Source organism: Chenopodium album, chromosome 23 (assembly GCF_948465745.1).
Source record: "Chenopodium album chromosome 23, dcCheAlbu1.1, whole genome shotgun sequence".
NCBI classification, from domain to species: Eukaryota; Viridiplantae; Streptophyta; class Magnoliopsida; order Caryophyllales; family Amaranthaceae; genus Chenopodium; species Chenopodium album.
Genome location: NC_137856.1, coordinates 24,999,535 through 25,071,452, shown reverse-complemented (window position 1 = coordinate 25,071,452; position 71,918 = coordinate 24,999,535). Strand labels below are relative to the sequence as shown.

At 34.9% G+C, this 71,918-nt stretch overlaps 4 protein-coding genes and 2 pseudogenes across 12 annotated transcripts; 2 read left to right on the top strand and 4 right to left on the bottom strand.

The window, feature by feature from the left end:
• Positions 1-2,354: 2,354 nt before the first annotated feature.
• On the top strand, positions 2,355-7,265 carry LOC145608704 (uncharacterized). 2 transcript variants are annotated; one of them, XM_081664310.1, is made up of 4 exons: positions 2,355-2,592; positions 5,648-5,881; positions 6,087-6,203; positions 6,599-7,265. In XM_081664310.1, the coding sequence occupies exons 2-4, from the start codon at positions 5,750-5,752 to the stop codon at positions 7,058-7,060; spliced, it is 711 nt and encodes a 236-aa protein (XP_081520436.1). In that variant the 5' UTR covers positions 2,355-2,592; positions 5,648-5,749; the 3' UTR covers positions 7,061-7,265. The 2 variants fall into 2 exon arrangements, with proteins under 2 accessions (XP_081520436.1, XP_081520437.1); XM_081664311.1 differs by having other exon boundaries at positions 5,648-5,916.
• A 7,032-nt stretch (positions 7,266-14,297) lies between these two features.
• LOC145608467 (glucose and ribitol dehydrogenase-like) lies at positions 14,298-18,768 on the top strand. Of its 2 annotated transcripts, XM_081664081.1 has the most exons (5): positions 14,298-14,418; positions 14,528-14,676; positions 14,971-15,353; positions 17,920-18,281; positions 18,405-18,768. In XM_081664081.1, the coding sequence occupies exons 2-5, from the start codon at positions 14,554-14,556 to the stop codon at positions 18,425-18,427; spliced, it is 891 nt and encodes a 296-aa protein (XP_081520207.1). In that variant the 5' UTR covers positions 14,298-14,418; positions 14,528-14,553; the 3' UTR covers positions 18,428-18,768. The 2 variants fall into 2 exon arrangements, with proteins under 2 accessions (XP_081520207.1, XP_081520206.1); XM_081664080.1 differs by having other exon boundaries at positions 14,342-14,676.
• Positions 18,769-19,150: 382 nt separating this feature from the next.
• LOC145609002 (E3 ubiquitin-protein ligase RHF1A-like) lies at positions 19,151-23,949 on the bottom strand. 2 transcript variants are annotated; one of them, XM_081664580.1, is made up of 8 exons: positions 23,544-23,949; positions 22,929-22,975; positions 22,772-22,834; positions 22,583-22,691; positions 22,174-22,496; positions 21,879-21,983; positions 21,381-21,738; positions 19,151-19,593 (listed from the first exon to the last, which is right to left on the bottom strand). In XM_081664580.1, the coding sequence occupies exons 1-8, from the start codon at positions 23,703-23,705 to the stop codon at positions 19,588-19,590; spliced, it is 1,173 nt and encodes a 390-aa protein (XP_081520706.1). In that variant the 5' UTR covers positions 23,706-23,949; the 3' UTR covers positions 19,151-19,587. The 2 variants fall into 2 exon arrangements, with proteins under 2 accessions (XP_081520706.1, XP_081520705.1); XM_081664579.1 differs by having other exon boundaries at positions 19,151-19,516.
• An 8,953-nt stretch (positions 23,950-32,902) lies between these two features.
• On the bottom strand, positions 32,903-34,048 carry LOC145608595 (E3 ubiquitin-protein ligase AIP2 pseudogene; annotated as a pseudogene).
• Positions 34,049-35,311: 1,263 nt separating this feature from the next.
• LOC145607686 (pentatricopeptide repeat-containing protein At1g79540 pseudogene) lies at positions 35,312-42,507 on the bottom strand (annotated as a pseudogene). 5 transcript variants are annotated; one of them, XR_014105608.1, is made up of 7 exons: positions 39,512-42,507; positions 38,798-38,859; positions 37,079-37,244; positions 36,921-36,988; positions 36,132-36,201; positions 35,818-35,895; positions 35,313-35,708 (listed from the first exon to the last, which is right to left on the bottom strand). The product of XR_014105608.1 is annotated as a pentatricopeptide repeat-containing protein At1g79540 pseudogene, transcript variant X4 (transcript). The 5 variants fall into 5 exon arrangements; XR_014105607.1 differs by having other exon boundaries at positions 39,517-42,507; XR_014105606.1 differs by having other exon boundaries at positions 35,314-35,708; positions 37,079-37,197.
• Positions 42,508-43,739: 1,232 nt separating this feature from the next.
• On the bottom strand, positions 43,740-50,403 carry LOC145608819 (uncharacterized). The gene is made up of 11 exons (XM_081664414.1): positions 50,140-50,403; positions 50,017-50,064; positions 49,765-49,935; positions 49,607-49,673; positions 48,553-48,617; positions 45,593-45,671; positions 45,129-45,247; positions 44,958-45,037; positions 44,557-44,626; positions 44,230-44,307; positions 43,740-44,115 (listed from the first exon to the last, which is right to left on the bottom strand). Exons 1-11 carry the CDS (start codon positions 50,380-50,382, stop codon positions 44,050-44,052), a joined length of 1,086 nt encoding a protein of 361 aa, XP_081520540.1. The 5' UTR covers positions 50,383-50,403; the 3' UTR covers positions 43,740-44,049.
• Between the last annotated feature and the right edge of the window lie 21,515 nt (positions 50,404-71,918).

Below are 71,918 nucleotides of genomic sequence, written 5' to 3'. Positions count from 1 at the left end.
CAGGAGGTCACCCATCCCAAGACTACTCCCAGCCAAGCACGCTTAACTATGGAGTATCCTTAGCATATGAGCTTCCTAAAAGGAAGATGCATCTTGTTAATATGAGTAGTATATCAAACTCCTTTAAAGCAATCATGAGGGGTATTACATACACCCCCACTTGAAAACAATCGTTGCGCTTGGAAAGCTAGGGACTCCAGTATTACGCCTAATGGCAACTGGGTAGCCAAAGTGTTACATCCAGTCTGGCTATGGCCATATGGCCCCAGAATTCTCCCCCGCTAGACGACTGACATAGGATTAATTATCCACGATCAGCACACGGTCGCAGGGTTGCTCTGATACCATTTGTAACACCCTGACCCCAAACAAATTAGGGAGGGGCCTATTGTCACAAAATGCGCATCGAGGGCCAACAACTGTCCCCACAAACCAACACGAGTCCTTCCGGCGCATTTTGTCCTCACTCATGCACACCCCGAGAAAACTTCCCAGGAGGTCACCCATCCCAAGACTACTCCCAGCCAAGCACGCTTAACTATGGAGTATTCTTAGCATATGAGCTTCCTAAAAGGAAGATGCATCTTGTTAATATGAGTAGTATATCAAACTCCTTTAAAGCAATCATGAGGGGTATTACAGAGGATATATTGGAAAAAGATTACGGGCTTGACTTTAATTGATTTTCACTGAGCAAAACTTTAAATTTTTTTTAACTAATTTGGGCTTCCATTTCTGGGGCCCTTGGCGGCCGCCCCGCCCTGCCCTGCCCCAGATGCGGGGCTGATAAGAACTTAAAATCACACACAGATTTTACGAGGAAACCTTCCAGGGCCCAACTGGAAGTAAAACTTCGACCCTGCCTTAGGGATTTCAAACATACAAACTCCACTATAATAGGGCAAACACCAAGTTACAACCTATTAGACACGGACCTTTAGTTTCACAAGTTCCTCACTGGTATTGCTACTTGATAAGACCCTATCCTACCCAACCTAAGCACCACACTTAGATTCACTCGTACTGCCAAAGTATTTCACGTACTGCCAAAGTACAAACTGATCGATGGTGAAATGATAGGTCGTTGGACTACCCTCCCCAACCGGTCAAAAAAAATTTATAACACTTAACCAACCCTTATACAAGTATAGTGGTAAGTCAAGGGTCGAACCCAAAGGAATGGTGAGTAATGGTTTATTGTCTATGGCTAAGCTATCCCGAAATCAAAGGTAGGGTTGTAAATGCTAAGACTAGAACGAACACAACAAATAGACTAGTAGAAATCAAATATGATAAACACTAGGGCTAGGATCCACAAGCATTCATAATGGAATTGGCTAATTGGGAGGTCAAATTGGCTAAGTCAAACAATGTGAGGGAAAATCAATCATGCAACCAAAAGACCATATCAAGCTATTCTCCTACAGGTCTAACATAACTAGCGTCAACTACGATAAACTCTAGCTAGGAAACATCACAAGACACCTCAACCGTGTAAATGCAAGCAACAAATCAATGGTCCGTATCAATGTGAACATACAATGCAATTTAGTGCAACAATCAAAGTTAGCCAATCTTCAATTAATCACACACATGCACATGATTCATCAACCAAATTTAATCACACTATCAACTCCATCAATTATCCCCAATTAGCACTAATCCATTACTCATACATGCTTCACCATTTCCCTAGCAAGTAAACAACTCACTAATCATGGTAATTAAGATCAAAACACAATTAATCAACACATTCATCATGATCATATTAAGAAATTTAAAATCAATGCAAAAATCAATGAAACTTCAATCAAACATCAAACAATCAACAAGCATATGAAAAACAAATGAAATCAACTAAAATCAAACTTTATATTGAATCAAAAAAGAGTAAACCTTACAATACTTGATCAAAGATCAATTGACACTACAAGAAAAAGGTGAATTAGCAACGGAATTTTGCGACTACCAGAATAATTAGTTGCAAAAATAATTTTAGCGACTGAAAAAGACGAGTAGTCGCAAATTTTGCAACTGAATTTGCAGTAGTTGCTATGCGGTCGTTAATTAGCGACTGATTTTTGCGACTACTATAATAATCAGTTGCAAAAAAAAATTTTGCGACAGAAAAAGACGAGTAGTCACAAAATTTGCAACCGAATTTATAATAGTTGATATGCGGTCACTAATCTGCGACGCTCTCGTAATAATTTGCAACTAACACGGTAGTCGCTACTATTATTTTTAGTATTTATTAAAAAGAAATAATAAAAAAAAACCCTTAGTATAATAAAAAAAAACCCTTATTCCTAAAAAAAAGAAAAAAAAAAAGGTTATTGCCGCCAAAAAAAACAAGAATCATCAATCAGTCTTATACTCTTATTCACCGTCAAAAAAAAAACTAGCATACTCTTCCTCAAAAAACCCCTTAATCATTTAACTAGTGAAACAAAACAAAAAAAAGAAAAAAAAAAGAATTAATCACTCTGAAAGATACACGCAGAAGGGTTAATTTTAGAGAATCAACCCTCAGCCCCTCATCATCGTTCTTCATCTTCCTTAGCTCCGCTGCGCCACCATGTCTCTTCCCAAGTAAGTTTAAATGCCTTCCACCCTTCGCTTATTGTAATTTGTCGACTATGAATTTTAGGGTTATCATTGATTTTTTTTTGGGTCCAATTATTGATTTTAATTTGGTTTCCATGGTCGAATTGAAGTCAATTAATTAAAAATAAATCAATTGAATTCCTGTTCATTAGAGGGTATTGAGGCTGCTCCTGATTCTAGAGTCCAGGCTGAATTGAGGCTCGCTAGTTATAATTGAATTCTTGTTTGCTTTGATTTTATTATGTTTTTGAGCCTAATTTGCTGTTGTTGGTTGTCATGGCAACCGTTGTGGGTGGTTGCTAGAATGATGCGGTGTTAGTTAATTGAGTTGTGGGGCAGCAAGTTAGGGGCTAGAATAACAGTATGTTAATTGAGTTTTTTGTCCAATTTTTAATTTTAATTGGGTTTCTATTGCGAATTGTTATTAATCTGATTATTGATTGAATTGCAAATTGGTTTAATCTGATAATATCACAGATGCGAGAATTATTCTTGAAAATAATACGAATTAAGTAACTAGAATTAGGAATTATTATTTCTCGATTATCTTTATGGGTTATAAGGGGTTATTCTTAAAAATAATACATAGTAAGTAACTAGAATTAGGAATTGCGAATTTTAGGGTTATCATTGAGTTTTTTTTGTTCAATTTTTTATTTTAATTTGGTTTCTATACTTGGCCTCTTGTATCTGTCTCAAGGAAACTCAATTGGGGTGATTGTTTTCTGAGTGATGAAATGTATGAGGACTCAATTCCAGGTCATTGCTATGGGAGTCACAATTGCATCACTCCACTTCCACAAAATGCATACATGAGTAATTAAGCATGTATTATCACCAAACACACTTATCTGTCCATCAAAGTATCAAACAGAGCTTAATATGTTCATGATACGGAGTTACCAATCTCCCTGCCAAATTCTTCGCAACTACTTGCAGATTGTTAGGACTTAGGATTCATTAGGTGGCTGGGAACTATTGGTTTGCATAGATGTTTAAAGAATTCTTTTTAAGTAGAGGTAAATCAAGGATGAGTTGAATTAAAGTGGTATAAAAAGGTATAGATAATAATCAGATTCTTTTTTATTAAATTTTTTGTTTTATATGTAACAAACTATTTAATCTGTTCAAAAATATTTCAACTTATATAATAAAGAAAATCGTAACTATATGATATTGTAGATGGGTTAGTTCTACTTGAGTGACTCATGGAGATGCATCTTTGACATTTTTGGCTCATGAAGCTGATTTTTTTTATTTATTTTTTTTCTGAAGGGAGGGGGGATTTAGGCTCTAATATAGTTGTTTTTGTAACCAATTCAAACTTTGTACACCAATTGTGATAAGTGAATATTTGATGATAACTTCATTTTCCGAGTACCTATGGTGTATTCAAGTTGGGGTATTTAATGGTGGAGTACTGGATTTGATGCTGCCAATGTCAACTTAGACGAAATATTATGCATGATATGAGTGAAATCTGTTCATGAATATCTCACATCTGGACTACTGTCACTCTGTACCACCTAATGTCTAACTAAATCTCAATATATAACACATTGTTCTTCCAATTTTAAAGCCTTTTTTCCTCAAATTGACCCTGATATAGGATATATTTGTAAGCTAAATTGCATAAATCTTCAATGATCAGAATTGCGCAAGTATTCCCACTTTTAACTAGATTATGTTTCAGCTGTTTTATCAAAATAAAGGATAATAGGACCTTCAAAAAATCAACACACTTTTTATTATTGCAACTCACACAACCAAATTCAAGTAGTTACAATAGATCACATATTTATAAGACATGGTCAATTGACCACACTAATACGGCATATAAATAAAGAATTGGGAATGGGTGAGATTTTTGTTCTTTCTTTCCTACATTTCTGTTTTGTAGCATTTCTTTCCATCACATTGCTACAATCTGTTCACCACTGCTTTCTTTTTCAAGTGCTTTCTCCAACCTCGTTTCGAACGGTGTTGCATCCCAAATCACCACTACCTTCTTTATGTCTAAGACAGTTATATTGTTAGAGACTAACCTCTTTGAATCTGCTTTTGGTAATTTTTGTGCTTGACCCAGAATTAGTAGTCTTTTCTATATGACTCCAGTAACTTCCAACAGTTCCAATAATGAGAACTCACACACTAAATCCACCCTCTAGCCAAAACCACCCCCATTCGTGCTTCCAAAGCCTCTGTCATAGCCACACGGACCTGAGCACTCACACTACGAACCATCACAGCTATAATGCTGCCATCAGAGTCCCTAATCACAGCCCCCAAGCTCACACCCCACCCTTCCAACACCAGCAGCAGAGTACCTCCAACAGCCCCGACACACAACAGCAGAACTTCTAATCCCACCAGAGACTACTCTTGTCCTCTTCCTCTTTTAGCATAGTGCAAACAGATGACCAAAGCTGCCTTGTCTGCCCTGTTTCAACGGTCCTCTGCCTGACCTTGCCTTAGCCACGGCTTGTTATTGTTGCTGTTCTAAACCTACTGTTGTTTCTGTCTCCTCTAATATGTGAGAGTAATGGGTGGTGGTGGTGAGTGTGTTGCATATATTCAATAAGTACCAGTGAGAGTAGTGGCCTCAAGCCACCATTGTTGCAAGATTTAATCTTTATTGAATAAAACATTTGCCTAATTCCCTCAATGTTCTGTTCTTTATTGCTTTTCTATTTTATTCTTGCATTGATCTAAGTTGATTGTTGCATAATCATTAGCACAGATTATTTACATATAAAAAATACTAAGCACAAAGCTTCATTAAAACAGAAACCATATAGGTAGCAGACAACTGTTAAATTAATGCATATAACTCTGTTGCCCTTTTGGAGTGTTGGCAAAATTGTGTCTGATTTATACTCTATTGCCCTGTTGGGGTGTTGCTGTTCAGATTTAGCGATATACTATGAAAACAGTCTGAAGTTGGGCTGCTTTTTGTTTAATAAATTAGAAATAAAATTATTTATGTATAATATGCTATTTTGAGTTAAAATTATAAGCTTTACATGTTAATTATGTGCAGCGTACATATACTTGGAGAACTGAGTTCGATGCTAAGGCTAGGAGAGAATTCGACAAAAAAGCTTGGGACAGACTTAGGGGCACATTGAACCAAGTTTACAAAATGCCTCTCCATAAGGAAGTTAGTTTCATGACTGACAGTGTTCGAGCTGAATTCATAAATAAGCGTAAGCATCCTGATTTTCTGAAACATTCTAACCAAACAAGAGATAATCAGTTATCTGCCATCGCCAAGGTAACATATCTACTCCTCAAGTAGTTAAAAAAATGGTAAGTGTATGATTTTAGCAGCAAACTTATGATTTTATATGAGATTGAAGCAAGTAGAAAATTTTTAGCCACTAAGAGATGACAATAACTAGTCTATAATTGCTCTGTAGTCTAGGTCCCCTATTTTTTGTTGTATTTTTTTTAATGCTAACAACTTCTTCTAATACAAGACAAAGAAAAAGGATGGAATTTTACCAACTGCTGCTGAAGTTTATGAGAGTACTCATTTTGTTTGTGTGGGCAATGATGAAGTTGAATTGATGGGTGACAAGTCTCAAAAAGTCATGGTATGAGTATACTTCTATATTTTGCTAAGATTACAAAAAAAAAAAATATACGGTAGTTAATGTTTGGAGATATTATAGATTGTTTATTTGTTTGTGTGATTGAGTTGGAGGATGAGAATGATTTGCCGGCATTGATCATATGATTAATGTGGTATGGCACAATGTGAATTGAGACAGGTTTATTTTGAAGCCGTACCCTATAGGAGGGGATTTTTCAATTTATAAAGGAGACTCTGCCGAAATTTTTACTAATAACTGCTTACAAAAATTATTTTGCTATAAGTGTTGCATTATTTATTTTAACTTCTTTTTTTTTTTTTTTTTTTTTTGATGTTTTTAGTCTTTTTAAGTTTTCACATTTGAGATTATAGTTACTAATACATATCATAATGCAGGGAGAATATATGGAAAAACTTAAGGAATATAAGAACAAAGGAATTAAGATAAACCCCGACAAAGTGTATTTGGAGGTTGTAGGTGGGCAAAAGAAAGGAAAAGTCTATTGTTTAGGGAGTGCTTCACAAATGTATTACAAGAGCGATCCTGCTTCTCAACTTACGGCATCATCTTCTACTCCTTCAATGATTTCTCAATTAAGCTCTCAAGTTGAAGAATTAAAGAAGATGGCAGAAGAAAACCATAACAAGGTAGAAAAAAGCCAAAAAATAGCGGCAGAGAGCTTAAAATATGCTAAGGAATTCGTCGAAAATCGTGAGATCGAAAAAGCTACATGGAAGAAGGAAAAATTAGCTATGCAAAAAACATTGCAGGAAATGGTATCACTTGTCAAACAAGGTTACCATCGTTGTAGGCCTCCTACGCCTACAGTCACCCGCTCTCGTGATACAACTAAGTGATTTTTATTTTCTTGGTGGTAATTTTGTGAACAACTGGTTTTTTTTACATCGTCATTATTGGTCTTTATTTGGAGTAGCTTTCTTTATATGGGAGGTGACTTTTGAAATAATTAGTCATATGAGTTAAATATTGTTTTTTAATACATTGATACAAATTTGATGATATTTGGATATTTGAATAAAATTAACATTTTGGTTATTTGAATTTATGCGTGGGTACCTTTTTTTTGTGATTGATATTGGTTGTCGCTAAATTATTGTCTCAAATATTGATCGTCAGTTGCAAATATTTAGCGACTGCAAATTTGGTTTAGAGACTGATTGGTTAGTTGCAAAATCATTAATCTCGGTAGTCGCTAATCTGTCACAAATAATTAGTTTTGTAGTCGCAAAAATTTGTTTCGTAAGTAGTTGCTAATCCGTCGCAAAAAACATTAGTCTCAGTAGTCGCAAATCCATCGCAATTAAACTAGTCTCCGTAGTCGCAAAAGTTTAGTCTCGTAGTCGCAAAAGTTTGGTCTTGTAGTCGCTAATCCGTCGCAAAAGTAGTCTTAAAACATTGGTCTAAGTAGTTGCTAATCCGTCGCAAATATTTTACGACGGACAATAATTTAGTTGCTAAAATTTGAAAGTTAGTCGCTAAATGGTAGTTGCAAAGGCGTTGCAAATCCGTCGCTAAATTTGCGACTGTCCAAAAATTAGTCGCAAAAATGGATTTGCGACGAGGTCTTTGGCAACGAACCAAAGTAGTTGCAAATTCGTCGCAAATCCGTCGCAAATCCATTTTTGCGACGGATTTGCGACTACTTTGGCCGTCGCTAATTCACCTTTTTCTTGTAGTGTGAAATGAAGAAATCTTGAATCATCAACAATTCACCATGAATTTCTCTCTCTTCAAAACTAGAGTCTCTCTCTCTAAAAATGTGATCAAAAGTTCTAATTCTAATCTCTAATGATTATCTAATTCCTTCTCTAATCATTCTCTCTCTAAAAATAGAAGAAAAGACTATATATACAAAGGAAAAGTTGGTTAGATCGTCCAAAAATAGATCTCGGGATGCATGGGGGCACGGAGAAGGGTACGGACAGGGCACCTAGATAGGTGCGGCCGCGCCATGGCCGTGCGCGCCCGCACCTGGCTGTGTTTTCCTTCTCCCCTTCTTTGACCTTGATCAACCGTGTGCGCATGTCTAGGTGATGGTGATGAACATCAAAGTATGCAGTCTTGAAATGAGTATTTTGGTGGGTTTGTGGCAAAGATGACGCCCCCACCACATACGTTCACCGGTCTCTAGACTTGCCCCTTGAGTTCCTTCCAACTTGAAGCTCTAAAAGCTAACACAAGGCATCCATCATGATGAGAAATGTAGGATGGAAGCTCGGAAATCTTTGGAAACTCGATCACAACCTAAAAACAAACGAAAACAAACAAATAAAAGAGAAAAACAACGAATAAACAAAGAAATGCACAAAATAAAGAAACTAACTACGAAAAGCACAAACTAGTGAAATGAAGAGCAAAACTAAGAAAAACTAAGGAAAAGAGCTACAAAATGAAATGAAAATCATCCTAAAAGAGATCAAATGAGTGCTATAAATGTCATTCATCAAATTCCCCCAAGCTAAACTTTTGCTCGTCCTCGAGCAAAACAAAGCAAGAAAGAATAAGGATGAAAAACTTATTAAAAAGGAAAAAGAAAGATTCAAGATGGGAATGTACACTAAGACTCACTGTCGTAGGAATCACGATTGTTTTTAGCTACAACAAGCCCTTTAAACCCCAAAGTCGCCTATGAGGACGAGTGAGGTGTCGTAAGGGTGTCCTAAGAGTTTACCCACAACTCTCCACCAACATCAAAGAGGCAAAACCATAAAAAGAAAAGAAAAAGAAAAATGAAAACAAAACCTTTGCGAAATGGACTTACAAAGAGACTATAATGCAAATGAATGAAAATCTTTCTCAAGTAATCAAGGTGTGCACTTTTCTAGATATCTAAGGTTGATTGAAACATAGGGTATGCTAGGTATAGGAACTAGACATCACAATCCACGTTCATCCCAAACGATCTTACCGCGTTCTCCCCACTAGTCTCAAATCTCCCCTTAGTGAACATCCCAATGATTCCTCAAAGGAACCGGAAAAAGAGATTTATTTAGGCTACTCGACAATCTTGACTATGCATCCCCTTTCCTTAGGCAATGACCCATAATTCCCTCCCCCGAATAGTGACTCAACTTTCTAGGTCGAAAGGTCTTTCCCCAAGGTTGTAACGTAAGGCATAAAGGGTGAAGGTAGGATAAAATTTAAAATTTGGCAGTTTTCCTAAAAAGTGAAGCAAAAGAGTGATTAATCCTTAACAACACGATCAAGAAATCACCAAACAAAAACAACACCCCCAAGCTTATTTGAAGCTATACTCACAAGAAATATATACAAAAAGCGTAAACGCTTCTCCCCCAACCTAAAATGAAGCATTGTCCTCAATGCTTAGAAGGAGAAAAGAATACATCAAAATATTTTTGAATTTTCACTTTTTCAATTTTTTCTCTTTTTTATGTTTAAACATGCAATGTCCTTGCCTTTTTCTAGATTCGGACGGCTTTTTCAATAATGCAATTTATTTGTCCATGCCTTTTATGATTAAGGACGGCTTTTACTCAAACACTTGCCATTATTCACAAAGAAAACTTAACACAATCTTGCATTCATAAAAACCAAACATTCCAACTTCTCCACCACAAACTCCATCAAGTATGATCAAGTTACTTCACAAAAACCAAGAAAAGAAAGAAAATGTAACAAAAGGCCAAAGAACTAAAGATGTGGCTTGAAAAGAAGGTAATAGGCTCAAATGGTTACAAGAAGGCAAATGTAAACCCAAAAATAAAGATGAAATAAACTATCCTAAAAATGAAATAAACTATCATTTGCTTGGTTGCATTTGAACAAGGGTTCAAGGGTTGATGGAGAAGGAAAGAAGAATTGAACAAAGAAAAAGATGAAATAAACTATCCTAAAAATGAAAAATACCACCCCAAAAAATGTGCCTTTGTCCTCCCTAGATAGCTCGGTTTCGGGTTTAAGAATCATACATCAAGCTTTATAGATTAAGTTTGCATAGTCAAGGATCCACGCCGCTCATACAAAATAGGTTGAAGGCTTGAAAAACGATGAACCTTACATGGATGTAGCAAAAACTCACTAGTGGTGTCAAATCGACTATAGAGAGCAACTACCAAGCATGCCACAAACAAGTAGAATCCGGCTTCATGATCCTCCTAGTTCAAACCAACTACCCTAGCATACACCTATCCTAGAGCCAACCGAACATAGTCTCAAACCGTGCATACCTTTACCACCTAGGAAGAAAATCATGCAAAAGACAAAGTCCAACTCATAAAGAAACAAAAATGAAAATTAAGCCTCAAAATCAAACCACAAACAAAAATGAAAATAAAAGAAAATAAAAGGAAAAGAAAAAAATTAAAAGAAAAGAAAAGAAAAGGAAACATAGATAAAGGAGAATAGGAGAAAAGGACTAGAAAGCAAGTTAAACACATATATCCCAATCGACAAACAAGTAATCGAATGACAACATCGTCATCGATCCCATACACATTACGTGTTAACAAGCATTCATCCTCGAACCATTAAACTTCCCCTAAGCTAATCCTAATCTATGCAACCAAAGAAAAATAAAGAGAAAAATTAGAAAGGTATCACCGGACTATCCATGCTTAGCAAAATAAATGAGAGCAATATAGAAACCACCTTCGTTGCGTTCCAAGATCGTAAGCATCTTCAAAAAGCCAAGTGAGAAAGGGAAAAAATAAAAGAAGCTATAAACAAATGAAAGGGAAACTAAGCTAACAAAAACTATAAACAACTAACCAAAACTAGAACTAAACTATCAAAGAGTAAAAGTAAGAAAGGAAAGAAAAACTAAGCAAACAAGTAACCAACTATCTAACTAAAGAAACTAAACTAAACTACAAGATTTGGATTCAAGGGATTTGTATTAAAGGGTTTTGGATCAAAGGGATTTGGATACAAGGGAGCGAGAGCACAACAACATCATCATAATCAAATCATCACATCAACAACGTCAAATCAAGCACACCGGGCAAGCTATCAAGCAATAAGAGGACAAGAGACCAAGATAATAAAACTAACCAAACAAGAAGTGCGTAAAAACCATACAAGCAAACAAAGTATGTACACAACAACAAGTATTGGCAACCGAGTCATGAAATTAGTTCCCCCAAGCTAAACAATGATACATCTCAACATCCCAATAATAAAAAGCAAGCACATAAACATAAGGGATGGAGGCAAAAAGCACAAAAAGCTAGGGAACTAATGACCACTACCACTACCACCACCACTATCACTCGGCCCGGCCCCATTGGGGACATTGTTGCCCATGTGGTCATCGAAGGTTAGGGGTGGATAAGGATCCCAACCTTCGGTGAAACCATCGGGCCACCCATAATGCTCCTTGGAGTTATCTTGTTGCCAAGGGGCAAGAGGAGTGAAGTTCTCGGGTAAAGCAAGCTCGAGTGGGTGGTTAGGGTGTACATAGGGGTAGTTAGGATCACCCCTATAATCACACCTTCCGGGAGCTTTGTAATAATAATTTACCTTGCTCATCCGGGTAGAAGCGACGCTCGAAATCGGGCTCAAGAGGCCCCGGCCAATACGGGTGCCCATACGAAGGTATAGGAACTTGTTGGGGCGGAAAGTAAGGATAGTTAACCGGGGGAACAATGTTCCCGCGGTTAACTTCCGCTTCATATAATTGTTGTTGTTGTATAAACATACCTTGTTGCATCTCAGAAATACCTCTCATTTGGTTGTAGATAGCTTCAAAGTCTTGATCATACATCCCCTCTAAGCGGATTTGCAAACCGCTCATTTGGTTGCTTAGTGCCTCCAAATCGGCACTAGCAAAGGTAGATTGTTGCCCTTGTTGTTGTTGTGGAACTTGTTGTTGTTGTGGAACTTTTTGATGTTGTTGTTGTTGAGTTTCTTCTTCTTCTTCTTCTTCTTCTTCTTCTTCTTCTTCTTCCTCGGCCCCACTCCACCCTCTCCCCTTCATGCTGAAAAGTTAGCCTCCCCACCCCAAAACTCCCCCCCCACCCCACCTCGGAAAACAATGACTCGTCCTCTCCCACCCCTAAAACCTCCCCCCTTACATTCTTGCCCTGTAAAATGGCCCCTTCTCTTCCTCAACTCTTGAATCTGCTGCCCCTCTCTTCTCTTCCCCCACCTTCGAAATCACTTAGGGTGGGCGACTTCGAGAAAGTGGGAAGGTAGGGGGCGGTGACTGTTGAGGGTTGGGGATGGGGTGTTTTTCGGGGCATGGCATGCATGTCACGACGTAAAGGTTGAGAGAAGACAATATAGGAAGAAGCGTGATGTGCTAGAAACGACTTGGTGGTAGACTAATAGAGTATAAAAACATATTCTCAGTCTTAATCATTAGTTTAAACTTTTGGTTGAATTAGTTGGTCCGTTAACATGGTATCAGAGCTAGCGTTATACAAAGGTCACGAGTTTGAATCCTATCCACCCATCCTTTCAAAGTTGAATATTAAGCGCAGGGTAAGAGAGGGCCCATGCTGTATCCACACCTCAAGCCCAATAAGCTCTCGTATGAGGGGGCGTGATTGAGTATAAAAACATATTCTTGAGCCTCAACCATTAGCTTAAACTTTTGGTTGAGTTGGTCCTTTAACATAGACAGTCCTAAATAGAGCTTCGACGATTTTTTATCCAAATCTCGACGCCCAAAGTTCGATGGGGGAAGGAAAGAGATAAGGGTGGGGAGGGGTGGGGGTGGGGTTAGAAAGGGGTGGTTTTTTTTATTTTACCAGTTAACTAAGCTTGCGACGCGTGGCATTTTATAATTTGACAATTACCACCTTCTGTTATGTCCATTTTAGCAATTACCACCTTCTTTTTTTTTTTGAAAATTACCACCTTCTATTTTCAAAAACATCAAAAGTTACCACCTTCTTGCCCCTCTACTATCACGTGACGTCATTTTGGGCTCATTCTTTCTCTTTCCTCCCTATTTTCCTCACATTTCTCATTCATAACTCGATTCTCATCCCCCCTTTCACTTTTTTCCCCCCAAACAATCAAAAACACTTCAATTCACTCCACCAAATTAAAATTGACGAACAATTATTGGTGGTTTGGGGGATAAAAAATGAAAGGGGAGATGAGAATCCAAATAGGAATGAGAAATGTGAGGGAAATAGGGAGGAAAGGGAAAGAATGGGCCCAAAATGACATCACGTGATAGTTGGGGGCAAGAAGGTGGTAACTTTTGATGTTTTTGAAAATATAAGGTGGTAACTTTCAAAAAAAAAAATAGAAGGTGGTAATTACTAAAATGGACATAACAGAAGGTGGTAATTGTCAAAATTTCCTTAATATTTTAAAGAAATTACTGAAAGTTTACATTATTAATTAAAACCAAACTTTCCGATGACTAAGAATACTATTATTTATTTTGGTCGTATAACTTTTATTAGTGTATTAAAAACTGATAATGTAGTATGGTTGTGGCTAGGTCTGCTCATGAATTGGATATCTGAACCGAAATGTGATTTCGATTCGAATATTTGAATACTCGGATATCAAAACTGATATCCAAATCCAATCATCATAAACTAATATCCAGATCCGATCAAAAAATTTAGGATATTCGATGTCTGTATCCTACATTCGGATCTTCGGATTTCCATTATTCAATATTGATTAAAATTGATTATGATTATTTCTTAATTTTCACTAATTTATTGTTTTTTATAGCTAAGTCGTACAATATAATTTAACAATACATTAAGAATATTATAATAAGTTAATAGCATAGGATCAATTTCATATGGACATTTTAAAAAGTTTCATACTTCATATATTTCACTTTTCAACATTTATGTTTCGGATATCGGTTCTGATATACGACATCCAATATCCGAAAACTTTCAGTTATCGGATATCTAAAAGTTTGAAAATCAATATCCGTATCCGAACTTGATATCCACTTTTTCGGATCAGATATCTGATCCGAAATGAAAACTCAAATTGGACATTCAAAAATTCAAATTGGTTACGAATCAAATTATGGGATAGTTTTGTACATGCCTAGTCGTGGCCCAAAAATTTCCTCAAAATCATTAAATAATCAAATTAAATATGACATTAACTACAAGTGTACAAGTCTACAACTACCTCTCGAAAGGAAAAGAAAAAGTTTTCTTGGGATTGGATTATGCACATGTCAAAAAAAAAAAAAAAAAAAAAAAAAAAAAAAAATCAAAACAAGAGAGGAAAAGAAAGAAAAGATGTGAGCTGTGATTTGTTTTCACTAATTAGTACTCGTATATATATTTGGTCTTTGGTTGTACGATCTTCTAACAAGGCCTTTCTTTGTATCTCTTGGGCTGTGTCATTAGAATACCAAGTAAGAAAACAAGCAAAAATGACGAGCAAAGGCGAAAAATTCCCTCCACAATCTCAGGATTCTCAACCAGGAAAGCAATACTTGATGAATCCACTTCCAAAATCTGTTAATCCTCAGTATAAACCATCCAAAAAGCTTCATGTAAGACGTACAATTTTTTATACAATATTTCAGTTTCATTTATCATTTTAATGATATTTCTTTTATCATCATGTTATTCATGTACTCATGATGTTAATTAAATATTAAATATGGAACTTGTTCTGCATCACTCCTAATGTGGCCTACAACATAAAAAAAAAAAAAAAAATAGTGGTAATTCAATTTATTTATTCTTTCTTTTTTTTTTTCGTGTTTTAATCACCTATATATCAAAATTTATCTTTGTTTATGTCCAACTATAATCAACAATTATGGACCAATATGTAAAAACAGGGAAAAGTAGCATTAGTAACAGGAGGCGATTCAGGGATAGGAAGAGCAGTTTGTTACTACTTTGCACTCGAGGGCGCAACCGTGGCATTCACATATGTTAAAGGGCCAGAGGATAGAGATGCCGAAGATGCCTTGGCTTTGATAAGAGAAGCGGCCAAAGAAAACGATGCAGGTGAACCTATTGCCATTCCAGCCGATCTTCGCCTAGGTGAAGATGAATGCAAGAGGGTGGTTGATAAGGTGGTTAGCCACTTTGAACGAATCGATGTCTTGGTGAATAACGCAGGAGTAGCATACTATGCTGAGAGTATCGAAGATATCACAGAGGAACATCTAAGGATGTCATTTGAAATCAACTTCTTCGCCAGTTTCTTTTTAGCAAAGTAAGTATTATTCCATTAATTATTTACAAGCCTAATCTAGGTAAACGATTGTTATTTGAAACAATAATTCACTAATCGAGTATAAGAACAATTGTATTATGACCACTTAACTAATCTTAATATCTTATCTATCTATTCGTAGATTTTAAGAATAGAAACGTGTTATAATTTGTCAAGAGCATAGGACCACTAAGGTCCACTGCCAACTAGTTTGTGGTACCACATGGGGTCTACCCCCATGTTTGTATAGAAATTAAATTTCAATCCAAATCTAAATCAAATTAAATTGCTAAATTCATTTTTTTTCTAATTGGATTGGAGGATCAAATTGAATTTACTTTTTATTAAATAAATTGTAATTTAAGATCGGATTATATTGAACAGATTTGTATCCAAATAAACCAAATTGTCCGGACTTCTCTTAGTTCGTTCCTATTTTAATTTTCAAAAATACACTTCCGCTCCCCTAAGATTCACTTTTTTGAAATGATATACACCTTCTGTTACTTTTTGATAGTCCCTTATGGACAAATTTTAGTCCCAAAATGTTCACCCCATTTGCTTTTTTCAACAACCACTAATATTAATTTTTTACCAAAATTCCCTCCAATTTACAATAATATTTGTGCAAATTTAAATTTTCCATGTAAATTTTGTTTTCTCATGTACTTTAATTACTTTCTCTCTCTACTTTTTTGTATACCCAATGTCAATTTATTTTTTCAATGTACTTTTTCCATTCTTATTTGTGTTTATTAATTCCCGTGAAAAATGTCCATAAGAGACTATCAAAAGGGGACGGAGGGAGTAGTATTTAAATTGAATGATTGATGGTCTTAATTTATTTTTAACTGGTTCTTTGCCCGAGTAACGTTTGGATATTTAGTGAAAAATTATAAACTTTATATTATCATAGATGAGACGTGTTAATATAAAGTATTTTCATTTTTTGTAGTTTGCTAACAAATTATGAATTAAAATTTGAGTTAAAATCCCTTTTTCAGTAAGAAATGAAGAATTCATTTTATAAATTAACCAATGAAGATGTAAGGGAATATAATATTCTAATCTTATTAATATATAATTAAAACTTGGCAAATTTGTTAGAAAGATACTTATATGTTTACTTTTGTGCGAAAAAGGACCCTAATTATATGTTTAAAGTGGTGAATAAGGTCCTTATAAGTTACGTTTGTTGTGAGGAAGGACTTTGACGTCGGAATATGGTCATTGACTTTACTTTTACGATGTTGACCATCAGGCATATGGCATGTGATGTTTTTAAGGAAATGACATTTTTAAAATATAACGTACATGTGACATGATGGTCAATGCTGGGAAAGTTAATTCAGCGGTCATATTCCGTTGTCAAGTTTCCTCCTCACAACAAAAGTAACTTATAAGAACCTTTTTCACCTCTTTGAACATATAAGTTCCTTCTTCACAAAAAAGTAAACGTATAAGTATCTTTTAGACAAATTTTCCTTAAAACATTTTTAGTTTGGTGATTTTTTATTTGCAACAATAAATATCAGTTGAATTAATTTAGAAATTTAAAGGGTAAAAAATTACTAATTTACTTGACTTTATTTATTTATTTATTTATTTTTTTTTGATCTTTTTTATCAGTTATCTAACTTTTTCTTATTTATTTATAAAGCAAAGAAAAAAAAATACTTTGTTTATTTAAAGTTGTTGCTATTGTTCTATTTTTGGAGTTATTTATTACTCCCTCGGTTCACATTAGTCTCAATTACATATATCGATGCAAATCTTTGATCGCAAATATCTTTAATCTTACACTAGTAAAAATTATACTTAATTAGATATTAATAAAGTATCCATTGAGACGAATAAAACTAGCTCTTATATGACTATGTTTATCCTTCCAAAAGAGAAATTTAGAAGATTCCCTCTAATTTTTCTTACTCAATTAATGGGAGTATTAAAGAAAATTTGGATTAAGAATTAACTCTTATCCAAATTAGAAGAAACTATTCAACTTTATCTAATTTGTAATGGATTGATTTGGTGTTGGTAGAATTTTGGAATATATTGACTTGAAATCAATAAAAACCGAATATTATTTGGATGGGTTTGGATGAGGCCCTAATTCAAACCTAAGTCCAAATAAACACCCCTATACCCATAAATCAGGGGTGTATTATTTGGTTTGATGTAAAAGTTTTTCACAAAATCAATAACTTTCTTCCATTTTCTCCATTTCCTTTGATTTGTGAAAGGGTGATAAAACAATTTCTCAATGGTGAAAAATTGTATTCTTTAGGGTGGAAAATATTTTTCGTTATAAAAGAAGAAAACCCACATTTTCCCCTTCTCCTTACCTCCTTTTTACTTTCCTCTCATCCATCTCACTACGCTCCCAATTTAATTTCTCTTATAAATTATTTTGTAAGAAAGCTAACAAAAAAAATATATATATATATGAAAAATCAATTCCTTTGATAGTTTTAAAGATAATAAACCATCATATCACCATATATAGTAGTGTTTTCAGATCACCTCTTCGTTACGAGATGATGCTAATGAAATTTAATCCCTGAAGGCACTCCGTAAAGCATATGAAAGAAGGAAGCAGCATCATCAATACAGCCTCTGTCACAGCATACGCCGGTGGCGATACATTTCTTGACTACAGCAGCACCAAAGGAGCTCTTGTAAGTTTTACCAGAAGCCTCGGTCTCCAACTCATCAAACGAGGAATTCGAGTAAATGGGGTAGCACCAGGCCCCATTTGGACTCCCATTCAGGTTGCTTCTTCAGTGCCTGTTGAACAGGTTGTGAATTTAGGTTCATATGCGCCTATGGGTAGAGCAGGCGAGCCATTTGAACTCGCTCCATCTTATGTATTTCTTGCAAGCAACGAGTGTTCATCCTATTTCACAGGCCAAGTCCTCCATCCGAATGGTATGCATGTTGTGCTTGTTCATTGCATCATTTTATATACTACGTATATGTTTTTGAAATTATTGTCGTTCCACATCTATAAATATAAAACTCGTACAGCTGCCTAACTAGTTTATGTTTCAGGTGGAGAGGTCATTAATGGATGATCAAGGTACATGAATACCAGAGTTTACGCCTATGTTCAAACATAAAATAAATCTATGCATGCTAGAATGCTATAACAAGATACCTAAATTTAAGATATGGTTCGTTGTGACTGTGGTTGGCCTTCCGATTCAGGATGCTTATGGTTAGCTATTCAACACAGAAGGCAGCAGCTGCTTCGTCTATATGGTTGGTGTTTACTTTGGCCTTGTATGTGTGATTGTTATCCATTCAAAACATCCTTTTAATGAATGCAGTATATTTATGTATTATGTATACTCCATGAACCTTGATACGAAGTATATAATTAAATAAAATGGGTTACTTTTATATGTTACCCTTATATTTACTTCTTACTGCTATTTGTTTTGTTGGGCAAACAAAGAAAAAATATATATCACTATTGGTAGTAGACTAGTAAGCTAGGATGCGAAAACATATTAATTTAAAATATTCAAAATGTAAGTTGAGTTGCGCACTTGCGCGGTCGAGACTAGTCCCAGAAGTAGCTAAGCCGTCCTAGACTCGAAGCAACATTTTAATTGGGGAGAAGTTCATAGTAGCAATTCACCTAAAATTGCTTACCACATCAGATTGAATATTTCATTGAAATAATTTTATTGACCTAGTAATTCACCCGATTTCCTGATGGCATTTTACAAACAAGTTGCAGATCAAGCATGGGATCAATGAGTTAAAGATAACGCCAAGAGGAATACTGGCAACATGGCTTCAGACTGGAACTATATATTAAGTGCAAGGGTGTATAATTTTCGAATGAGTAGACAATCATCACTTATTGTTACAACAGCAGTCATCATTATATGAAACCCAGTTACAAGTCAAAATAAAAATTCCATCAATTTTAGACATATATACTTATCAGTTAGAGCACAACTGACAAAAACAGGCAATTCTGTGGAAACAAAAATAAATTACCACCTGCAGGACGCAGGAACCAACAAGAGTAGATTGGCCTCCTTGATAGACGTCTCTTGCAACGGTAAACAATATCTCTGAAAGCCAAGTATTTGCTAACTGCACCTCAATGCATCCGATAGAAGCATGCTCCCACAGCATCAATTACCTCTCTGCAGGGCACAGAAATCACTGAGTTCATAATTTAAAACTAGAAGATTGCCTGCCTCATTACAATCAGCAGTCATGCCTGTTTCAGCAAACACCATGATAGCGGTCTTAGCACTACATGTATAAGGTTCTTTTAATCTTAAAACAAAGTCAAAATCAGAATACATGACGTCCACATAACAAATAGAGCATACAGAAAACAAAATAGTCATCCTAATGAATGTCCTCATAAAACAAATTGGTTCTGTGGGTAACAAGACCAAATTTACAATGATAAACAAAAAGTAGGGGTTACACACACACACACACACACATGTCGACTACATTTATATCTTATGGCAGTGTATGGTTAATAGAATAATAGATAAACTTTGCTATACAAAGAAGCTTCAATTATTCAGAAATCTGTAACGACAGCAAAAGAGGATAAAATTAAATTAACCATACCAGCATAGATTATCACAACAAAAAACCTAGTGAACGTACCAATAGAATGAGATGAAGAGAGTAGGACACTATCTTCTCCCCGCAAATATTGAAATTGCTACTACTAAACAAAAAACATACAATTAAGACATTTATAATTATACTACTAATTATGTGTGTCTTTTACTTCTTACAAAGAGACTTAGGGTTTAGTGATTATCACAAGAATCAAGTTTCAGGGTGCAATTATGCATGTCAGACATATTAATAAATGGAGTTCAGTGATGTAGTTAGTGTGCAGAGCTGCAGACTTAGCAAAAACCTTCCTATGACTCAACCTAAGAATAAAAAAAATAGACCCTCACAGCCTCACTGCTGGCATACTCATATATCTTATTGTTAAAATTAGTTATATATGTATATATGTATGTAAACCCAAGTTACGCCCTTTACTCATAACCAGTCATATATAGGGCATTTTCAACCACTGGTATCCTTCATAGGTGCATGAGCTTAACTTAGATACTATAACCATCACCAGGAAAATCCTAATAGACACTATTAGCAACCGAGATTTAAAACACACAACTCTTGCCATTTTAAGTTAGAAAGCTATCTTTGTTTCCTTGTCCTTCATTTACCAATAAAAATGCTTGCCGTGAGTAGAATACGAATTATCAGACTTGCCACATGTTTTTAGAGCCTAAACATAATGCATAACGACAAGTGCATGCAAGTAAAATTTAACATCGATTGCTCCAGGCAATCAATTAAGCAACCTCAATAAAATCATAAATGCTATTAGCTCTACTGGAAAAAAGGGCCTATTAACACATAATCATGTTCTAGAGAATTAAATCTGAAATTGATGTCTAGTTCATCCAATTCTCAGTGTCTCACCCCTCATTTATCATTTAGATTATTAAACATACAAGACAATTACATCATCAAAACAGAGCAACATGCAAGATAATATAGGGTTGCTCATTACAGTCTAGGAAAGGATGTTTCAATAATTGAACATTTAGGGATGAAAAACTTGTTTCAATCAATGTAGATTAGTTAAGGACTTCTTTCAATTTAGCACGTATTTCAATCACAGTAACAGAATACAGAGCAGAATAACATGCATGTTTCCTGCTGATCATTTCAGCAATTATAATTTGATTTATTACACTCTAGGGAAGGAAAATATTTGCCTCCTACTTTGTGTGCACATCAGAAAACTTTTCCTATTGTTTAGTGAGCATATACAATTTAAGTTTACTTCAATTGAACAGGCATTATGTTGTTTTTGGAAGATAATGAAACGAACTATAGTTTTTACAGAAGGATTGCAAATGATAAATGGTTTTTCTATACTCAGAAAACACAATCTAGCAGCTGCAAAATAAAGACGAGAACTTTACTAATATACATTTTGGAATGAAAATAACAAACCTCTGTGTATGAAACTTCTTTATGGCTTGAAATAGGGCTTGTAGCCTGGGATTTTTCATGCAAACTTAAATTTCCTTCTGAATCCATACGATTCTCCCGAGAGCTTGCTATAATATGATCTAACACCCCTTTTCCCTTAGAAAAAAAGTTTGAGGTCTCCCCACCATGACTAAGAGCTCCACTAGCCTGTGTGTTCCGTTTGGATTTGAGGTCTAGACGGTCAATCATTCGTGCAACACCAGCAATGCTAGAGGTCATCTCTCTCTGAACTCCTTTACTAAGTTCCTTAACAGAACTATTACGAGCAAGAAGCTTTTCCCTAAAACCTTGGGTACCTTTTGAAATTGAATCCTTGTACCTAAGAGCAAAAATTGAGCTCAAACGGCAGTTGGCAAAATTTTTAATGCATGTCCAAACAAAATTACATTGTAATGCCTATTCAAATTACAAAAATAAAATAAAATAAATTATATATAATGATAGGTCCCAAATGTTTACCTGGCTGAGGCTGCAGAAAATTTGGATTTTATTGACTCTGAAAATGCAAGTAGCTCAGATGACTTTGGTCTTTGAGTACACTCGGGTGATTGGCTTTGAGGGGGTCTGAGAGTTGGAAATTGAACTCAACCAATGAGAAAGTAATCACTTGAATGAATAAGAATGCAGGTCTAATCCAATATAAGGAAAAAAAAAAATCAAGAATTGATTTTTCAATAATTTTATCCAGGTCATGCATGTAAAATACCGAGTAACAGACACCATTTCAAATATGAAAACCAGTTGCAGGCAATACCTAGAAGGCTGGTGAGGAACTCTCCTTGGAGCAGAGACTGAAAAATTTACAGCTGATGGGCTTGCTGATATAGGGCGCTGAGAGCTACTAGCAATGGGTGAACTGCTGCCGGGTGAACCATAAGCAGAACTACACTCATCAGGACTATTTGGATGCAAAGTTAATTCACTTAGACGAGATGCAAACATAAAATCTGGAGAAGGACTTCGTTCAGAAGATCTTTGCCTCCCATTTCTATGGGCTTGCCGAGCACGGCTCATCATAGCAGCCAAATGTTGCATCATACGCTCATTGAAATCAGAGTCATCTGTCCAATGAGACCCCTGAAAGAATGCATTGTCATATTAGTGATTTCAGGATAACGAAGCCAGGTGTATGAAAAGCCTACAAGCTGGAGCTTATTACTCACATATGCAGAATCTGACTCTTGATACTGATGAGAATAATCAGTTCTATTATTCGACAATCGCCTTGTCCTAGCATTCCTTTCAATCGCAGCAGCAGCTAGAAGCTCTTGGCTATCAACACAAACAAGTTAAAGTCGCAAACATGAATAGACCAGGAACATCAAAGCCTGAAACAAAAATCAATCATCTACCTTGCAGAGTCCTTCAAGGCAAGATCCTGCCAGCAAATCGGGCATTCTTTACTCCTCTGAGACCTAGAAACACAAAAGCCACATGATTACAATGTGAAGCAATATTATCCTAAAACAATACAACACTCCAATTCCAAAAACGGAAAGGTAAATATACCATTCAAGTATGCAATGCAGGTGATACTCGTGTTTGCAAGTCGTCACCTATACAAAATAAACCAGCAAAAATGTATTATTTTCAGAAATCAATGGTCTTAACCAACTCCAACAATGATCATACAAGAAAAATAAGATGAACAACTACAATCAGACAATGATGTCGGGTCGAATAATCGAATTTATCGATCAATCAGTATAAATACTTTAACAATTAGACCAAACGATTGGTTTTCAACAAAGCTACAAAATCATCTATCAGAATTTCTCAACAGCATTTACAATTCGAATAGAAAAACTCAAAAGGCAATAAAATTCAGAATGCTGTACAAAAACTTACAAATTCTGGACTGAACATGCAATCTAATTCAATAACGTGTTCAAAATCAGATGAACTATAGTCAACATTTTAGTAATCAAAGTCAAAATTCAGTCGTCATCTCTCGATCATCAAAATTACAACTCCAGCACAAAACAAATTCGCCAATAAACAAATTCTCCAAAAAAAACAAATATCAATGACTAAAATCAAACATCAAAACAAACCTAAATTTCAATTTAAGAACAAAAAAAGTAAAAATGAGAAAAATAGGAGTTTAGGGAGATCGAAGCATACAGAAGCAGGATCATGAAGAGAGAAAGGCTCAAGGCAAATACTACAAGCGTCTTCAAAATCATCGTCAACGGCAGCAGAAGAAGACGATCCAGATGATGATGAAGGTGCCGCCATTGATGTACACATGGTGAGAGATTCTTTGGCCATCGAAAATTCCGCCATTGATGGAAAACCTTGAGCTTGAGGAGAGAGAAAGAGGAGAGAGAGAGAGGAGAATGAGAGGAATAAGAAGAGATGAAGAACCCTATGAAGGGGATATGGGGGGGTTGAAGAGGAGAGAGAGAGAGCGGGAAGAGTGAAGGAGTCAAAAGAGGAAGAAAAGAATAATAATGAAGGAAGCGGAAAAGGGAGGAAATAGGAGAAATGAAATGAAATCTGATCCTATTCAGACGTGACGGTTGGGAGATTCACCGATTCTTTTCCCTGCTCTTTTGCCTTTTCTTACTTCTTCTCTTTGATTTTTATTTTGGTTTCTTGTTCAATGCCTACAACTGTGCTTCTAGACGTTGCCATGGGTTGGGCATACATGGGTTAGTACGGGGGAGGGCCGATCAGACACGGTACTAAATTGGCTCGACTTAGTATAAGGCCATGGGTTGGGCATACATGGGCTAGTACGGGGAAGGGTTGATCAGGTACGGTACTAAATTGGCTTGACTTAGTACAAGCTTGCCATGAGTCTAGCATAGCATGAGAGCTACGTCGATGGAACATGGGCTACGTCTTGAGTTGTTTTCAAACTTTGGCACAAGCATAATGAACAAACCTACATGATGGTGTCGCCATTTCAGCCTATTTAAAAAAAAAAAAAAAATATGATGATTTAAAGTTACTAGGGGACCCAATGACATGGCACGTGGACAAGTTTAATTTAAGGCTCCGTTTATGAAAGATTGACACATGATTAAGGGCCTGTTCATATTTACTGAACTGAACTGAACTGAACTGATTGGAGTTGAACTGAACTGAACTGAACTGATTGGAACTGAACTGAACTGAACTGAATTGAGCTTAAATGAATATTTTATGTGAGAGGGAAATTAAAAGCTGAACTGAACTGAACTGAACTGATTGGAACTGAACTGAACTGATTGGAGCTAAACTGAACTGAACTGAACTGAACTGAAATTAAGTAAATATGAACAGGCCCTAAAACAACATAAAATATTGTTGAGCACGACATAAAATATTTTTGAATACTTGGGCTTGCGCGGCTTAGTTGTACCTAGCTCTATGTGCACCTGTAACAAAAAAAAAATTAAAAAAAAATCACTATGTTGTACTCTCTACGTTTTAAATACTTGCTTCACTTTTCATTTTCGATCGTTTTAAATACTTGCTTTATTTTCTTGTTTAGGAAACCTTTTACAATATTTAATTCATTTTTCTCAACTAGTGGACCTAATACAAATCATATTCTCTCTTCTCCAATTCTCTCGACTACTTTTGCTTTTTACAAGTTTTTATTCTTCCACCTATCCCACTACCTCCATATTTTATTACTTTCTCCAATTTCTCCTAAAATTTCACGCATGAAAAAATGGAACAAGTATATAAAAACTGAGGGAGTATATACTGGTATGTTGGGTTGTACTATAAACATATTACACCATACAATGAAGAATGGTGTTAGGCCAATTTTTGTTATATTGGAATCCTTTATTATATATAGCTTATATATATTAAATGATTTTAAAATAAATAAACACTTGAATAAAAAAATAAAGTAAAAATAGAAATAAAAAAACCGCTCCCTAACCTCTCTCTTCTCTCCTCTCTTCTAAACGGCTAAACCCTAACCTCTGTTGTTAAGTTTTGAAGGGACTTCCATCAAATCTTACCGATGGAAAGTCCCATTCTTACTTTTTATTGGCTTACAATAATGGTTCATTCGCTTGAGAGGAATTTATCATCCTTTGAAAAACAAGGTTATTTGATCTATTTCGAAATACAAGGTTTTTTCAATCTCTTTCTAAATACAAGGTTTTTTCGATCTCCTTTGCAAGACAAGGTCTTTTTATCTCTTTTAAAAGTCAATGTGTTCTCTATGCTTGGAAAAGTCTCAAGGTTATGCAGAGCTACGATTGATTTGATTGCTCTTATTGAGGTTACGAAATTATCACAAGAAATTTAAATTTCTTCACCATAAAATTACGAAGCAACAATGGATTCACTCAAAAAGTTGAATAAGACAACAAATCGAGAATGTGCCGAATTGTTATATTTATTTATTTGGATTCTTAGTCCTTCCCAAGTTAATTCTTATTTGATTTTGTTGAATCTATTTCCTTTGTCATTAATTGTCAATTGTACATGTCATATGACATTAATCAATGAAAATCAGTTTCTTTTGGATTTCTATGGTTTATTTTTTCTCGGTGTGATTATCTAATGTATCATAGACATGGTTCTTTGAGTAAGTAAATTATAACATTGGCCCATATTTTTATGTAAAAATCTATATCTATATTATTATTAAAACTCCAAGACAAGGAGTGCCATTTTGCCATTTGTCAATTCTTTTTTGTCATTTCACCACATCACTTTAAATTTTTTGCCATGCCACTTTTGCAATTATATTTAAATGTGCTTGATTTACACCTTACAATAATGATCAATTAAATATTGATTCTAAATTTAAAGAAAGAGAAGGTGTTACTTGCAAACCAATAGACTAGCCATTATTAGTATTTAGTTTGGTCACAATTGTGAAGATGAATAATTAAAATGTTTTAAAATTGGTTTGACCCATTTAATTTGCAAAAATATGTAACCAATATGTATTCAATATATTTATCCCTAAAAATTAGGTATCTAAGGAAATGATACACTAAACGGGCAAATCTCTTGGAGAAACATTTTACTTGGGCCAGTATTGAGTTAGGTAAGTATATGTTTACGCTACCTTACTTGGAATGCAATGGATATATTTTGCATACTTAACTCATATTTTTACATATTTAATAAATCACTCTGAAATTAATTATGGGCTATATATGTTTTAAGCGATAAGTAGCATTTTGGTTCGATGATTGTGTAATATGTAGGATTTGATATATTTTAATAAGAGATTCCATTGGTTGATTTTCTTTATAGTTCACTCAAAGCTCTCAAAGTAAGTGCGTGTAAATTTTTTCATTATTCACTACGTATTCTCAGTGGTTAAATATTGGTTTGATGATTCATTTGTGCATCCAATTTGAAAACAATACTACATTTTTTTTAAAAGAATATAATGCATATAATTATTTGTCATGTACGTAATTGAATACGAAGAAGATAAACAAGCCCGGGGCATTGCCCGGGTCACTAACTAGTTATGATATTAAATTTTAGGGTTTTTTTTAATACGGTAACCATATGCCTTTTTCTTTTGGATATTTACACGCTGTAAGCTTTTAATACAATTAGTTAATCAATATTTACCTTATCGTTATCCTACTGTTAACGGTTTCCGCCTTATTGATTCAATCACCTTCAGTGGTTAGTGGAGCCCACTCTCCACCTATTAATATTTTTACTTGTGTTGCGTGCTGAAAAATGTTTGGGTCATTTTGTTCCTTTTAGATCCAAAATGAGTATATATTTGACAAAAAATAACGTAAATGTCTCATTTAGCATATATTTAAAAAATATCTCAATTTGTATGTCATCACATTATTAGCAGCAGAATTTGCTCGATTAAGATTTTGAATGTCATTTAGTTCTTACAGGACAAATTGAACTAAAATCGACAATGAAATAACACAATTGCTTTGTTTTACGTGTCAATTGCGTTAATTCTTTACTATCCTTATAATCGATAACAGAACTCAAAACTTGACCCATAATAAGATGGTTACTTAATGAATTCACTTGTATTTTTAGGAGAATGGTGAAAAATGGCTTGCCATTTATGATTTATCTTTGTCAACGTCAACGTTGAGGTTTGAAATGTCAAAAAAGAATCGAAAAAAAATAAAAATAGTGTCCTTGGTATCAAATTGTTGGCATGCACGACTAGTGCAACAACCCCACTATCTCTATTACTACTATTAGTAATTAGTAATACTTGCACTCATGTCATCATGAAATTCATTGAATTATCCTCATTTTTTATTTGTATGCTACTTACTTGTATATGTTATATTATTATGTTGGACACCCACTCCAATTAAGTGCTAGTGATTAACAAGGCCAAAAGAGGTTTAGTTGCCTTCAAAGTTAATTAATTAAAGAAATTGGAATGTAGGGAAAAAGTTAAACACGTTGAAGGGGGTGTCTTCATAAAACTTTTAAGTGAATCATAATGTAACATTTATCCTACATTAGTAACATTACTTGCTTAACTGGTTTTTTTTTTATTAATTTTTTATTTATATTTTTATATGCCGACCGATGATTAAGGAAGATACTCTATGTAGCTTAGAATAATCTTAAGTCATGAATTTATAATTAGTATAAGCTAATAACACACGGTCATATAGATGAGATCATTGATTTGTGTCTTTTACAAAGATATGAAATAGTTTTGAATTAGAATTGTGTCCTTATATTGTTGGATTTGTCCAGCCGACTTGTGTAGACTAATAATTCTAATTTTAGACCAATTAGTTGTTGGTGTAATGGTGATTGGGAGTAGGGGTGAGCAAAAATTCTGGGTACCCGAAATTGGAACCGGAACCGATTAGGAACCGGCGGGTCCGGAATTGGGATTAGACCCGGTGGTTCCAATTCCGGGTAATAAATTAAGGACCTGGTTATATAACCAATTCCAATTCTTAACTTTTTGGAACCGGACTCGGTTGGGTACCCGGTTACCCAATATATACTAAACTAAATAAATTTAAAATAATAAAATATGTTGAATGTATTTAATTTGTAAAATAAAAAAGTATTATTAATACCTAACATGAATACAAATAGCTTTATGCATATATAAATATAAGTATTAAACATTAAAAATGATCCTAACTAAAATAAAAATTATAATTAGTATTATATTTTAATAATTACATACGTAAGTGGGTACCCGGAACCGGAACCGGTACCCGGTGGTTCCAATTCCAATTCCTAAATTTTAGGACCCGGTTAAACCAATTTCAATTCCGGTTCCGAATTTTAGGACACGGTTCCAACCAATTCCAAGTCCGGGTCCTAAAATTTTGACCGGGTACCCAGTTTGTTCACCCCTAATTGGGACTACACTTGGTAAGGAGGACCCGTGTTCGATCCCCCACAACAATTAGGAGGGGACTGGAACCTAACTACCCAAAACTGATCCCGAATCCGGATTAGTCCAAAGGGTGAACCGGGTAGAACACCAAAAAAAAATAATCTAATTATAGGCCCACCTTAGCATTTTAAAATCAATTAATCTACATTTAATGAAATTTGTAAGTGTTTAATTTGTTATTGTAAGGAAATTATAAATATTTAACTGAATGATGCGATTTTTGTGTGGCTGGCCACACCATGGCCACTTGTAAAATAACAAAGTAATCTCTATAACACTAACCTGGTAACCCTTATGATACTGACCAAGTAACTTAGTAACCCCTATGTAACCCTAATAGTAACCCCGTAAAACTAACGAGTAATAGCCCCTATAACATTAAAGGACATGCTTGGATTGGGGGTAATACATTAAGGGGGTAATAAAAGTTAAACATGAAAAAATAAAAGTAATTAGAGATATTGTTGTAGAAGACATGGTGTTTACAAATGAAATAATGTAGTTGTACATACCATAAGGAAAAGAGAGAGATGGAGGAATTATTACTCTCATAATGTGGGTAATAGTTACCCAACCTCCCCCTTATGTAACTATTACCCCCAAAATGAGGGTTTTGATTCCTCTTTCTTCACCTCACACCATACCATCACTATATAATCTTTTTACAATCACACCATCAGTACCTCTTTCTTCCCTATTTTCACATTCATTTTGCTTAGTTTGATTTTATTACCTCCTTAATATAATACCCCCAATCCAAGCATGCCCTAACGAAGTAACCCTTCTAATGGATGGCCACACCGTGTGGCCAACTACATATAAGACTTTGTGTTAACTGAATTAGCTTTTACTATTCAAAAAAAAGGACGCCATTTAGTTTTCATCATCATTTTGCATGTTTTAGCTTGATTTTATTGCTTAGTTTATTTAACTTGCTATTATTTGTGTTTCTTTTGAAAGTATTTGTTTCTGTGGTAATGTTTCTAGGATTTGGGTTTTTTTTTTATTTTTACTTGTTTGATCGTGTAGGTATGTCCTAGGAGGTCTCAAAAAACGAGGAGAACCTCGGAATGAAATACATTTGTTAAGAAGGGTTTAGTACAAAGTTCGACTTCAAACTACCATTTCTTCGAATTTACTCAATATATGAAGATTAAAGTTAAAGTTGATAGCTTGTCTCAAATGCTTTTCACAATAACTGGTCTCATACTCAATTTGAAGAATTAGAGAAGAAGTCATAGCATTTTTACTTGCTTCAATTCTTTCATGTTCCTTTAATTGCTTTCATTTGATACTTTTTCTTATGCGTACTTAATTTTTGTGCAATTCATTTTTTTGTTATGCAAGTTCTTCATGATGTTTTTCATCTTAGGTTGAAACTTCATTGTTAATTTTACTATGTTATGGTTTTGTGCTTTATTTAGTGTAGATTTTATATGTTTAATTGTATAATATGTGATGAGTAATTAGCTTATTTCATTGTTCAGCATGATACTTGATTTGTAACTTGGTATGTTGAGGTTGGGCTTTTCTACTTCTTTCATTGTATACTACTTCAGGTTGTCTAGTTGATCTATGTTTGATATTAGAGTCTCAAAAAGCCTTGGAATAGAATAGTTAGGCTACTTAATTAATTTCTTGCATGCCATGCATGAATCAAGATTATCCAGTCTACTACTACCTTCGTTTCTTTGTGAGATCTTGTTAGATTTGTCACATTATATACTTTCAAAGTATATATCAACTTTTCATAATTTTTGCCTATTGATAATTAAAGATATTAATGATTGAATAAGTGCATTGACAAATGTGACTAAATAAACGTGTCAATTAAAAACAAACGAAGGAAGTATAACTCTATAAGATCATCATCTACCTAGCTAGTGGGCTTCTACCTTATTTGATTTAGATCTCGTAGATCAAGTGCCGACCGAAGTCAGGTTTGGTTAGAGTTTTTAGCCTTTATACCTCCTTGAGTCCTTGAAGCCGTCGTTAGTTGGTGAAAGTCGGAAGGATCGGAGTAGCTTAGAGTAGGCTTATACGGTTGTACCAATGTTAGTTGCACCGTGTTGTGATACAATGAATTGATGTTTTGTTATGCTGATCTAGCTAGCAGGATTAACTCTCTAATTTCCTAGTCCCTCTTTGTCCATTGTTTTGTTTTCTTGATGTCATTAGTGTGTGATCTTAGCTATTCTCGGTTTTTAATTACTTAACATATCTATAAATTATAATGTTAATTTAACAATAATTTAAAATAAAAATTAATATTTTTTATTGAAATGAATACTTGATATTCTTTTCTATTGAATTTATATTATATTGATATCAAAAAGTTATTAAAAAAAAAGGAGCAATGTTTAATGATTATAGGGTTTTATATAAGATTAAATGCTATGTTAATTATAACCCGTGTAATGTACTTATGTACCCCATATATTACTATTTTGTTGGCATATTTTGACTGGCCCAATATTTTATAGCATACTTTGACAGTATAATGTTTTATACAGATTTAATTGAATATTTTTTTGTGACAATTAATAATCAAGGTTTTTAAATTTTATTTTATAGTTATTGAATTGCAGTGTTATTTTTTATAAATAAAAATTATAAATAATAAATCAACAAATATATAATAAGAGGTGACGTAACTATCCTAGTTGGAGCAAAAAAAATCTTTCAAAGGAAATATATGATGTAGAAGATATGAACTATGGAGTACTGGAGTTTTACATTATTCCAATATTCCTTATATTACCTTATATATGTAGTATATGTTTGTTTGATATAGAAAAATACCTATTATAAAGTATTATATGTCAAAATATTTTCATTGAATGCATATAGAATACACTTTATATATAGTTGCCAAATTGAAAGTTAAATATTATAGGATATTGTAAAATAATGTTCATAAATATTTGTTAAAAAAAGAAAGTAAAAGTGGCGGGAAATTTTTTAATCAAAACATGACAAGTGTCATGTCAGATTCGCCTTTAGTATTATGTTATTGATTGATTGATGATTGATGTTTCTTTGTGTCTTCCCTTGTGTTTGTGAATTGCTTAGAGTTATGGGCTTCCATATTGTTGATTATAAAAGCTAATATATATGATTTAGCTTTTTACTAGTTATATGCCTTATACATGGTCAACCCTATATGCATGAATACAATCCCCTTTTCACCAAAGTTATTCAATATTTTAAGGAATTGGAAAGGTGCAAAGGTAGGATGGTCACCACTTGCCATCTTTGATACATGAGTTTGAATTTTCATAGGCTTGTGTAAATATTGATGATACTAGTGAGGACTGAGGAGTACCTTTACTTCCCCCTCCATTTTCTTTCTCTACTCATTGATCTTCTATTCTTTCCTAGATTAGATCCGAGCATAGATTGGGTTGGGTCAAGCCAGGCCTAGGATTACCAAACCAAAACTTTGGGCCTGTCATTGGATCATTTCGGACAATGATAAAAATATAATTAAAATTTAAATTTTAGGTTGCCTAAAACCCAAACAGGTCAACTCGAGCTTGAATTTAGGCCCAAAAATCAGCCCAAACCCTAACAAATTTCGGGCCTGTTTTGATTAGGTCTAACCGTCTAATGTTTCCACCTTTGTGTCCTCATAAGTCATATGCAGCAGGAAGCAAGTGCTAAGGGAAAATGCTATGCTCGGTCAATACAATTAAAAATTTAAAACATGGACTAAAGAGTATAGTACTATATTCATGTACAAATGTCCAATGATACTGAAGTGAGGGAATCAAGCTAAGACAGAAAACTGTAGCAGTGTAGAGGGAAGCTCCATTACTTTCAGCTGACAAAAATTCAAAAGCTTTTGTTGAGACTGACTTGAGAGGCTCGTTGCTGCCTTGTAGGGTCTTCAACAGGAGAAACTTCAGGATTGAAGGAGATGATGTTGTATGTGTTCAGATAATAAATCGAAATGGATTATCAAACTTATAACAGTATAACTTAAGCTACTAGCACTTCATTTTAATACTAGTATGATTTTTCATCTCCATTATTTTGATTAACAAAATACCAAACTAGAACCATGTTAAATACATTATGTATATAATCTCAACTCGAATTCGATTGCAGTTATAAGTTATAACAATTCATATAGGAACTCAAATAAAAAAAAACTCGACATCAAATAATGTTAATAACAAGAATGATACAATGCCCCAATAATCAAAAACACATTTTAAATATACATAAACTCGCCCCCTCGAACAGCATTAGCAGCACCACGTCTTTCCTCCTCAAGCTCCTTTTCCCTCTCCTTCCAACTCTCATACTTATGATCATCCGTCGGCAACTCGTGCCGACAAATCGGGCACGAGTTATGCTCATCCAACCACGGCTTCAAACACGGCGGATGAAACAAATGTTTACACGGCATTTCCTGCATTTCATCTCCCACTCCCAACTTCTCTTTACATATACAACACTCTGCCCCCTCTTCACCAATCTTCTCCTTCACCATCTCCTCGCTTTCGAGTTTAATCACCGGCAACTTCTCCACCACCTCTTTACTCGCAGGCGGCGCGACCCTTCCAGTCGTTCCCTCCATTGGAGGGAGCAAATCTTCCAGATTATTAAGCATTGACACATCTAAACTCTCGACCAATCCCCTCATCAAGCTCCCCACCACCTCATCATTGGTACTATCACCACCATTGTCAGTGGCATTTTGCGACTGCGCAGCGAGCGCAGTTAACAGATTCTGCTGCACAAGCCAACTGGGTTGCGCAGGCTCCTGATCAACAGTCAAATGGCCTTCAAAGAGGTACCCACCTCTACGATTCGATTGTGAAATTCTCTCTCCTCCATTTTCAGGGTCTTCTTGATTTAGGGTTTGACGGAAGTGGGTGATGCAGGAATTGAGGTGGGTTTTCTCGGCGGAGTTGACGGTGAGGCGGTCGGCAATCTCGAGGAGGTCGATGCCGGCGAGGAGGTAAGCCGGGAAAGTGTAGAAGAGTTTCTGGGTTGAAGGAGAAGAGGTGGAGTAGGATTGAAGAAGGAGGGATTTGATTGATGCAACTGCTGATTCGAATGTTTGCTTTTTGTTCAATTGTGTTCGGAGTTGTTGCAATTGATTTGTTAATTCTTCATCGGAGGGTTTTGATGAATTTGACGCCATGATTTGATTGGATTTTGAGGATGAACCCTAGAATTGAGAAAATTGATTTGGGAGATTTTGAGAGATTTGAGGGTTACTTAATAAGAAAAGAAAGAGGGAAGGAAGGGAGGATGTGTGAAGATATGATTGGGGTTGGGGAGTTTTATAAGGTTTGTTATTGCAATTTCTTGAGCAAGGGGACAAATAATAGAAGCTGTATTCTCTATTTTAGTTTTCTTAACTTGAGCCACATTTGTATACTCGATGACTTGAACTTGAAGGTTTAGTCTTCACTTTTCACCATGCACATTGACAGTGGGAAATTTAGAGATTTCAATTCTGGCCTTCTGAGTTAGGTTGGGTTGGTTCACGGGGAACATGGGTTGGGTTGACTCGTATACGATATTGGCTTTAAAATAGTTCCCATTGTTATAAACTTTCTGGTCTTGTTCATTCACTTTTAGTTGCAACACTTTGACTTTCATGTTTATCGATGCACAATTATAATCCCCGTATCTCTAATTATAGTTATGTAAGAAATATAAGACGTAGATATTAACCTATAGATCTAGGCAAATTTACCAAAATCCCATATGACTATATTTTGTCCAACATATAAATCAATAAATAAGGTCAAGACCTCAAGGGTAATGTCTTTTTTTTTTTTTTTTTTTTTTTTTTTGACAGAACAAGTGTATTGTATTTGAAGGCAGCAGAAGATGTTTTTACTCCTAGCCACCTACAGAATACCTTGCCTCAGATCCCAAACGCAAAAAAGCTTTGACAATAAGTCATTACTCTGTATCATTTATTTCGTATGAATCTATAATATTAGTATAAAATAAATAAATACAAAGTATATATATATTTTTTTTTGGTGCAAAATAAATACAAAGTATATAATTGTATAAAACATCGGCAAATGTTTTCACTAAAACTCTTCAAAAGCAAATAGAAACAATTTTATGACAGAGAAGGATAATTTAGTTAATTACTGTATATATGAAAAGTTAAATTTATTTCATCATCTTTTGTGGGTCAAATTTTCCAAGAAAAAGGTTCCAGCCAACATATGCTTTTTCTTCTCAAAAAAGCCATCTTTTTTTTTTTCAACGCTCTCTCAAAGAAACTTCATAATCTTCTTATGGTAGTTCTTGACATGGCCCAAAATTCCTTTAGGATTCTCCAAGTTTACTGAAGCTAATGAAGCATTGTATTCAATACTCTCTTCAAGAACCAGGAACATAGTACTATCCCTAATGTGCTAGTATGCTACCAATCAGCCACTCAAAGAGCAGTAAGACTCCTAAAAATACAAACTTCGGATAACTTTCTAAATTTACAATCACTTCAAAATTCAAATGCAAGAGACTAGAGAGCAAGAAACTTAGACTGCAAAAAAGGTAACCGCAACACTGCAATATACTATAATCTTCAATTCATTATGTTGACTATGAATGATACATACAACATATTAATAGTTTGATACATCATGTCGTTACAAATGTTTGTCTCATAATTGTGCTCAAATTTATGAAATGAGAAAAAAGAGATTTTAAGAAATAATACAAAAAAAAAAAAAAAAAAAAAAAAAAAAAAAAAAAAAAAAAAAAAAAAAAAACGTTGTGCACCAAGTCATTTTCCTACTTAAATCCCAAGAAGCCACCCTGTGTTAATTATTTTCAGCCTGGCTCTTCTAGCTTCATCAACAAAAGGAAACATGCAAAGTTCACTTGAGAGTCTTGAGACCTTAACCTTTCTGCAATGCCCGGCCAATTGGTTCTTGAAGATATTGATGTGCTATAAATACTGTTTCCTGTTTTCGTAAAGGCACAGAAGTTTCAGAAGTGGATGAAATGACTACAATGATATTGCTTTGTCAATCTTTTCCCTTTTGATAAATAGCAACAAAATGAAAAGTTTACCTCTTTATCTAATTGTACAGCTCCCTTGACGGGGGCATAAATTCAGATATGAATGGAATACCTCTGTGCCTTTTTGCCCTGGTGAATTGGTGAACATCATTACCAATACAGAAATTTGAAATTTTACTTGCTGCGGAGTGAAGACTCAATAAAAACATATGAACGGAAACGTAAACTCTAATTTTTTTTTTTTCTTTTTTTCTTATCTATACTGCAATCATAATGCTTGCAATCAAGTAAAAAGGGTCAAACCAAGCACCAAACAGAATTGATCAATGAAAGAAGAATAGAAGTAATAATCATATAGACCTTACTTTCAATTTCTCGTCCTTGTGAATGCACTCTTCCAAAAGCAGGAGAGCACCAAATATGATCAAAAAGTGCCTGAATGTGAACCAGAGCTATATGATTTGCATAATCTCACAAGTGACAAGACTATTTAATAGGCGATATGGTTGAAAACAAAGAATTCAGTGAAAATTCAATGAGGCCTTTCACATGCTGAATGCCTGAATAATACCACTCTTAGACAGTGTTCTTTTCACCAAAACTTTACTTAATTTATATTACCCTTAACTTATAAGTCCTAAAATTATTTATCTATACCTATTAACCCTTCTATTATCTTATGTAAACTTATTAGCCCTTATAGTATTATCTTTTCTGAGCTTATCAATCCTACTCTGCATAATATCTTATTAAACCTTATTGGGTCTTATATACAGTTTTATTAGACCTTATTGGAACTAATTAGAGTTTTATTACCCTAATATCTGATACAGTTTTTTTTTTTAACTAATTACCCTTATTCTAAATTAATTGAACTTATTAGCCCTTGTGAAGTATTATCTTAACTCCTATCAGACCTGATTTATGTGTGAATAAGATGAAAATAAGGTGAGGAGTATGAACCAATAAAATAAAACCTCATCGAGTAAAAGGTTTATTTCACATTGTATGGTAGCAAGAAACTAGATAGAGCACAATAATGAAATAGCAAATTACTTTTTATCCTTTTTTTTTTAATAGAATTATTTAAAACCTGTCAGCTAAAAAAAACAAACAAACAAACTTCAAGATAGAGATTTAAACCAGAAACACACCCTAAAAGCAGATACAAAGCACAGATGACGTGATAACTTCGCCATGCTCTGAAGTTCCAATAACCACCCTACAAAGCAAAATAAACACATTTAATTGCAATGGAACAAAAGAATAGATGAGCCTCTAGAACTCTTCAAACAAATATAATTACTAGTACCTCAAATGAGTAGTTTTCAATAATAGAGCTCAAAATTGGAGCATATCACACTTTATATCCCCGGTACATGCCCTCTTCTTCCCTAGAGGTAGTAGATTGGACAGCCTAGTGTAATATACCTGCAAAGGCCACATGGTATCATAATCTCAGCAGCAATACATATTGTCTGCAAACAAGACCAAGGTGTAATGTAAGGATTAGTCCACTTCTTCCTTCCCTACTCGCAGATCACATATGCATAGTACTAACAACAGAGCAGACAGCTGCTATTCGCATCATCCACTTAACAATTTTCTAAATATTGTGAAGGAAATAACCAGTTCCGAAAATTTCAATTCCAGCAGCTAATTCACAACAGTCAAAGGCATTCTCATCTTTGTTGCACCATGCTTTCATCATATTTATCTCACATTCAATAATCTTATTATGCATACAGAAAGATCATATGACTAGAAGCATAGGCAGATAAGCAGCCTTTTTTAAAGGACTCCTTGGCTAATCCTGGAAGCCACTGTAATGATTTAATAAAATCTAAAGCCTAAAGTTACATGTAATGTGCTAGATCATGCATCTCTCATACCATAATCCAAGTTGTAAGAAAATAGCTTGAGGATAGGTAAGGGTGTTAAAATAATGCATGATGGACATCAAAGCAACAGGGAACCTAACTAGGAATAGGAGAGAGCTGAAGCCTTGGCAAGGCACACTGATTATCTAAGAGAAATAATAATTTAGAATCTTATGTTACGAACTAAGCAGCAAAATCACAAAACTTTTCCATAGCAATGTGTAGAATCCTACATACAATGCTGAAATTCCATTTATTTTTATTCGCTGTTGTGAAACGTTAAAAAGGAAGTAGCATTATAGGCACCAGCTCTCTTTTAGTAATGGGCCTCAAGCACCATAGAGGTAATCATCCTCAGCAGCTTAGTACCCAATAAATGAAAATTATATCTTGCACCAGGGACCACAACATGCTTTATGGTTCCGAATGAACAAATAATTTAAAACTAGCATTTAGTTCATATAACTATGAGCTTGTAATTTGTATATTATTCAATATTGTGTATATTTGGTTAATATATTACGAACATTTAGTTCAGAGATTATGAACACTTTTGTTATAATTCAGCAACGAAATCAAACATATAATTCATGATTGTGAACATTGAAAATATGGCCATAATCATTGAAGTATATAAACTATCTGTTCATCCGAGATCATGATGCACAACATGATCTCAGGTGCAAGATATAATAACTGCTCCATGAAGGTCTTAGACACACTGTAAAATATATTCATCATAAAATTGTTTATAAGCAAACTTATAAAGATAAGATGCCTATTACTCTTTCAGTACTGGCATACATGTGACTGCTAAAGAGTGGGTAGCAGGAAGAGGGACATGATATCTAACATGAACGGTAGGGAAAGGAGGGTCATCATATCCATCATGAAGATCTCACTAAGATCAACAACAGCTATGAGTGTCAACTAAACGGTGTGATTACTCCAAATGAGCAATAAGATGTAATATTATGATGTACGGAGAGAGAAAAAGCAATAGGGGACAAAAGGTCAACGAACAAACTCAATTGGTAGGATTATGAAGCCTGGAGTAAAAACTTGAATCAACGATCAAGAAACAAGACATCTATGATTATCATATTTACAGAATTCCTCTTTTCTTATCTAATATTGAACATATAGCATACCTGACCAAGACCATATACCAATGTACCAACAGAGTTCAGAGCTTATTTTTCCAAAGTCACACCTGTTACATTTACCAGATATCAATTACACTCATATATCAAGATTCAAAATGATCAGATGCAGAAAACTTCTAGCACCAACTTCTCTGTCATTGTGAACAATGTTTATTGATACCTAATCTTTTTACAAAATTTATATTGCACCTGTACTTATACAGAAACTCTGGAAGTCACTGCTCAACAAAATAAACAGTTCCCTAAACACTAGCCAAATCAGCCCCTATAATAAGTGTATTAGCTTGATTGAAACCAACTAGTTCTAAACACTTCAACAGAGCATGTTAGAACTTAATATTAGAAGTTTTCCCTACCTTATAAAAAGTATAAGATTACTAATACCCTTCAAAATGTGTATTTACATATATATACCCTCATAAATATGCAAAAGTTTTTTAAATGAATAGTGTTTGGAAAATTATACCCTAAAAAATGTCTATATACTTATTTTCAATCATAAACGTTAGTTGCCTTGGACATTTATACCTCTAAACATAGTTGTTTACATATCAACAACTAAATTTGTGATTAACCCCAATCAAAAGAATTTCTGGATATGGCTAGCTATGACGCATTAGCTGCCCTAGTATTCTTAAGTGTATAACAAAAATAAAGTTTAACAATTAAGCATGAATTAGTGTGGATTTTTGAAGATACCTTACCAATTCAAAAACAAAGCTTTTGTTGCTACATCGAACCTTCATTCGGGTGAATCCAAGATTCCAAGGGGAGCAAATTAGCCAGCCATCGCTGATTCCTGCATGTATAAATGATACTGCCAGAGTGACTTTGTTCTTTGTTCAAGTTGAGTATCTAGGTCATAACCCATTGAATCCATTTTGCCCAGAATATCAAAAGCTTGATTCACAAAGGCTTGAGAACGCAGGAGAGCACAAAGTAACCTATTGCAAACTGATGGCTCCAACATAGTCCCCTTTTCTAGAGTATGGAGGAAAACATTTACAGCCAGATCCAATTTTGATTGTGAGCAGAGAGTCTGTATCAGCTTCCTACAACTCGATGAAGCTACAGTGACACCAAATTCTAGAAGAACATTAAAAATCTTCAAAGCATCATCTACTCTATCAACTCGACATAGCCCTATCAACCATGTTGTATATGGTCCCACGTCAAAGTTGTTCAACTTAAAATCCATCTTCAGCAACCCACGGACTGCTTCCTCCAATTCTCCTCTCTCAAATTGTTCTTCAATCAGTTTGATTGCTTCATCATCCCGATTTTTAAGGCTTCTAAGGTAGTCCAGCCACAGAGAAAAGGAAACTGAAACCTTCCTCTTGCGGGATAACCAAGTCATTATTGTCTTATAGACATCAGATTGGGGCAAACACCCACTCTTCATCATATCATTTAGCAAACGAATCGCTTCCTCTTCTCTATCAACTTTATAAAGTCCATCAATAAGGGTTCCATAAGTTACACAATCAGGAGATAGTCCCTTGTATTGTAACTCTTTAAGAAGCTTGAAAGCTCCGTTAATGTTTTTATTCTTGCACAGATCATTTATGAGGATATTATAAGTAGTAATATCAGGTAAAACACAATTATCAGTCAGCTTTATTAAAATTCTATATGCCTTAAGGTACAACCCTGAATCACATAACCTTGCAATCAAGTTCTGTAGGCTTTCTCTGTCCAGTGCACGGTCAGTGCATTGAGAAAGATGAAGAAACAAAGAAGGATTTGTACCTACCTCCATCTTATAAAACAAGAGACGTGCTTCCTCAAATTCTCCAGCCTTGCATAGCCCATCAATGAGTGTATTGAATGTTATAACAGAAGGAAAGCATCCAGCTTTCTCCATCTCTTCAAAGATTTGCTTAGCTTCCTCCACCTTTCCATTTCTACAAGCGCCATACATGAGGTGGTTATAAGTACATGTGTCAGGGATGCAATTGTTCTCTGACATCTCACACTTAAGGGACTGTGCATCCTCCAAGAGACCCATATCACAGAACCCTCTGATCAATGCATTATAACATTGAGTATCTGGAACTACACCTCTTTCCGTCATCTCTTGAACCATTGTCCAAGCATCCTTAATCTTTCCTGCCTCAGTAAAACCTTGAATCATAATAGTGTATACTTTAAGATCAGGAGTTATGTTTTCCTCACATAGTTTCTGAAACCACGAGTTAGCTTCCTCGACTCTCCCAACTCTAAATAAAGCGTAAATAATACAGCTATAGCTTTTAATCCCTAATGTATACCCTTGATCCTGAAACGACTTCAAAAGCTCGAATACTTCATCAATCCCACCCGTCTTGCAAACCCCCGAAAGCATAGCATTATATGTAATTGAATCAGGAAGGCATCCACTACTTATCATTTTATTCAATAAATCTTGAGCATCATATGTCCTATTAGCTAAACACAAACCCGATAGTACAATCGTATAAATTATGGTATCAGGAGAAATTCCACTCTCAATCATTTTATCAAACATATTAAGTGCATCTTCAATCTTCCCAAGTTTACAGTAACAATCAATCAAAATGCTATAAGTAGCTACATTAGGACTACAATCTAACTTCAACATTTGATGATACAAAGATAATGCCAACAAAAACACCTGTTTTTGCACCATAATATGTATAATCGCATTGTAAGTATGAACATCAGGTTTACAATCATAATCCTTCATCTTACCAAACGATTCGACCGCCTTTTCTGGATTGCCCGCCTTCCAATAACCCGACATCAACACGAAAAACACCTCAGCTGGGACATCAAACCCACATTGCTTAACCTCATCTAGGGTTTCCCAACAAAGATCAAACCCACTATTCTCCTTCAAAATCATATCAATGACCAAATCATTCAAACTCCTAGCTCGAAGCGACCTCCGATTCATTGCCCAGATATAAAATCGAAACCCCACTTGAAAATTTGGGGGTTTTGTCATGATTGATGACACAATACGATGATCGAGAATGTGGGCAACTGGATCAAGAAATTGTTCAATGGGGTTAGAATTCTCAAGAATTGAGATAATTTGGGTCAATGGGTCGGATTTTTCAGTTGATAAACGCGACTGAATTAGCTTGCTAAAAGATGCGAACTGCCCGAAAAAGGGTCGTTGAATCAAAGTAGCTACTCTCATAGTAGAAAATCTAGGTTTTTGCAGAGGTTTTGGGATTAGAAAATTGATGAATGAGAGAAATTAGGGGAAATGGGGATTTAAAGGTTGTTTATTCATTGTCGATTTCTGCCACCGAGTGTGAACATTGCGACGACAATGGGCGGTTGTGCGACGGCGGTGGGTTGTTGTGCGACGGTCGTTGTTCGGAAATGGCGGCGGCGTAAGGTGGTGGTGTGGGTGGCTAAGGTTTGGGGCAGAGAGCAAGGTAAGTGTTGGTGTTATTTTGGTAATGGAGAAGGGCCGCCCTTGTTCAAATGAAATCTTTGTGTGTGTAGCAGTGAAAGTAAAGCCCATTTCATTGATATTTGGATGTAATAGAGCACTATTTGGAGTGGCATCAAGTTAAAGAAGGGATTTTCTAAACCACTAATAAAGCGCGTCCTTGTGAACTCTAAAAACCGACACTTTTTTTTAGCTTAAGGATGATAGTGTTATCTATTATTGTTTTTTTTTTTTTTTTTTTTATGAAACTCTATTCAAGTCTGTCTTTGTGTTGTTTGTTACAATCCTTTATATAGCAAAGGATTCACAGTTTCTACCGACGCTTTATTATGGCTTAGGATTCAGCAAATGGATATCAATCACTCCTTTTACAAAGATGCTTATTATGGCTTAGGATTCAACAAGTGGTTATTAGCCACTCCTTTTACAAAGATACTTATACAAAGTTAACAGTTTTTTTTTTTTTTTTTGGATTAACCTTTTCCTTTAGAGTCCTAGTGGACTCAAGTAGGTACAATCCAAGAATTTCTCAATACATAGCACCTTTTCTTTTTTCTTTTTTATATTGGATTTGGTACCTAAAAAAATAATTTACAATCACATTTAGATTTGTCCCTAAACATGGTTCACTTATCCCTTCCAATAATGATCTATAAACACTTTACAAATTCCGTAAAAGACTTGTTAACGGCTCCTATTTTATCCTTGTAGCTAATCGAATTGTGTCAAGTACGACTCATATGACACATACAACGATTTTGATTTAACATAGTGAAGCTGGTCGTTTTTCTTGCTAAAGGTGCTGACGATACTTTTGCAAGTGGTAACATTATTGAAGCAAGAGATGATGATTATTTTCTTAAACATGTTTCCCCTTTGAAATCCTCTAGTTGTAATAAACTTCTAGTTTTGCACCAGCTTAAAAAACAAAATGCTCCTTTGGCACCACAAATCCACAATTATGATCAACCAAGAAGAAGGATAAGAAGGAAAAGGGCAAAAGGAAAATAGTTTCCAAATAGTTTTGCCTAATTCTGTTAATATTTTTTTAAGGTAAATTTTGGGTGAGACGGACTCACGCGAGTCCACTATCATGTTTTTGGTGTTGCAGGCCTCGCGATCGGGTTTAGTTAGCCCGCGCCTTTTTATTGGACTTTTGTTATTGAGCCCGGTCTCACGTGAGTCCGGTCTCACACAAAACCTTTTGTTTTTTTTTTAATTTTTCCATCTTTGATTGATTGTGACTTAATGTGTTGGAAGACGACTCTAAGGCAACGAGCTTTGGTAATTGACTTTTTTGGAAAAAGGTTGTTGATAAAGAACTCCAACCCTTGGTAATAACACTGGGAATTAACTGATCTGCCTAAAGGATGCAGGCCCAAATTTTTTATAAGAAATACCACTTCAAATGCGAGACTACAGCTGGGATTCAAAAGAGATCAGACTGTAAAATACGAAGTATCAAGTATGTAAGAAGGTAGCTAAAAGCCTGCAACACTGCAATAAGTTGAAACCTTAATATCCATTATGTTGACTGTGAATGATGTCCACCTAAATTATGTTGCAGATACAATACATCGTTACAACTCTTACAAGTGTCATCTCAAAGTATAACTCAAAATCTCAAATATAGGAAATAAAAAAAGCCTGATATTGATAAATATACAAAAAATAACAGTCAGTTCACCAAGTTGTTTTCCTACTTTAACCCAAAACAAGCTGCACTGTGATAAGTGTTTCAGTCTGGCTCCCTTAGCTTCTTCAGCAAAAGACCGGAAACAAGCAAAGTTCAATACAAAGCTCACTTGAGACATTAGCTTTTCTGCAACGCCCGGTCAATTGGTTCTTGAAAATATTGAAGTGCTATAAATACTGCTTCCTGTTTTCCAAAAGTTACAGTTTCAGATACAGAATGAATAACTACAATGATATTGCTATCACTCTTTCTACCTTTGAGACTTTGAGCAATAAGTGATGGATATAAATATTTTACCTCTGATCTAATTGTACGGCTCCCTTGATGGGGGCATAAATTCAAATATGAATGGAAGACCTCTTTTGCATCTTTTCCCTGTTCAAATGGCGAATATCATTACTAGAAATGAGATATGAACTCTTATGTGCAAAGGAGCAAGGCTCAATGAAAGATAGGAATGTAAACTTCAATTTCTTTTATTATTTATGTTATTTTTTATGGAAACCCAAACGTTGATCGTAATGCTTGCAATCAAGTAGGAATGGTCAAACCAAGCTAACAAGCAGAGCTGATCAATGAAAGATATATATCCCAATCCACCAGTGATTATCATATAGACCTTACCTTTAATTTCTTGTCCTTGTCAATGCATTCTTCCAAACCAGCGAGGCCACCAAATGTGATCAAAAGGTGCCTGAATGTGAAACAGAGCAATGAGATTTGCATAATCTTACAAATGACCAAGACACATAAATTGGTGAGATTGTTGAAAACAAGAAAAGCCAGTTAATAATCATTGTTCCACATGCTGAATCGAGAAGAAGTATACAAGTAGCACTATTACTATAAGTTTGTTTCACATTGCATGACAAAAAGAAACCAACTATAAGGGCACCAAATAAAAGATGAAGTAGCCATTGCCTTTTATCATATTGATTGCACCCTTATGATTAAGTAAAAGTTCTTTAAAACCTCTGCCAACTCTAAAACAACTGAAAGATTAAAAATTGAAAAAAGAAACACACCTAAACTCAGGTATACAAAGCTCAGATGACTTGACAACCTGGCCGTGCTCTGAAGTTCCAATCACATAGTCATAACCACCCTACAAGCAAAGATAAAGCACATACAATTACGATGAAACAAAAGACCTGATAAGCTTCCACAACTCTTCAAACAAACATAACTTGTAGTACCTCAAATGAGCAGTTTTCAATAACAGAGCTTAAATTTGGAGCATATCGCACTTTATATCCCCAGTACATGCCCTCTTCTTCTCTAGGAGTAGTAGATTGGACAACCTGGTGTAATGTCCCTTCAAAGACCACATGGTATCATAATCTTAGAAGCAATACATAGAAAACTCTGCAAACAGGACCAAGGAATCTATTCTCAGATCACATAAGCATAGAATTTTTCTCAATTAACAACTATCTACATGAGCAGACAACTGCTAAAAGCATCATCCACCTAGTGATCTGACTGATTTCCTAATTATTATCAAGGATAAAACCATCTAATTCAAAGATGACTAAGGTAATTAAATTCCATGGTGACAGAAAGCTATTACAAATATCAAAGACCAAAGAAAATACAATAAAATATAAAGATTCAGCAATACTAGGTACAATGAATGAAAGGTTACACATTGAATGAATACCAGTACTCAAATTACGGTCATTCCCCATGGCAACGGTGACTCTTATTCCAGGTCCAAGAACTTTTTCAATAACAATATTCTGCATCAAAAACAGAATTAAATTAGAAGCATAACAAAGCCATGCACTTTGAAAATTGAGATCTTATTGCTCAATTTGAGATGTATCAATGAGATACATATATTTATTTTCAATCTTATATCTTCAACAGTTAGTACCCATACATCAGAGATGCAGATGGGGATTCTAAAGAGGTAAAAAAATGAATGCAACCTTAATTAGTAAAATAGTTGTTCCCAGTAAACCAGTAGAAAAGAGAGACCACAGAGTATATGTCAAGATCTTGCATCAAATGTAGTCTCAATTCTCAGCTTATGTCAAGATCTTACTGAAAATGTATTAGTATTCAAGTCAACTGAATATTAGTACACCACATACTCTTATGCAAATAACATCATGCATCATCTAAACAGCTGTGAAACGAAGACATATACAGCAGATCATGATCGAGATCCCAAATCCAGACACGAATTCTTCAGACCAAAACTAAATAGCCCCTGACCACCATAATAAACCCACATATGCATTCAAATTGGCAGTTAGATGGTGAAACTTAGATTCAAACATTTGCATATGAATGAACAGGCTAAATATGGTTTTCCTTTCTGCCGTCCAGGCTTGTTTCTAGGGAAGTAATTCTATTTACCAGGATATCACCTACCATTCACTTTTTTTTTTCATTCCTTATAATGCACAATTAAGCTAATTGATAGCAAAAAAGAATTGATTTTGCAAAGTGAAGGTTAAAGTTCCAACTCACCAAATTTGCAGTGTGTAAATCATATATAAGTCAATAAAATAAGCACATAAATGAACTTTATGATAGAAAGATGTTGAAAAAATGCATCCATTAAAAGTTTAGAGCTGATGCAGTTGAGATTTGTGGTGGTCCAAGGCCTCAGTACAGTATCGTCCTCTCATTCACTACTAAATTTGCAACCATTGTTTTGTATCTTAAATTGCAATGGCTATCCTACGATTGCTACCTACACAGGCCATTTGTTATGTGGATTAAAAGGGGTGGGAATGCGAATTATATCCCAACATGACAAATTCCTCTGTTTGTTTTAAGGAAATGGTAAATGAATTCCCACTCAGTTACCACATTTCTATTACCTGGGGGTGCTGGTAATTGGGAAGGGAATTGAGAGGGTTGGAAAATGAGGTTAAATGACAAAATTGTCATTAATGAGGAAAGGAAGGAGGAAGGGGAAAGATAATGAGTAAGGTAATGATTTAAATTTATTATGAGATATCAATGTATTCCTAGCAACAACCCACAACCAAACATGGGATTTTTTCTCACCTTCATCAAATCCCAACAACCAATTCCCAATGCGAAATGCCCCAAAAGTGTCCAGGTTGGATGACAATTGGCCTGATATTAAAATGCATGTTCCTAAGGGTTTACCTTAGAAGCTTAATAATAACTTCCTTCCATTCTGCCTTATATACAATCCTATAGCCTGCTTTGTACTCAGATAGTTTTAGGGTTTATAAAATTAATTTTATACTCCCACTCTTCCAGGCCCCTTAACTATATGTCAAACATCATATGTACAGCAGACCTGCAGCACAAAGCACATGTTGCAACATGCAAATAAAAGGGACCTGTATAAAAACCAAATTCACATGGAGACTACAAAGTTACACACCCCCACAACTTTGAAAATTTTCACTTCCTGCAACTAATTCGCAACCTCCAAAGACATTTTTATCTTTGTTGCACTGTGCTTTCATCGTAAAGACCCCAAAACTGATCCTAGAAACATCTGCAATGACAAAATAAAATCTAAAGCCTAAAGTTGCATGTAAGGAGCTAAAACATCCATCTCTCGTACCACAATCCAGTTTTAAGAACAAAGATTGAAGATGGATAAGGGTTTTAAGATGCATGAAGCACATCGAAGCAACAGGGAACCAAGCACCTATGCAGTAGAAGAGCGGTGAAACCTTGGCAAGGTTCAATATGTAGCTGAGAGAAATAATCATTAAGAATCTTATGTTACTAAATAAGCAGCTAAATCACAAAACTTTGCCATAGCATTGTGTACAGACTGTACACTCATACATACAAAGAATACTAAATTCCATTATTTTATTTTGTTGTCTTTTTCTTTATTTTGGAACATAAAAAGACAGCGGAATAAGAGGCAAACAGGGTTTAACAGGCATCAAAGCACCATAGAGGTAATCATCCTCAGCAACTTGGTACCCATCATTAAAATTTTATCTTATTTCAAATGAACAAATGGTTCACAAAATTATGAGCATGTTATTTGTGTAATTCAAATAATAAACATTGGGTTCATCTATTATGAATACATAGTTCTGAGACAACAAACACTTTTGTTGTTACTTTAGCAATGAAATTAAGCATACAATTCAAATAAAATGAAAGTTAAAAGCGTGGTCATGAAGTATATGTTCATTATATTGAAAACAGGATCACAATGGCATCGTGAACTCAGAGGAAAGATATAATAACTGCTCCATGAAGGTCTTAGATACTCTTTCAAATATATTCTTCACAAAATTCGTTAAAAGCTAACTTTTAAAGATAAGATGTCTGTTACTCTTTCGGTAATTGGGAAAAAAAAGTGACTGCTAAGGAGTGAATAGGGGAAAGAGGGGCATCACATCCATCAATGAAGATCATACAGCTAAGAGCGTCAAGTCTCTGGTTTGATTACTCCAAATGAGCAAAAAGATATATTACTATGGTGAGTATGGTGTACAAAGAGAGAAAAGGCACTAAGGAACAAAAGGCCAATGAAAAAACTCAATTGGTAGAATTTAAAGCCTGGAGTAAAAACATGATGCATAATCAAGAAACAAGACATCTATGAGCATCATGTTAAAAATTTTCTCCTTATCTAACTATATTGAACATACAACATACCTCATCAAGACCCACATCTACCAATGTACCAACAGAGTTTGGAGCTTTTTCTTCCAAAGTCACACCTGTCATAGTTACCGAATATGAAATAGGATTATAACAGGAATCATAAATTAACAACACATATATGAAGGCAGCCATGCATGAACACAAGCATGACCCCCTCTCCTTCAAAACACAAAGACAACTCCCAAACACAAAGACAACTCCCAGAGACATAGACTTGCGAAAGACATGATCTTGTCACTCCAATTTGATCGATAAATCAAAGCAAATGATCATGAAATATGGCAAACTTTACTCAAAATATCTACTACCTCCGTTTCACATTTTTGCAACTTTAAAGGGTGCACGGACTCCTAAGCAAAATTTGTTTGTGAGTGTAAGATAGAGAGAGAAAAATAGGAACGCATGTGATGAGGAGAGAGAATGAGAGAAATGACAACCTAAAAGGAAAGAAAACATTAGTTGCAAATAATGTGTAGCATTAATTTTTGGCAAAAGTTGCACAAATTATGAAACGGAGGTAGTAGAAAAGAGATTTAGAAACACATCTACAAATGTTCAATTTTATGAATCCCATAAACAACAATTTTATCTTCATCACTTGTTAGCGGATTTTGTGTACCTCTCTCCATGACTCTCTAGTTGAACATACAGGAATATAATGCCTTCTTACTAACCAATGCAACCTACATAAACATGATTGTCTTGGTTACACTTCTAACTACCCGTTTTAAAATATTTATTTGCAATTATCACCCTACTCCAAATGTAAACCGTTCTCATAAACACATTGTAAGTATGACAAAGAATGCTGAACCCATATCAAATAACTAACCACCATATAGAAACAGGACAACCAACACAAACAATTCACATAATGTTCAAGATCAAAAGCATTTCCACAAGTTAAAAGTTTACAACATCCATTCTACTAAGTTAATAGCAAGCACATAATCTCCAAAATAGAACAACCTAAAAATTCATGCAAAAGAACCATCTCAATTAGAACTTTTCAAATTACAAGATTATATCAAAGGCAATCCCCTACCTTCTCTATAGGAAGCCCATTCGTGCTTGCGAAGATGATGCGGCGCATCAAGTGGTGGTAACAAGCCCTAACCAAGATCATTTCATTTAATCAGAGCTACTTCAACAACAAAAGCAGGGGCAAACTATGCAATGACAATCAACAAAAACAACTCTTACCACAAATCTTAAGCAACTATGTCTTGTAAAAAGAGTCTTCCTAAGATACTGTGGCGTTTCGAGGTAGCGTAAAATTCTAATAAAAAACGCTGCATTACTTTTATCCCCTTCTGAAGTTCCCACAGTAGTAGGATCATCCATTGAACTTCCATTATTATCAAATACCACAATCTATTCATACAAAACACAATTAAACACCTAAAACTCTCAATTAACTCGTAAATTACTCGAAAAATACAGGATGATTCAAACCTCATCAATTCGATAAATTGTGGCGGCTCGAGCAATTTGTCCTGCAAGCTGAAAAATACCCACAAAAATCAGAGAAAAATTACAGTGACACAAAAAGAGAATTATAGAGAAAGAGGGGAATACCCGAGTGGCGAGTTCGTGAGATTGAGCGTTTCCAATGATTGTACTAGGAATAGCGATGCTAACAGTGGGGATGGTTTTTTGTTGATGGGTATTTTGGTTGTTGTCTTTGTTTCGTTTCTTCTTCTTCCTCTTTGGTTCTTCTTCAGGTTCGACGTCGCCATTGATGAGCTTGGAGGTACCATTAAAGGGGTTCTCTTGTTCAGCTTCATCTTGGGAATGGAGTTTTTCCTTTTTCTTCCCCATTTTCTCTTTACCTAAGAATGTAGAATGAATGTTGCAGTTTGAGTTGAGCAGGGGGTTTGGGGTTTTGGGTTTTGGAAACAACTCAAGAGTCAAGAGTTCAACACTGCTTGCTTCGAGTTGTGGACTTGTAATGGGCTGTCGAAGGGAGGGCCCGGAGGGCTAAGTAAAAAATTTATAACTCCATAGCTAAAATGTTGCAAATTTTTTTTTTTTTTTGAATCGTAGAAAATAAATGGTTATTACTACATGGTCATTTTCATAAAGTTCAATTTGCGCCATACTCTATTGGATTTATTTTGAAAAACAAATAAAAATCAATTAAGTTAAGTGGTCCATTTATCTTGGAAATTATTTTTCCATGATTAAGTAAACTTACTGCCCATTATCCCACTAACTTAGAAAACCACTCATAACCAACTCACGTAAAATAGAAGTTTTTGATGGAATAACTCTCTATATATATGTCTTTCAACGTGGGTCTTATCACGGCTACAAGGTCACAGCATCCAACTCTCAAAAATACATAACACCATCAAAAGTAAGAGTGAGAGTCCAGCATCAAAGTTGAACTCATAAATTACGCTTCTGCAATAATGAATTTTATATATGTTAATAATTCAACCTATAAACATGTTGATTTCATTATTCATAGTTTACATTTGGTATCAGAGCCATGTTCATCTTCTATCTTGCTAAATCAAGAATTATTTTTGCCTCTGCCGTGTATTTTGGATGATGGTGCTGCAATTATATATTTACATATCTATACAATTAAGTATGCATATACTCTGCATGCATTGTTTCAACAATTGTATAATTTGCTTGCATTTATCTTGCTACTTAATTAGATTATGTAATTAACTAAAATAGAAATGGGAATGTATTAGTGCTATTGCTGTAAGAATGTTTTCGATGTGCAACAAATTAATAGTTAGCATGATGCTCAATTATTTGCATATTTTATTAATTTTGCGATACATAATTGCTTAAGCAGTTTACTTTAGTAATTTGTTGTTCATTTTGGACCAATTAAATAATGAATTAAATTATGTAAATGTCATGTGATTTAAAATTTTATTAATTAGGAAGTAGCCACAACACCTTTATATATTAAAATTTTATTTAGAAATCTCATGTGGAAACTAGAAATTTGTTTATAATTAATCATCTATGATATGATAAGACTTACCCACATTAGAATGATTAATTAGAGTGAAATAATGAACTTTGTTTCTTAAATGTCCCACGGGAAATTAAGAAATTGACACAATTTAATAGCTTTACTATATGATTATTATATTATATTCATCTAATTGAGTAGAACTAGTTGCGGATCTTGAAGTTTTTTTTTTTTGGGAGGGGGGGGGGGCAATTAATTCTAGCATAATTATACGTCCATTAGTGACTTAATTTATTTATTATCAATACATCAAATTCACCAAATTTAAGCATTGAAAAAAATAAAAACTAGTTGTCAAATGATAGATATTAGTGAAGAAATAAAGAATGAGATACCGAAGGCAAAATGTACTCCATACTTTCAAGTGAGCGATTTTTAACCTTTTTTTTAAGACAACGATTTATTAACATTGATAACCGTCTTGTCTCATAAATTTATAAATTTGCTTTTGAGTGCTCAAAGTCTAAAACTAATCAAACTATCAAATAAATGTAATTGAAAAAAAATTAATTAAAACTGAAAAATTGTAAAAAGTTGAAAATAAAAAAAATCAAACAATACGGAGTAGTTCATAACAATAATATCAATGATTTGATGCAAAACAAATTAAAACAAAACTTGATGTTGTTCAAGGTGCAAATACTTTATCAAGAAAAGAATGAGCATAGTAAAAGAGGGGAAGTGTTTAAGGATTGTTAGTGATTTATTGGGATTTGGTAGTTATAGTAGGAGTAGTAGATTAGTACTCATAATATAATTTGTATTTAGCCTTCTTAAGAAAATAAAAACAAAGTATATAATTGGACCTTTACCTAGTACTCTACTTGTGTACAATTTTTTTCCCCAAAATCTTTCAGGGCCAAGCCCCTTCAAGCCTCAATAACATCCGCCCCTGAGTAGAACTTTATCCCACAGGCAAGTTTTATGTCACTAGATTTATTTACTTTGTGCATGATTTACATTGGCAAATCATGGTTTTAGTTTGAGTCAAAATATTGATATTAATAATCTTTTATTTTTATTTTCATTGTTACTATAGTTTTACTTGAAAATATTTCTGATGTCAAATGTGACATTCCTAAACTAAGGGGTGATAACTATAAGGTGTGGAAAGAAAGAGTGCTACTCCAATTAGAATGGATGGATATTGACTATGGTATAAGTAAAGATGAACCACCCGCCATAACGGAGGATAACACTTAAGATGCAATTAGTCTTTATGAAAAATGGGAAAGATCTACCCGTCTCTCCGTTATGTTCATTAAGACTAAAATATGTGCTAGTACTCGTGGTTCTGCCGATAGGCATACTAATGTTAAAGAACTCATTAAGGCCATTGATGAGCAGTTTGCAACTTCTAACAAAGCTCTTGCTAGCACCTTAATCATGTAGCTTTCATCCATAAAGCTTACTGAGACCAAGGTAGTGTGTGATTGCATTATGCGCATGAGGGATATAGCAACTGAACATAAGGATTTGAAAGTTACCATGTTTGACTTTTTCCTAATGCATTATATTCTATGCTTTCTTCCTGACCAATACGTCCCTTTTAAAGTCTCTTATAACACACATAAAGATAAATAGTCAATCAATCAACTTATGACCATGTGTTTTCAAGAGGAGGGAAGATTGGCAATGGAAGAGGGTGAAAAGGTGAATCTCACAACTTTTGAAAAGAAGAAAAAGTATCACACTAAGTGATGAGTCATATTTATATAGAGTTTATAGGCACGTTTATGCTAATTTTTTTAGTTGTTTTTTGAGTCTTTTGTTTCTTTTTAGGTTGCAAATTCATAAGTTGTTCATTTTGTGCTCTATTACGCTTTGTTTGTGTTTTCTTAATGTTTCAGGTAGTTTCTATAACTATTTGGACGCTTTCGGAGTAGTTATGGAAGAATCAGACAATAAAAGGATGAAACGTCGATGAATTGAGGTCGCTCAATGAAGTATATGTGATTGTGGAAGCTTAGTATGAGATAAATATGTGTGAAGAATGAATATAGCATCCACAAAGGTCGTTATGCACTTTACGGAAACGAATTTGAGTTAGTAACGAAGTTAAACGATGGTTTACATAGTGTCAAAACTGACCTTTGTTCACTCTTTTGATCATAACTTGAGTTCTACAAATCGGATCGTTGAGATTCAAATTGCATTGGAAACTAGACTTAAAGAGCTTTCATTTTATAGGTCACACGCCCCGAGAAGACTTCTAGAACAGAAGTTATAGGCATTTTAATCTGAGCCATGCAGTCAGCGATGAAGTGCAGCACCCGCGGCCACCCCTGCGCCCCTGTCCCGCGACCAATCGGCACCAGCAGGTGCTACTGCCAGCCCGCGGCCAGCAACCTGCGCCCGCAGGTTTTGGCGAGCAGCCCGTGGCCTTCGTTGATTCACGTCCTTCGACCTTGCTTACGGTTTTGTGCCACGTCATCTTCTATTATCCAATAGTAATTCAACTTATGTAATCTTTATTTTCTTATTTCTTTTTAGATTAGTTTTAGGATAATTTAAATAATCAAGGGATAATTATTTTCCCTTATGCCTTTTACATCTTTTTTATTTTACGTTCGTTTTAGTTTTCTCTCGAACCCTAGTTTCTCATGGCATCTCTATGGATTCTTCCATGGATGATTATTGGGTTTATTATTTCAATTCATTGAGGTATTTTATTTCTATTTCTTGTTTTTAATATGTTTTATTCCTTAGATTTAGTTTTAATTATTTATTTTATGCTTGAGTAGTTTATTTCTAGGGTTTGGGAATCCATGTTTATATTATGAATCTTGATTGATATTATTAATATTTGGATTATTGATTTCTCTAATTGATAGTGTTTTATTGTTAATCTTGCAACCTGATCAATTGTATGATTAATTCATGTTAATAAGAGTTTGAATCGAAAGATCTTACTTTTAGAGGCTTACCTACAATTAGCAATTCTGATTATGTTAGCGACCAAACTACATATGTTGAATTAAGAGCGTTAAGACCAGACCGTAGGCTTAGCGATTGCTCTAGATAATTGATTTATTAAATTGTTATTGATTTTTGATAGATTTAGAACTATAAACATGGTGAACCATAACCCTAGGTCCTTTTATTAATTGTTTTATTTTTTTTTTTTTAATTTAGACTACTTCTCTTTCCCAATTTCTTGACATAGGTTAGTTTCTCCAATTTCTTAGAGGTTAGATTAATACCATCTCCCTGTGGATTCAACCCTACTTACCCTACTACATTGTTAGTTGATTTTGTTAGGAATTTATTTTTGACAGGTGTATGACAACCTATCAAATTTTGGCGCCGTTGCCGGGGAGACGGCTTAATTTTATTTAGCTTCTTATTTTGGTGAGACTAATCTGTATATATATATATATTCTTATTTTTATTGTGTATATACTTACTTTTTGTTTTACTCATATTGTGTTTTCATGGAGTGGTATGATTATAATTCGTATGGGATGAATGTTCTTAATTATCAAGGGCAATATGATTATAATTCTGGGTATTATAATGCTAATGTTTCTATGTTTGATGCATCATATGATTATCAAAATTCACAAAATATATGCATGAATTCCTGTGAAAATTCTTATTACCCTAGTGAGTCTTATATGCATGATTTTAATTCCTCTTACCAATCCCAAGTGGATAATTATACTCAACCCAATTCATCGGAGTGTAGGGAACTTTTCAATATGATGAATGAGTTTATTGTTAATCAGCATGAAGAACTTAATGAATTGATGCATGATTGTCAACGTATTTCAAAATCTATTGAATTACTTGCTGTGCAACAATATACTAACCAACAGGTGATACATGATGATAATGATATTGGTATTGAGGATTGTATTTCAGTGGAGGAAAGCGCTAATTTGACTCATGATATTTACTCCCTGTCAAGTGAAAGTACAATAGAGGAAAATAATTTCCCATCTATTTATGATTCTGATGGTGAAAATTTTTGGAATGACGATATAGAAGTAGTGGAGAAGGAAGAACAACCAATTATTGTGAAGTCCTTGGTTGAGAAACCATTGGTTTTGGATCTTTTGGTAGTTGAAGATCTTGTTGACAAGCTTATTCATGAGGGTGAAGTTGAAGGTAAAAGCATAGGTAAAAACATTAATGTCGAGCCTAACATATCTCCTCTTTATATCCCGTTTTCCCAGAGGCTTGATCTAGTTCCTTCATTCACTATGTCAAATCCTCCATACTTTCTCAAAATGTCTCCATTTCATGATACACTTGGTCATGTGGACCTTGATGATTATTCAAAAAGGTCTACATTGCCTAAGGGGCAAACAGGGGTAAGGTGTATACATTCTTTTTCTTTTTATTTTAACTTTTCTTTTTCCGATTATTTTTCTTTAATTTTTTTAAACCCTCTGTATTTCAAGATTTGTGTGCTTGCTATCAAGCCATATATGGTGCTCAATGATATGTTTGCAGGGGCATATGATAAGTTACTCAAGGCATTGGATTCTTCCGATTGACGAATTGAGTAGGGTCGTGCGGGACCTTAAAAACCAGCGCTAATTGGGAGGCAACCCAATTTCCTTTTTGTTTTCTTTTTTTGCTACTTCCTATTTCTATTTCTTTTTTTTTCGTTTTTTTTAAATAATAATGCTAATGTGTGTTCAAGTGATGAAATCTTTTGCTAGGTACAAACATTGCTAAGTTGCGTACTTGGCTACGTCGGCTACCCAATTACAACTACCAATTGTGGTGGAGGTGTCTATACCCTTGACGCTCCCTTCGCTTACCCACCCCTTGTGAGTTGTGCCCCTCCCTCATTTATGTTTTAGTTTCCTCTTTGTTCACATTGAGGACAATGTGATGTTTAGCTTGGGGGAGGATAATTGTCATCATCACTTTATACATGTTAGTTGTGTTTTAGCCTAATTTTTATTGCTTTGTAGGTGTTGTATGGTTTGTACCATTCACTAGGAGTGGGAGTTTACATACAACGAAAAACAGTGTATTGCTTTCTTAGTTATTTTTAAGTTGTTTTAATAGTGCATACTTGTGTCCATTTTTCATATATTTGACTTCGAACCGTGTGCAGATTTGGTTTGACTCTCTTGAGCTTCTTTTGATCTTAGTTATAATTCTAAAATTCAGTCGGTTTGTGCTATACATTGCTAACTGCTTAACATTGGGTGAACCAATTGAATGGTTTGTGGAAAGATTGGTTGTCCCATATCAAGTATAGCTAGTGTAGACACCTAAAAATGTCTCCCCAAAACCAAGCCCGATGATGAACAACTTTTCACCGCCATTATTGGTCGGGTTGAGTATGTAATCTTTAGAGTACTTAAATCCATGTTCATTCCCAATAAATTCCTAAACTAACCCAATTCCTAACCCATTTCACCAAACCATAACTTATTTTCCTCATTTCGTGCCTTTAAACTCAAAATAATTCATTTCGTGTCCATTAAAATAATTCATTTCGTGTCCTTTTTATAAAAACGTTTTGAGCAGTTTATTTTGGTCCATAATCTGGGTCCAATGATTAAATATTTGGATGGGGCTTGAAAAGAGCTTTCCAACAATATATTATAAGCCCAAATCCGAGTTATAACGAATAAGTTATGGCTAAAATACTAAACTGAGTCCAAACCGAACCTAAGCCCACCTTACCTACGACCCAATGATCATGTGGAGGGTTCAAAGGATTTAATCCCACTACTAATCCAATTAGGATTAATTGGAAGCTTCTATAAGTTTCTAAAAGATCTTAATTATCCTTTTTGAAAAGATAAGATTAAAGAGTTTGAAATAAAATAAAAGTCCTCTAGTAATTCGATTAGAATTGAAAGACGAAAGTCAGATATTTTTTCGTGCTTCATAGTTTTTATATGATTCTTAAATGTAGCTCTTGAAATTATCTTTCCAATGATATATTATAATATTAATTCCGAGCTATAACGAAAAAGATATGAAAGAAATACGAAACTCTATCCAAAACTGACACCGTCCCACTATTTCGGCTATATATTTTATTCTACAAAATATTTTAATCTAATTCTAATTGGGTTAGAAAGTAGACTTCAAGAGCTTTCCAACGATATCTTATTCATCTTATTCCAATTTCTGGATCAAAAGATATGATAAAAACAAAAACCGCAAAAACTGCTGTCTATCGCAAGAGTTTTATCCGATTCGAATTCTTATCTTTTCTTGATTCGACCCCTCTTTTTTTCCTTATAAATAGAGGTCATATCTCCCCTTTTTCAATCATCAACAAGCTTGATCATCAAATCATTCTCTCTTCCTCTCTTCTACACCAAAAATTATTCTCTCTCCCTACACCAAAAATCATTCTCTTGCTCTAGCCTAAATTCTAGCCACACTACTCTCTCATTTTATATCCCTTAAGCACTCTAAAGAGTCCATACAATACCCAAAGTTCTATACTTAAATCAAGGCGTGAAAGGTAGAATTAACTGAGGGTTTGGACCAAATCAACTCTACCTTTTATTTAATTTAATTTCCATTTGATTTATATTTTTATTGAAGTTACTAACAATTTATTCATGATGTAGCAATTTAAAGGAACGCGTGGAATGTGAGTAATTAATTAATTACTCTTATTTTTATTTCTTATTGCTAGTATCATGATGAGGATTATTATTTGATTTGACTAACGCTATTATGGTTGAATTGCTTCCAATATTAATGTTTATTTTATTGTTATTATGATCACCATATTGCATGTTAAAGAGAATATGTAATTGAAAATCACGCCTAATAAGATAATTTGGACAACCGGTTTAGGTTCCTTTTTAATCTTGTTGTTTAATTAAGTGGTCACGATATTATAGAATTATATGTTGCATTAATATTCAACCAATTTAGCATAATAATAGTTTGGAGCAAATTGAATATTTTGTTTGTATGCCTTTGAGATCACATGAATACTTTTCATAATAAGAATCGAGTAGAGGCCAATACGGGCGAATGTGAATCCATGACTCACTTCGTACCATCATCCCCGATCCTCCTTTCGTGGTTCCGAACCATATTGAGTTAGTAATCTCATGGATTATGAATGGGGTGTAACCTTCACGGGTCAATCGTTGTTGCCTTTCGTTGTCCCTTAATCGTGGTTGCCTTAAATGATCCGTGAACGGTTTACAAGTTCCACAAAAACTTGTTGGCGGCTCCCTACTTTCCTTGTCCCTAATCGTGTCCCTAATCGTTATGTCAATTCCCACTTCCTATGAGTGCCTAGCATATTCACACCATGCTTTAACGTAGGCGCACTTCGAGCGACGCCTACAATTTGGCGACTCCACTGGGGAGGATTCTTGGTTATTTATCGATTTGAGTGATCGGTATTTAATTGAGATGAGTGGATGAGACTTGAAAGATTCTTGAATTGTATTCCTGCGATTTAATTGGCATTGTCACATATGCATATGCATATTAGGTTACCTATTTTTCCACAATAGTACGTGTTCTACGTACGTGGCTAGCCCGAGGGATTTAAGCTCTATCAACCCAAAAACGTTCATGACAATAAGGGTTCATCCGAGTTTTTAAATCCACCCAAACCATGGAGTCGAGTTCGATTTCATCACGAACTCGCGGAGCCGCCCGTTGGCATACACCCTCAAGGGAGGCTGCCTTGCTAACGCGTCCAAACTCTTAACCATGGTACCCTTTGACACCCAAAAGCTTGACCATAGTGGAACATAGATCTTGACTTTAGGTTGCGAACTTCATTGCATCATTCGTGACAATGTGCTTATGTGTGCATATTTTTATTTTATTTTTTCTTCTCTTTTTTTTTTTACTTATCAAATCTTTTTTTTTTTTGTTAGAGTCGAGTCATAGGATTTTTTTTAATTTATCTTGAGTCAACCCGGATTTTTATTCCCGTATCCTGCATAAGAGTCAACTTGTTTTGGTCATATCCGGAGTTCTAGAAAGAGTTACGTCTCGTGCCACCTATGGATCTGTAGCCCCGAGTTTTATCTTTTATTTGGCGTTGGTTTCGCCACAATCAGAGTCACAGAATAAAAGTTATAACCGATATACTACAGCCTGTCCAGTTTAGGTGTCTTTTTATTAGTGTGCAACCTCTTATATTTATTTCTTCGTGTCAAGGTAGTTTTAGCCAAGTCCTTTAATCCGTGTCAACTCATATAACATAGGATTATAGATTTTTATTTTTATTTATTTATTTATACCCATGAGTCCTAACTCTTCTAGAATTCCACTCATCTTTTTACTTTCTTGTGTTGTTTTGTGCTAACCTTAACATGTGTTCTTTGTCGTTGACTGTGGTTGATCTTATTTATGACTAACGATTACCAATGGACCGTTTTCACCTAGTAAATAGCATAAACATTAAAATTGGGCAAAATTAATCAAGTTAGTTTGTCTTTTAGTCTTTCGTGCTATTTGGTCCTTGATCCTTTGTTTTTCACAATGTCTTCATGTCTAGTCATGCAATCATACCACGAGTCTTATAAACTCACCTAATCATACATGTTGAGTCGTTGCACATACTTTGTCTTCGAGTTATGCACTATATTGCTTATAATCGTATACTAGGACCATGCATACGTCGTTTTTTGTCGTAATAGGAATGAGTAGAGTATTTCACATTGGTTTTGAAAATTTTTTCATACACTCTTCCTTTCCAATCCGAGTATTGAGTCAATGCATTAAGTGAGCTCATTTTGTTCCATATATAGTACTCGAGTTCAAGAATCACTAGGCAAGAGTTGGAAGAATAAGGGGAACGTCATTCCTTCCTTCTTTTCTTCTAATCAAAGCATCAGCAATAACAAATTTTTTGTCCCTCTTGGCGGTAACAAGTAATTCATAAGCATCTTTGAAGACGAAGCACAAGACAAGTTTCCATACAAGATTTCATGTTTTTTTTTCTTCTTTCGTTCCAACCCTTTTTCCCTAATAAGTCTAGTATATGTTCTCCTTATCCTTATGTCTCTATTTCCTTTGCATTCGATCATGTCATTCGCAAAAACAAAAACAAAAAAAAAAACCGTCGAACTAAACACAAGGTACACCAATGATTTGAGGCACCTTTGCAACCCTGTCATTCCCCTTAAACCATTTCAATCACATATCCATTTCTTCATCAAACACTTTGAGCCTCATCTAACGTTTGGCCTTAATTTCTTCAACCCACATTCACCTAACCATGGGATGGGAAGATGTGCAATTTGTGTAACATTCAAAAAGCAAGTTCAAATGAAAAAAAAGAATAAGTAAATAAAAAAAAAACAATGTCTAAAGGCAAGTGTTCCAATGTCTTTGATATGAACACGTCTCGAATTGCGTCTCTCATCGAGTGCTTGGTACCGTGCCTGAGAAACATGAATGCTAAGTGAGTGATGGACCGCATGATCCGGGATTGCCTACATTGATTCAAAAGAGCAAAAAAAAAAAAAAAAAAAAAAAGTGAAAAATAAAACTTGCGAATTTAAAATTTTCGAATACACAATTGCATATCTTGGGGGCTTCTCTCGAGTCTTGAGCCTTTTACCTTTTTTTTTTCCTTAAACCATCAGCTTAACTACATTACAACCCTTGAAAGACCTCTTTGAGGTGTACATACACTTGTGCAAAGCTCGGTTAGAGCTACGTTCGGCCTGATTCCTAACGGATACGTAGGCAACCTCACATCGAGGTGCGGCCACATTCATATTCATATCTATGCATGATTGAGTCAAAGAATATCCAATGCTTATCCCTTACCATTTAGAGCTAGACTTGGGGGCTTGAACCCACATCAGTTAGCTTACCTAGCCCAACGAGAGTCATCATCTTTGACTCTTCTCACATCTATTTCCATCACCACAACCTTTGCAGCCAACCTTAGTATCACTTTCACACACTTCAGTCACACATACATAGCCATATCATCCTTTCCTTTAAGAACCCTTTATCATGAAATCTTGTTTCAACACTATGCATGTCATCATCTTTCAAGACAACATTCATTAGAAAAAACATTGTATACTTGCCTAGCTTCCTGACCTGAGCAATATTCATTGTTTCACGCATCGCATAATGTGCTGAGCAACATTTATATATCAAAGATCTGTAATCATGCAAAGCATATCGTGCTTAGCTCCTTGACCTAAGCAACATTCATTATGCAATACACATCGATCACTTCATCTATATACGTGCTTAGTTTCCAGACCTAAGCGACATTCGAGATCATTTATGTACACAATATATGATGCTTAGCTCCATGACCTAAGTCAATTCATTTTCGCGTCACATGATGTAATTGTCCTTAGCCTCCCGGCCTAAGAACATACATCATGCATACATTATACTCAAGACGAGCAGTTTAATCTGACAAGAAGAAAATCCATACGATTCACTTCGCTTTGCTCAACGAGGAAGTTTTAAACTTCTTTGCCTTTTTCGTATTTTTCTTTTGGGGAAGTTCAAAAACTTTTTCAAAATTTTCTCATTGAGGGAAGTTCGGAAAAGAAACTTTTTTTTTTCATGTCTTTCTTTTTCGGGAGAAAGTCGGTACCCTCTACTCATGACAAAAATGACGGAATTTTTTTGCTTTTGCATCTTCGTTTGCTCGTGTTTACTCATACACTCAAATCATACATATACACACATACACAAAATCACAAGTCATACACATGTCATGTGATGTCGTGTCAAGTCAAACTTGGTCAAGTCGGTTGGTCAAGTCAATCATTATATACGAGTCCCTTGGCAAATTTTATTTTGCAGGCCTTACCTACAGCCCACGTCCGGGGACAAGCGGACCATTTATAGCCCACGTCCGGGGACAAGCGGACCAACTACAACCCACGTCCGGGGACAAGCGGACCATCTACAGCCCACGTTCGGGGACAAGCGAACCAATTACATCCCACATCCGGGGACAAGCGGACCATCCACAACCCACGTCCGGGGACAAGCGGACCAACTACAGCCCACGTTCGGGGACAATCGAACCATCATCATTTTACGGCGCAAGGTTCTCGATACACAGAGACTTGCAATTTCATCATCAGACAAGTTTTTCCTCAAGCATGGAAAATTTTCATCTGTCGACTTTCCTCAAGCATGGAAAGTATCTAAACCGGTGGGTTTCTTCAAGCATAGAAAACTGCTAACATCATCTGTCGACTTTCCTCAAGCATGGAAAGTATCATTCGGTGGATTCCTTCAAGCATAGGAAGCTACAAAACTCATTTGTCACCGATACACTGGTGTCAGATATGCCTTCTATCTCTTTAATCTTTTATCTGTGGAACTAACATTTTTCTGCAGGTATCGGCGTATACAGAGTGATTTAGGATCGCATAACGTCTTAAATCATTCTCCGTCCCTATCGACTACTTTGACTATCGTTTTCGAAACTGACGTTTCTACAAACTCAGTCAAAGTGGGGGCTTCTGTAGACACCTAAAAATGTCTCCCCAAAACCAAGCCCGATAATAAACAACTTTTCACCGCCATTATTGGTCGAGTTGAGTATGTAATCTTTAGAGTACTTAAATCCATGTTCATTCCCAATAAATTCCTAAAATAACCCAATTCCTAACCCATTTCACCAAACCATAACTTATTTTCCTCATTTCGTGCCTTTAAACTCAAAATAATTCATTTCGTGTCCATTAAAATAATTCATTTCGTGTCCTTTTTATAAAAACGTTTTGAGCAGTTTATTTTGGTCCATAATCTGGGTCCAATGATTAAATATTTGGATGGGGCTTGAAAAGAGCTTTCCAACAATATATTATAAGCCCAAATCCGAGTTATAACGAATAAGTTATGGCTAAAATACTAAACTGAGTCCAAACCGAACCTAAGCCCACCTTACCTACGACCCAATGATCATGTGGAGGGTTCAAAGGATTTAATCCCACTACTAATACAATTAGGATTAATTGGAAGCTTCTATAAGTTTCTAAAAGATCTTAATTATCCTTTTTGAAAAGATAAGATTAAAGAGTTTGAAATAAAATAAAAGTCCTCTAGTAATTCGATTTGAATTGAAAGACGATAGTCAGATATTTTTTCGTGCTTCATAGTTTTTATCTGATTCTTAAATGTAGCTCTTGAAATTATCTTTCCAATGATATATTATAATATTAATTCCGAGCTATAACGAAAAAGATATGAAAGAAATACGAAACTCTATCCAAAACTGACACCGTCCCACTATTTCGGCTATATATTTTATTCTACAAAATATTTTAATCTAATTCTAATTGGGTTAGAAAGTAGACTTCAAGAGCTTTCCAACGATATCTTATTCATCTTATTCCAATTTCTGGATCAAAAGATATGATAAAAACAAAAACCGCAAAAACTGTTGTCTATCGCAAGAGTTTTATCCGATTCGAATTCTTATCTTTTCTTGATTCGACACCTCTTTTTTTCCTTATAAATAGAGGTCATATCTCCCCTTTTTCAATCATCAACAAGCTTGATCATCAAATCATTCTCTCTTCCTCTCTTCTACACCAAAAATTATTCTCTCTCCCTACACCAAAAATCATTCTCTTGCTCTAGCCTAAATTCTAGCCACACTACTCTCTCATTTTATATCCCTTAAGCACTCTAAAGAGTCCATACAATACCCAAAGTTCTATACTTAAATCAAGGCGTGAAAGGTAGAATTAACTGAGGGTTTGGACCAAATCAACTCTACCTTTTATTTAATTTAATTTCCATTTGATTTATATTTTTATTGAAGTTACTAACAATTTATTCATGATGTAGCAATTTAAAGGAACGCGCGGAATGTGAGTAATTAATTAATTACTCTTATTTTTATTTCTTATTGCTAGTATCATGATGAGGATTATTATTTGATTTGACTAACGCTATTATGGTTGAATTGCTTCCAATATTAATGTTTATTTTATTGTTATTATGATCACCATATTGCATGTTAAAGAGAATATGTAATTGAAAATCACGCCTAATAAGATAATTTGGACAACCGGTTTAGGTTCCTTTTTAATCTTGTTGTTTAATTAAGTGGTCACGATATTATAGAATTATATGTTGCATTAATATTCAACCAATTTAGCATAATAATAGTTTGGAGCAAATTGAATATTTTGTTTGTATGCCTTTGAGATCACATGAATACTTTTCATAATAAGAATCGAGTAGAGGCCAATACGGGCGAATGTGAATCCATGATTCACTTCGTACCATCATCCCCGATCCTCCTTTCGTGGTTCCGAACCATATTGAGTTAGTAATCTCATGGATTATGAATGGGGTGTAACCTTCACGGGTCAATCGTTGTTGCCTTTCGTTGTCCCTTAATCGTGGTTGCCTTAAATGATCCGTGAACGGTTTACAAGTTCCACAAAAACTTGTTGGCGGCTCCCTACTTTCCTTGTCCCTAATCGTGTCCCTAATCGTTATGTCAATTCCCACTTCCTATGAGTGCCAAGCATATTCACAACATGCTTTTACGTAGGCGCACTTCAAGCGACGCCTACAGCTAGCCAATTCTCTTGTTAGGTCACCTTACTCTGTGTTTGTGTGATTGATGCAATTTGTTATTCCAATGACTTTGGCTTGAGATTTATTAGTAATTTGACTATGATTCACGCATGCCGCATATGAGAAAGGCCATGTTCTTTAGGTAGCCTTCAGATGATAGTTAGATACATTTGTTCCCATTTTGCTCACCCATGTTGTTGCCTTGCCCATTCATTGATATATAGCTACATTACAAGCCACTTTAGCCCCATTGGTTACTATTCCCAAGTCTAGCTACCTTGGGGAGCTTATTGATGTGGTGTCGTTGTTTGTCATTGTCAAGCTTCATTTTATGCGAAACATTTATGGGGGAATGATTATTGAAGAAAAAAAATTTGTATTTATAGTTGAGAAGTGTTACTTGAAGATGTGAAAAAGAAAGAAATAAAAACATAAAAAAAAAAAACGAAAGAAAAAAAAAAGAATAAAAAAAAAGCTTGTTTATATGTAGTTCATTGAAAAAGCCAAAGAAAAAAAAGGGGCAAAGAAAAAGGAAAAAAAGAAAGAAAAAGATTATCCATGACGATGTATAGTTGATTTCAATCTTGGTTCTATACAATGTTTTAGAGAAAGTTGGTGATGTCAATTGGAGAATGACTTTTAGATCATTATTTGTTCGTGTTTATGTTATTGCTCCCCAAGTTGGCTTTTCGCTCACATTTTCCTAAATATTATCCTACCCCTTCACCTTTGCCCCATTACAAGCTTTAAAAAGTCCTTTTGATCGGCATGTGTGTATTGTGATTGAGTGAACGTTATTTCTTGCTATCGTCATGTTACCTTTTGTTGCATCAAATATTTATATTCTACAAGGTGTGCGGTGACGACTACCTTGATTGGGAAATCGTTTGTGGCCAAGTTTGGTTTCAATTGTGGATCGCGATGTTGAGTGGTTCCATTTGTATCCGAGCTATATTTTGGTCTTAATAACTTTGGTTTGATTGTTTGCTCGAGAGTCAGGTCGGTCTTATTCTGGTTCCTTGGAAGTCCTACTTATCTTGTTCCTCCGTCTTGAGTCTAGTGTTGCCTGGGGACAAGCAACGATTTAGCTTGGGGGAATTTGATGAGTCATATTTATATAGAGTTTATAGGCACGTTTATGCTAGTTTTTTTAGTTGCTTTTTGAGTCTTTTGTTTCTTTTTAGGTTGCAAATTCATAAGTTGTTCATTTTGTGCTCGATTACGCTTCGTTTGTGTTTTCTTAATGTTTCAGGTAGTTTCTATAACTATTTGGACGTTTTCGGAGTAGTTATGGAAGAATCAGACAATAAAAGGATGAAACGTCGATGAATTGAGGTCGCTCAATGAAGTATATATGATTGTGGAAGCTTAGTATGAGATAAATATGTGTGAAGAATGAATATAGCATCCACAAGGGTCGTTATGCACTTTACGGAAACGAATTTGAGTTAGTAACGAAGTTAAACGATGGTTTACATAGTGTCAAAACTGACCTTTGTTCACTCTTTTGATCATAACTTGAGTTCTACAAATTGAATTGATGCTATTCAAATTGCATTGGAAACTAGACTTAAAGAGCTTTCATTTGATAGGTCACACGCCCCAAGAAGCCTTCTAGAACAGAAGTTACAGGCGTTTTAATCTGAGCCATGCAGTCAGCGATGAAGTGCAGCACCCGCGGCCACCCCTGCGCCCCTGTCCCGCGACCAATCGGCACCAGCAGGTGCTACTGCCAGCCCGCGGCCAGCAACCTGCGCCCGCAGGTTTTGGCGAGCAGCCCGTGGCCTTCGTTGATTCACGTCCTTCGACCTTGCTTACGGTTTTGTGCCACGTCATCTTCTATTATCCAATAGTAATTCAACTTATGTAATCTTTATTTTCTTATTTCTTTTTAGATTAGTTTTAGGATAATTTAAATAATCAAGGGATAATTATTTTCCCTTATGCCTTTTACAACTTTTTTATTTTACGTTTGTTTTAGTTTTCTCTCGAACCCTAGTTTCTCATGGCATCTCCATGGATTCTTCCATGGATGATTATTGGGTTTATTATTTCAATTCATTGAGGTATTTTATTTCTATTTCTTGTTTTTAATATGTTTTATTCCTTAGATTTAGTTTTAATTATTTATTTTATGCTTGAGTAGTTTATTTCTAGGGTTTGGGAATCCATGTTTATATTATGAATCTTGATTGATATTATTAATATTTGGATTATTGGTTTCTCTAATTGATAGTGTTTTATTGTTAATCTTGCAACCTGATTAATTGTATGATTAATTCATGTTAATAAGAGTTTGAATCGAAAGATCTTACTTTTAGAGGCTTACCTACAATTAGCAATTCTGATTATGTTAGCGACCAAACTACATATGTTGAATTGAGAGCGTTAAGACCAGACCGTAGGCTTAGCAATTGCTCTAGATAATTGATTTATTGAATTGTTATTGATTTTTGATAGATTTAGAACTATAAATATGGTGAACCATAACCCTAGATCCTTTTATTAATTGTTTTATTTCTTTTTTTTTAATTTAGACTACTTCTCTTTCCCAATTTCTTGACATAGGTTAGTTTCTCCAATTTCTTAGAGGTTAGATTAATACCATCTCCCTGTGGATTCGACCCTACTTACCCTACTACATTGTTAGTTGGTTTTGTTAGGAATTTATTTTTGACAGGTGTACGACAACCTATCACTAAGGAAAATGGAAAGGGAAAGGGAAAGGTTCTAGCAACATCCATTAAGAAGGAGTCTTCGTATTTCTTTTGTAAAAAGAAGGGACATATGTAGAAAGATTGCACCAAGTTTAAGGATTGGCTTAAGAAGAAAGGTAATTTTCTAGAGTTTTGTTTGTTATGAATCTAATATGGTTGATGTTAATTCTAATACATGGTGGATTGACTCTGATACTACAATCCATATTTTGAATACCTTGTAGGGTATGACAAACCTAAGGAAACCAACGGGCAGTGAACATAACATCTATTTTGGCAACAAGATGAGTTTGCATGTGAAAGCAGTTGGGACCATAGAAAAAAATCGCGTTCGCGGAAACGGACGCGTTGTCGCGGAAGCGGCTTGTAATGGTCAAATAGAAAGGATCGCGGATTTTGCGGCGTGATTTTTTCCAAAAACTTCACACAAGTCTTTTTTATAGCTTTTAAATCCATTTTTATTTATTTATACAATATTATTGCCAAAACTACTTTATATACAGCCCAATATATGAGATATGGCATTAATAAATTTATTTTATCATTATTTGAGCTTTATTTTTTGTTACACTCAAATAAAATAAAAGCTACAGTCAGCACAGTGTAGTGTGTACTCTGTATAGTACTCCAAAGTCCAAACAAAAAGAAAAGTCTAACCCTTCAAACCACAAATAAAACATTAAAATAAAAGAAAAAGAAAGAAAGAATTGAGAGAAGGCCACGTGATAAGAAAAGTAAAAAGGTAAAAAAGAGAAAACAAGCAAGAAAGCCAGCTGCATCAGAGAGGAGAGAGAAAATAGGACCTGCAAATAGTCATCGCCAAAGAATTTTCCCGGAGGGCAAACTGCTTTCAGCTCGCCTAATTCCTGTAGACATCTACTTTTGGCCTCCTGTCCTGACAGGAAGTGCAATGACGATAAATAAAACCATCTTCGTGTTGGATCAAAGTAAAGAATGCTTATGGATAGCTGGTTAAGGCACAAAACACAAAAAAACTAGCCCAGATAAAAGAACAAGGCCAACACAAGGTCCAAATTCACTAAACCTGATCATAATTAGGTTTAAGCCCGTGCTTAAGCCCCAATAATGACGGATTTAGGAGCGTCTAGGTTAAAATAAAAGCTGCTGCGGAAAATATCGCGCGCATCTCACAAAGTCGCGCTCAGCAGTCGCACGAAACTTATTCAGTTGCACGCGGCAGGCCGCGCAACTTTCAGAGATACGCTCGCAAAAGATTTAGAATATTAAAATATTAGAAAATAGAATCTTACCATAGAGCCACGCTCAAGAAAAATAGTTACGCGCATATACAGTGCGCGACTTATTCACTTGCGCGCGACAGCCGCGCGCAACCTACTCAGTTGCGCACGACACCTGCTGCGGCAGAATGCTTAAACCCTAAACCTAATCATTTCCTATAAATAAGACCCTAATCCGAGGCTTAAACACACAGAAAAATAACCTAAACTTTGGCAGAATACTCATGAACTGGTGCATTCAAACCCTCTTGTCCAAAACACTCACCCTTTTTGATATTTTGTTACTACGGTGAAGGTGCCCCAACAAGAAGGAGTGCATAAGTGTTTTAAACGGAGATCTAGCAAAGAGAAGTGGTAAATTCCCGAGCACTTAGTTAAATCACCATTATTTTTATTATTTAAAAGAACTTCAATTGATTAATTAGTGTTGCTTGACCACTTTTAAATAATTAATTAATTAATTAATTTCATGTAGTATTCTTTCGTTAATCAAGATTAGAACTGAATAAAATAATTGTTGATTGACCGCCTAAGTCAAGGCGAATATTGTTTATTTTATTGTTCTTTTCACGAATTTGGTTAAATAAGAATAACGACTATACGATGTAATTCCTACGTGAATTAATGTGTGTAAATAAAATCAACTAACATAGTTTTAGGGATCGCGTTGCATATATTGTTTGGTGATGAAATTGTGCAAAAGGAAGAGCTAGTAGAGGCCGCACTAGGGCTAGGATAGCGATTCCCCTTTAAAGGGAACGTTATCTTGGTACCCTCACCCCCGAACTCATTTCTGGTTTATATGGACCAATTTGGGCATGGGTAAACTTATGATTCATGCTAAATATCCCTTGAACTCTACTTGGGAGAAAGGCATGAACGAGTTTTATGAGTTTTCCTAAACTCATTGGCGACTCCTACTTGTTTCTTACAAAAAAGCGTGTATGATAGAATCATCTCTAATTCAAAGGTCTCCCAAACAGTCAGGAATTCAAATCCTAATACACCCTAACAAGTGTAAAGTCCTAGGCTTTAAAGGGCCGTGGGCATCTAAGGAGAAGAATACCCTACGACGGGAACACCCTCCTTACAATTCCCACGACTAAAAGCCCCAATATCTTTCTTCCTTTTATGGCTAGTGTAGTTGTTAATCAGTAGATCTAGGGTTTTATTTTCGAACCTTACATCTGGAAATTAGGCTGAATATGGATCGATTTTCTACATTTAACGACCACTACAATTATAGAAAGGTTATACCACTACAATTATATAAAGGCTATATAACGCCGTTCTATTGTTACGTAACAGTCGTCGCAGCGAGTTGGGTCTGATTTTCAATGCGCCGTTATATAACGGCTTTTTGCGGAACGGTAAGCCCCAAAACCGTTACAAAGTGGCCGTTATAGAACGGAACGGCCGCTTTTTAATTCCTTGGTTGGGACATGCAGCTTAACTCTAAGTAGTGATTTTATTTTGCATTTAGAAAGGACATTTTATGTTCCAAATTTCTCTAGAATTTTGATTACAGCTTCAAAACTTGTACCTTTGGGATTTTCCTTTAATTTTTAAGATTCTAGCTAGTTTTAATTTATCAAGAAATTCTGAAGTTATTGGTTATGGTATTTTGTCTAATGATTTATATCGTCTTAAATTGAAAAATGATATCACTCATAATTCCTTGCATGTTAATATTGGTTTAAAACGATGTATTATGAATGAGAAATCCTCTATGTTATGGCATCGGAGATTAGGACATAACTCCATTGAGAGAGTTAAAAGATTAGTAAAGGATGGGGTACTTGATACTCTAAACTTTGCTGATTTTGAGACATGTGTTAGTTGCATTAAAGGAAAGCAAACTAACAAGCCTAAAAAGGGTGGTAAGAGGAGTTTTGACCTATTAGAGATCATACATATGAAAATTTGTTGTCCGGACATGCATGAACGCTAAAGATCCAAAATACTTCATTACCTTTATTGACGATTATTCGCGATACATGTATCTTTACTTACTTGATTCCAAGGATGAAGCTTTGAACGCCTTTGAGTTATTTAAGGCCAAAGTAGAGACACAATGTGGTAAGCATATTAAGATCGTGAGATCAGATAGGGGCGGAGAGTACTATGGTATATACACCGAGAAAGGACAAGCATGTGGTCCATTTGCAAAATTTCTTCAAGAGCATGGGATTGTTGCCCAATGCACCATTCCCTGTTCTTCGGATCAGTATGGTGTAGCAGACAGAAGAAATAGGACCTTAATAGAGATGGTGAGAAGTATGCAAAGCAATGCTACACTTCCACCATTTTTGTGGACTGAAGCTCTTGACGGCAGTGTATATATTAAACTGGGTTCCTTATAAGGCTGTCTCTAAGACACTTTTTAAGTTATTCAAAGGATGGAAACCAAGTTTGCAACATATGCACATTTAGGGATGCCCGTTTGAAGTAAGAATTTACAACCCACAAATAAAGAAGCTTGACCCAAGGACTAGTGGGTATTTCATGTCATTAGATATGCCGAGAAGTCTAAGGGGTATAGATCCTGTTGTCCATCTCATATGTAATACCCCATATTTTTATACGTATTTTATTTAAAATATGTAATTTGTGAAGTATTTAAATAATTTGAAATGTTTTTAATTAAAATATTTTAATTATTTAATTTAATAAGTTTGGAATATTTTATAAAAGGAAAGTTTATTAAATTTATTGTTTATTAAAGTTGGAGTTTATTTTAGGAAAGTTTTATTTTAGGAAAATTTGAATTTTAGTACCTCAAAAATGGGGGTAATTGAATTTTAGTACCCATCTAAAATTTTATTTTAAATTAGTACCTCCAAAATGACAAAACTATAGGTTTCAGTACCTCCGTCTACTTCC

What these genes read in the sequence shown, in the direction of transcription:
- LOC145608467 (XM_081664080.1), top strand. Translation starts at nt 14,344, where the DNA reads ATGCACATGTCAAAAAAAAAAAAAAAAAAAAAAAAAAAAAAAAATCAA. An exon ending in AACCATCCAAAAAGCTTCAT is followed by an intron (nt 14,677 to 14,970) that starts GTAAGACGTACA and finishes ATGTAAAAACAG; the next exon opens with GGAAAAGTAGCATTAGTAAC. An exon ending in CCAAGTCCTCCATCCGAATG is followed by an intron (nt 18,282 to 18,404) that starts GTATGCATGTTG and finishes TTTATGTTTCAG; the next exon opens with GTGGAGAGGTCATTAATGGA.
- LOC145609002 (XM_081664579.1), bottom strand. Translation starts at nt 23,705, where the DNA reads ATGGCGGAATTTTCGATGGCCAAAGAATCTCTCACCATGTGTACATCA. An exon ending in GCCTTGAAGGACTCTGCAAG is followed by an intron (nt 22,692 to 22,771) that starts GTAGATGATTGA and finishes TTGTGTTGATAG; the next exon opens with CCAAGAGCTTCTAGCTGCTG. An exon ending in AAGAGTCAGATTCTGCATAT is followed by an intron (nt 22,497 to 22,582) that starts GTGAGTAATAAG and finishes GCATTCTTTCAG; the next exon opens with GGGTCTCATTGGACAGATGA.
- LOC145608704 (XM_081664310.1), top strand. Translation starts at nt 5,750, where the DNA reads ATGCCTCTCCATAAGGAAGTTAGTTTCATGACTGACAGTGTTCGAGCT. An exon ending in AGTTATCTGCCATCGCCAAG is followed by an intron (nt 5,882 to 6,086) that starts GTAACATATCTA and finishes TTCTAATACAAG; the next exon opens with ACAAAGAAAAAGGATGGAAT. An exon ending in ACAAGTCTCAAAAAGTCATG is followed by an intron (nt 6,204 to 6,598) that starts GTATGAGTATAC and finishes ATCATAATGCAG; the next exon opens with GGAGAATATATGGAAAAACT.
- LOC145608819 (XM_081664414.1), bottom strand. Translation starts at nt 50,382, where the DNA reads ATGGGGAAGAAAAAGGAAAAACTCCATTCCCAAGATGAAGCTGAACAA. An exon ending in ATAGTTGCTTAAGATTTGTG is followed by an intron (nt 49,674 to 49,764) that starts GTAAGAGTTGTT and finishes GATCTTGGTTAG; the next exon opens with GGCTTGTTACCACCACTTGA. An exon ending in TAGATGTGGGTCTTGATGAG is followed by an intron (nt 45,672 to 48,552) that starts GTATGTTGTATG and finishes TTTTTGATGCAG; the next exon opens with AATATTGTTATTGAAAAAGT.